This window comes from Artemia franciscana, chromosome 12 (genome assembly GCF_032884065.1).
Source record: "Artemia franciscana chromosome 12, ASM3288406v1, whole genome shotgun sequence".
NCBI classification, from domain to species: domain Eukaryota; kingdom Metazoa; phylum Arthropoda; class Branchiopoda; order Anostraca; family Artemiidae; genus Artemia; species Artemia franciscana.
This window is the reverse complement of record NC_088874.1, coordinates 27,805,451-27,869,046: the sequence shown is the minus strand read 5'-3', so window position 1 is coordinate 27,869,046 and position 63,596 is coordinate 27,805,451. Positions and strand designations below refer to the sequence as shown.

Here is a 63,596-nt window from a genome sequence, read left to right as displayed (position 1 = left end):
CCCCTGGAAAATCTGTGGTGGGCATTTACCCACCCTTGACCCCCCCCCCTATGGCGCCTCTGAGATGGAGAGCATAGAACCCACCACTACTATAACGTAAATATAGAGTATGGTAATACTCTATTATGGCATACCTTGTTCCAGGGTACAGTAATGTGATCGAACAGTCAAGCAGGCTAAACTATAAGCACAAAGTGCCGCCACCTGGGTCAACCCTAATATTGCTAGCTATCTCTTTGTAAGGTAAACGCCCCCCCCCCCCCTGTCGATATACTAACTGACAATATTCCTACTATGTCTGGGTTGAGAAAAGAAAATGAGTCATTTATCTGAAAAAGAAAAGAATAATGGGTGGGACCCCAACAGTGACTCTATTGGTAACGTATGTGCGCAGCGTCATGACAGTGAAGGATTAAATTTCTTTGGGATGTCGAAAAGATTCAACAGTTATGATGGTGGATATGCGAAAGTAACGTTTCTAGAGATGTCAGTGCTCAAAGAGAATGTAAGAATAAGGCTTTTAGTTGATAACGAGGACCAACTGCTTGCTTATGCTGCTGTTAAAAATTTACCTGTTTATGAAACCTATCGCCTTCTTTCTGGCATTAAAAAAAAGTTTTTTTTTTAACTGAAAGTAAGGAGCGACATTAAAACTTAAAACGAACAGAAATTACTTCGTATATGAAAGGGGCTACTTCCTCATTAACGGCCCGCTCTTTACGCTAAAGTTTGACTCTTTCAACTCTACTTTTTAAAACAGTAAAAAACTTTAGCGTAAAGGGCGGGAAAATAATTGGCATGGGAGGGGGCCTAGGTGCCCTCCAATTTTTCAGATCACTTAAAAAGGGCACTAGAACTTTTCATTTCCGTTAGAATGAGCCCTCTCGCAAGATTCTAGGACCACTGGGTAGATATATCACCCCTGGGGAAAAAAACAAACAAATTAACACGCATCCGTGATCTGTATTCTGGCAAAAAAAAATGCGAAATTCCAAATTTTTATAGATAGGAGCTTGAAACTTCTACAATAAAGTTCTTTAATACGCTGAATCTGATGGTGTGATTTTGGTTAAGATCGTATGACCTTAAGGGGGTGTTTCCGCCTATTTTCAAAAATGACACAAATTTTCTTAGGCTCGTAACTTTTGATGGTAAAACTAATCTTGATGAAACTTGTATATTACAATTCAGCATTAAAATGCGATTCTTTTGATAAAACTATTGGTATCAAAATTTCATTTTTTGAGTCTCGTTTACTATTGAGCCGGGTCGCTCCTTACTACAGTTCGTTACCACGAACTGTTTGATTAGTATTCAAAAACTGTTTGATTAGCGCTTCTGTCAAAGGAAGACAGAAGCGCTCCTCTACCAATATCATAAACCATATATCATATGGTTTATCAACAACTAGTACGTTTCAAGCCGTCCTGGCCGAGTGGGTTGGTGCGCTGGATTCGGGATCCTTCGTCTGAGAGAACGCGGGTTCGAGTCCCAGTGTACCCAATTCTTCAGTTTGGGACGGGGGTCAGTGGTGTGACTCTGTAAGCTTAGCCAGAGTCGACCCAGCTCTAAATGGGTACCTGGAGAAATCTGGGGAAGGTAAACAGGAAGGGTGTGTGAAAGCACAGGATGGCTGGCCCCCAACCCCCCATTGCACTTCCTGGCTGAAGGCCAAGAAACGGAGATCAGCACCTCCGGTACGGACTGTAAAGTCTAATGCCGTATCCTTTGCCTTTACCTTAGTACGTTTAGAATGTTTATTAAAAAGTCAAAGACGTGAGAAAAGGAATTTCAGAGAAAAAGCTACTACTTCCAGGATCATACAGATGATATATTAGAGTCTGAGATAGGTTAGCAGGTTTTTTTCCAAATTCAGAGTGAGATAAGCCAGTTTTTTTCCAAAATCCACACACACACACACAGATGCACACACACATGCATATATATATACACACACACACACACACACACACAAACACACACACACGCACACAGAAATACACACAAACAAACACATACACACACAAACACACACACAGCCGAACAAACTCAGACACACAGGCATATACGCATAGTCAGACACACAGGCACAGAGAGAGAGAGACAAAACGCACAGAGGGAAAACACACACACACGCACAACCACACAAATGTCAGACACACAGGCACAAACACATACGGTCGAACACAAAGGCACGTAGAGAGAGAGAGAAACACAAGTGATAAAAACAAACACACACAACCAAACAATATCTGACATACAGACACACACACACATCCAGACACACAAACATTGAGAGAGAAAGACAAAAACACATGGTGGGAAAAACATACATACACAAAACCACACAAAGTCAGGCACACATGCTAAAAAAATAGTCGGACACACAGGCACTGCGAGAGAGACAAAAATATACAGAGGGAAAAACACACACACAAAGTCAGATACAAAAGCACAAACACACAGTCAGAAGGACAGGCATAGAGAGACAGTCAAGGACACAGAAGGAAAGACATATACAACCACACGAAGCAGGACACAATATATATATATATATATATATATATATATATATATATATATATATATATATATATATATATATATATATATATATATATATATATATATATATATATATATATATATTTCTCTACAAATTAAAATATCACCCATACTAACAGTAAAAATCATCACTTATCTCGACAGAACCCCATAAAAAAAAGAAAAGAAAAAAGAAGAACTTTCAACTGTTGTCACTTAAAAGGAATAATAGTCATTTTGAATAATCATTATAATCTTCACTGCAGTTCACTGATAACTGTTAAGCTTCATGATGGTCATCGTGTTTTATCCACTTTTCAGAGTTCAGTTGACATACTTCTAACCATAGATCTGCTCCCTTTTGTTTAATCCTGGAGGACTCACATTTTCCAGTTTCGCGCAGACCTTTAGCCTTAGCAAGGAGGCTGTTCCTGATATCGTTAAGTTTGGGAGGAAGATCAGACACAACATGAGTTCCGGGCCCTTTAAGGGTCCCTCCGCAATTCCTCGCTCTTTGCGCTAAAGTTTGACTCTTTGCCACAATTCTACTTTTTAAAACAATTAAAAACTTTAGCGTAAAGAGCGAGGCGTTGCGGAGGTGACAACCCATTTCATATACCGAGTAATTTCTGTTCGTTTTAAGTTTTAATGTTGCTCCTTACTTTCAGTTAAAAAAAACTAGTTTTTTTTTTATTTAATCTGTTTAAAGAAAACAGATGCATAATTGAAGCTTTGTTCATTTTTAACTTGCATTTAGTGGGTCTAAAAAAGTCTTGTTTTGCTAATAAAAGGACATATCAATATCAACATAAATCATCATTTAACCGTTTTGAGTGAAGACAAGAGGGCTGACAATTTTCCCCGCCCGGAAAGTATTATTATGCTAGCAGGACCCCATAAAGAATTATTAGATGACAGTAATATATTTATATTTCTAGGGAATAGGTTGATTCTATCTTTGGAAAGAGCAAAAGAAACAAAAAAGTTTTTTGGGCTAGTCTTAAGAATAAATGGACCCCTGGAACTTTGAAAAAACTGTTGGGGGATTTATTTATGAGTAATACCTTTTCTGGTATTTCCCTATAAAAAGAAAATTGTTCCCTGGTTTTCTGCAATTTAAAAAGCCCGTACTACTTTAGGCGTCCATTCTGATAGGGTTTTTCCACTGTCGGGCACAAAAATGTTAGCTTACATCTTTCCCAAAAAATAATTTTTGGCCTTCGACTAAAAACTGTTTGCTAACATTGTAAGAGGATTTCTCTTACAAATCGAATACTCATTGAAGAAAATTGTTGGTGAATTTAATGTAAAATGCTCACAAATAAATTGCATGGTTACTTTTAGTGCTTACAATAATAATAGAGAATCAATGACTGTTACTATTTCTTAGTATTTTTCCATCTCCCTTTTAGATTTCAGACATAAATTTTCTGGCAATCTCAGTGAAAATACAATCAATTCTTCTCATGGAAGAATAGGAAAACAAAGAAATTGCCACGTGGCTAAATTTTAAAAAATGTTAGTTTGACTCCCCCCCCCCTTTATTCCATTGGCAATGGATACTATTCTCCTAAATTGGAATTTCTTTTCATTTGCACCTCTAGTTAAGATACATTTTTCTTCAATTAAATTGATTTTTCATTTTTACTTCGCCAAATATATGTAAATCAAGTCGTTAGAAAGAAATGTCGACACCTTAAAAGTTGAAACTGGCCAGACATGACAACAAACAACAAAGAGAGATAAAACTCCACCAAAAAAAAACATCAAACGAAACTGCTGCCAGTAGAGAGAAAAGAGATGATAGGCTAAAATAACGCGGATATTTCAAATGTATCTAAACTTGGCGTTCTCAGCACACGATAAAAAATAAAAAACACTAAACTAAAAACAAATAAAAACACCGCCAATAATAATAAATACAATTGTCACTACTGATCCACGTAAGGAAAAGAAGCTATTAGAGTTACTTTAATGAGAACATCAAAGTAACTGAGGAAAAATTATGGAAATTGAAACTAAGTTAACTATTCTGTTGCAGAATAATCCTCTTGTTAGCTAATATTGAAGCAACTCTTTTTGGTCCAGAAGGTAATCTTGTCCCCTGGTGATTATGTTAAATCTTAATTCCCTTATTGACAATTGGTTCTTTTTTCAAAAGACAATCATCAATTGGGTCAATATTTAAAATCCCTGTGTCTCTATTTATTGAAAGATTAGCAAACATGTATGAAATGAATGTATGTATGCTGTATGTAATGTATGCTGAATGTATGTTCAGCCAGAGCCAAAACAAAAGTTTCAGGAAGCTTTCTTAATTGTAGTTTTTTTTTTATTGAATTGCGATGCTCAATGAATCTTCAATAAAGTGTTGGTGAGTTCTACCAATATAAAACTTCCCACAAGAACAAGGAATTTTATACACCCCACAAACTAAATCTCCCCAAATTAAATCCTTTCCAGAAATAAAGAAACTACCTAATGGTCGCACTGATTGGAAACAAGTATCGATGTTATGTTTACGCAAAAGTTGTATAAGTATCTGCCCTGAAATAGGTATATAAGGCAAAGAAGTAAAACTTGTCGGCATGTTTAATTCTGTACAAACTCCAATAACCCTATTGTTATGTTTAATGCATCAATTTTCTACTACTTTATCAAAGAATGTAATCGGGTAACTACTACAAAATAAAATATCCCTCAAGTACAACAATTCAGAATCTAAAAACTCCTGTGAACAAATTCCAACAGCTGTATCCACCAGTGCAATTACAATCTCTTGTTTCACTGAAATAGGGTTACATGAATGAAATTTCAAATACTTCTTACTGTTTGTAGGCTTTCTATATACTGAGAACAGTAAATAGAAATCACTTTTAATCAATATGATATCAAGAAAAGGTAGTTTGTCATTTTCTTCAAACTTCACTGTAAATTCTACATTTTTATCAAAACTATTTAAATGTTATGGAAAAGGTCTAAGGACTCTAAACCGTGTTTCCAAATGCAAACCACATCGTCCATGAATCTGCCCCACAAACAAGGGGAGAGCCTAAAACTGTGTATATTGGAGGTTTCAATAGAGTCCATGAATAGATTTGCCAAGAAAGGAAAGAGAGATACGCCCATAGCCATACCAAACACCTGTTTGTAAAATTCACCTCTAAAACCAAAATAAAGAAAATATTCATATGCAAGGATAACCAACTTCATAATGACTTCAATCTCCAAACTAGCCATGGTCACATCTTGTATCAAATCAAAGTGCTTTTGTAATTTGATCCTTAATATATCTTCGAAATTACAATTCGAACACATGGAAACCACATCAAAACTTTAGAGAATTGAATTTTCCTCCAATCTGAAATTTTTCAACTTACTAGTAAGATCAGTGGAATTTTTTAAAAATGATTTCTGTTTTCCTTATAGCTCTAATAGCTTCTTATTCCTATGTGGATCGGTAGTGACAATTGTATTTATTTTTATTGTTGGTGGTTTTACTTGTTTTTAGTTTTGTGTTTTTTCTTTTTATCGTGTGCTGAAGACATCTAATTTAGATACAGGGGAAATATTCGCGTTATTTTAGTCTTTCGTGTCTTTTCTCTATAATGGCTGCAGTCTCGTTTGAGGTTTTTTTTTTGTGGAGTTTTATCTCTTTTTGTTGTTTGTTACCTTAAAAGTCATGGCAATTTGATATTTTCAACCTTCTGACAGTTTCGGCTATGCAATCAAATTGTAACTTTTTACTAAGTCAATCCACCTCTTCCATACATAGGATAATTTATGTGATACGCTAGACATTCACTTTGGGAAGCTTATGCCCTGCTTTTTTTGTTTTTATTTTTTTTGCTAAATTCAATTTACTTTTCTAATTAATGAAATACTTTATGCTTTTGTTTCACTTGCTGGTATTAAAAGTTTCATTTTATTTTCGTAAGATCTTGACACTTTGAGGTATACTATTATTTGAATTTCAAATCTTTGGCATCTGCTGGGTATCATAAAGCAAAGATATACTCACTGCAGCACTACTTTGATGAGAATTTTTGTTGGAATTTCCCAACCAATGTCATATTTCCACGAATTTTTAACTAGCAATTTCTGTATTTCTGTTGTTTCCGCTTCCAAACAAATATTTTTTAACTAACTCAGTTACAAATATTTACTTACTCAGTTACACATATTAGCTAACAAATATTTGTTAGTTAATTTCAGGTTAAAATTTGCCACTTTGAACGTAAGCTTTAGTACAAGACATTGACAAGAAATGAGCTGATTTTAAAAAATCTGAGTTTATTTTTAAATTGCAAGGACATCGGTGTATTACAGGAAGCAAAATTCACCACAAATTTTTCCCAGTTTCGGTAGGGGGGGATTCCGCAAAAACATCGCTTTCTACTCAACCAATATCGCTTTTTGATCGTCGTGCATCGCCAACACTGACAACTACTTTTCGAAGAAGTAGAAGAATGAATGTTGAATAAGCTGTGGATAATCCATAATGAAATACTTGTTTACATTAACCTTTCTGGTGAGCTACTTCGATATTTGCGAAAATCTCTTAAGTCCCACTTTGAAGTGAAGTATTAGGTCTAAAATAAGACAACCAGCCCAAATTTTCATGGCAATGTAGACTAAGACAATATATCAGTTAGGACTAGCCTACCTGACAGGAAAAATAGGCTATGTCTGTGACTTTAAATAAAAATAGGTAACCTGACATGATCCAAAATTCAAGTTGTACAGATAAATGTATAGTTAGCTAATTTGTAACATGTTTGTAGTTGCTCTTCAGTAGGAAAAGCTACAAATTCTAAAAATAATCAATCTAATCATGGATAGAAGAATTAGAGAATCTTAGGTAAAATTGCAGTTTACAATATAATTCAGTTAGGATTAAAATGAATACATCACTTCATGCTTTTTATTATGTTCTTTCTAAGTTCAATAATCATTTATTTGGAAATTTCTATGTTAAGCCCTTAATGCAGCCCTAGTGAGGAAAATTGGTCATTTGCAGCTGATTCAGGAATGGTAGGCTTAATTATTATTTTCTTAGTAGCCTAATAAGAGTAACATGTTATAACAAAAACAAGTTTATAGAATTTTTTGAAGGGAGCCTAAAATATGTAAAAAATGAAATCACAGCATAACTAGCATCAATTTTGAGGGGTTTCTGGCTCTTTTTCAAAAATTTCTTTTAATTTATTTTGAAAATAACATTTCAGTACACTATTAAAACTAAGGGAAAATAATAATTTACCATTACTGAATCAGCTGCAAATTGCAATTTATTCTCACTAGCAATTTTTTGTTTTAAGAAACATGCTTTTAAACTTTTGGTGACTAATAATGACTATGGGCTGTTTTGGGTCCTTTCACCCTATTATGGACTGACAATAATTTATCCAAGAGGCAATTATTATGAAAGAATATTATAAAAAAGTATCAATCTACACCAGACAAATTCTTTTTTGTCACTGGAGCATCACTAGGATAGAAAATCCTTACATCACTCCAAGCTGCAATTTAAGGTAAAGTGATATATTCACTTTCATCCTAGCTAAATTGTGTTGTAAACTGCAAGTTTGCTGAAACTTTATCACCATAAGCAATGAAGATTTTGCAAAAATAGATTAAACTTCAATAAATATTCCAAAGCACCTATGTAATTGCCATTATTTTCACTGGAAAAAAAAACACTTCTTTTTTACTACAAAATTCTGGAGAGCTTGAAGGAATAAACTTAATTTGTGCTATCACATGTTTAAGTACATTTGGTTTCCATCAATATTTTCTTTGTAATTTGTAGGGTTTTTTGGTAAATTTGTAGTTTTTCAGATATTTTAGATAAGATGAAAGTGAATATATTACTTGGTGGCTTCTCTATGCTTTTTTCATAATTCAGTAATCACTTTCTGGGTAAATTACTTTGTGAGCCCTTAAAAGGCTAGAAGAGCTCAAAACAATTCATAGTAACTAAAAGTTTGAAAACAAGCTTCTAAAAATAAATGGCTAGTGAAAAAAAATTGCCAATTGAAGCAGTTTTAGAAATGTTCATTGTTATTTTTGATATTCTTAATGCTAAAATATTATTTTGAATCAAAATAACTAGGAATTTAAAAGAGCTAGAAAGCCTCAAAAATGATGCCAGTTTTTCTGTAAGGTCGTTTTCAGGTGTGTCAGGCTCTTTTTAAAAGCTCCTAGAAATTAGTTTTCAAAATTACATTTTACTATTAAGACTTAGAAAAATCATAATTACTATTCCTGAATCAGCTGCAAATAGCAATATTTCTCACTAGGCAGTTCTTTAGAAACAAGTTTTTGAACTTTTGATTACTATGGATCATTTTGTCTTTGTGTGCCCTCTTAAGGGCTCACAGTTTCCTCCAGAAGGAATTTATTGCAGTTTGAAAGAGCATAAAAAAGGCATCAAGTGTTGTATTCTATTCATTTTCATTCTAGCTAGATTGTGTTGGAAATTGCAAATTCACCAGTTTTCCCAGTACAGTGTCAATGCATTGGGTCCTCTTAGACCTTGTTGAAGAAATTAAAATAGAGTTAATGTGGTCTCAAGTTTTCATGCTGTGACAGTTGCTTATAAGATATCAAAGATCTGTTCAATGATTTTGGTGGAATTTTTGTCTGATGTTCTTGCATAGTATCTTTTGAATATTCTGGGCATAATGCAATATAATAGTTAATAAGAGATAATACATTTTGTTTACTCTAAATTAGCCTCAACAAACAGGAAGAACAATAGGGAATTTGTTTTGCAAGACAGTGGAAACCTAATTTGAAGGGATATTTTGGCCCTATGTTCAAGGGCCATCCTCAGCAAAACATTAATATATGAAAAACTTACAACAACACATGACCAATAGAACTAAAATAATTTTTTTTTAAACAGTCCCAGCATCCTTACTTCAGCCAAGTTCAATCAGGACTGTCTTGGTTAGTTATAAGTTCTAGTGGCCTTTTTAAGTGACCAGAAACTGGAAGGCAACTAGGCCTCCTTCCATGCTATTTTTCACAAAGTCACCAGATCAAAATTTTGAGATAGTCATTTTTTTCAGCTTTAATAACTATGTCCGTGAGGATGAATTAATCTCCCAGGGAAAAGGCTAAAAGTTGTGAACTTTGCCCATTGTTTACATGTAGTATTAGTTAATGGGAAGTATACAGACATTTTCAGGGAAGATTTTTTTCTGGTGGGGATTATGTGGGAGGATCTTTCTATGGAGGAATTTTTTACAAGGAAAGAGAATTCTTCTATGAAGGGGGCAATGGATTTTTCAGCATTGTTTAAAAAACAATCAGAAATTAAATAAAAAAAAACAATTTTTTTAATGAAAGTAAGGAGCAATATTAAAATTTAAAACAAACAGAAATTATAAATAGATAAGGTGGTTTGCCCCCTGGTTAATACATTGCTCTTTATGCTGTAGTTTTTTAGTACTTTCAAGAGAGCTATCTATTCTAATTGAATGACCTTTGTAATTCAGTGGTTATTCTTAGAGAATTGGAACAAAATTTGAACTCAAGCATTTAAAAAAAAAAAAAACTTGTTTTTTTAAATGCTGAGAACAGCAATTTGTAATCTCTAAATTCCAAATATATAATGTCTTTGCAACATACTGAGTCATAAAATTTTAAAGATTAAATGTTCAAGATTAAAATTTTAAATTGATTGTTTTGTGATACTAAAGATAGATGGGCAGAACATTTTGAGAATGTGTTAAACCAAGATATAGAGGAAAATGAAAAAGTTTGTGATACCTTGGATGTGAAGGAAGATTTGGTTTGTTGGAAGGATTAATGACAGTACTAAAAGGATTAAAAAATAATAAGACTCCAGGTGCTGATAGTGTGATAAATGAGTTTCTTAAATGTGGTGGCTCTGAGGTTAGAAATTTGCTACTTAAGATTAGGAATATGATTTTTTTTTTAAGAGGAAGTCCCTAGCAAATTTAAGAAAACCTTAGTTAAACCACTGTATAAGAAAGGTGATAAGAGTGAGTATGGTAATTGTTGAGGCATTAGTCTAGTCTCTTTAGATAGCAAATTACTTAACAATATGATACTTTTTAGACTAAGAGTTGTTGTAGACAAAGCTTAAGAAAAGAACAGTGTAGTTTTAGAAAAGTAGATGATGCTTCAACCAAATTTTTACTCTTCCTACATCTTCAGTATTGTGTTCTTGCTGGTTAATAATTGGAAAGTGCTTGAGTCATCAAACACCTTTGGTAATCAATTTAATAGATTTAGAGGAAGTATTTGATTCTGTTGATAGAAGAGCTTTAACAAATCCTTGTATGGTATACCAGTCAAATACATTAAAGTGATTAGTACTATATACAAGAATAACACTGCTGCAGTTAAGGTAGGAAATGAGGTTAGCAGCTGGTTTCATATTAAATCAGAAGTTGAGTATGGTTGTGTTCTATCCCCCTTTATTTCGATGCATTGTGTCTTAAGAAGGACAGGAAAGGTAATGGGAAACCATCAAATCACAAGGAAAAACATTCCTGGGCATATATTATGTTGATGATTAAAGCATCCTAGATGAAAGTGTGAGCAAAATGGATGAAGTTTTATAGGTTTTTCAAGTTCAAGGTGCTAGAATAGGCTTGAAAATAAATGTTAGGAAGACTAAATCACTAAGGCAAAGAATATATGAAGATGAAAAGATAATGATGGGAAATGAAAAGATTGATCAGGTGGACAGCTTCACTTACCTTAGTAGTATTACTAGTAAAGATGTTGGGAGTAGCGCGGATGTTAGAAGTAGAATAGACTAGGCTCAGGCTGTTCTCTTACAGTTAAAAAAAAAGTTTGGAAGAATAGGAAGATAAGTATGCAAACCAAGATTAGAATATTGGAAGCTACAGTGATGAGTGGTCAAATATGGCTCTGAACCATGGGTGCTCCAAAAAGCAGATGAAGATTTGCTTGATGTTTTTCCAGAGAAATTGTCTACAGATTGTTCTTGGTACCCAGTTGACAGACAATATTTCAAACAGTAGGCTATATGAAAAGCATGGTTCAAATCTGCTTTCTAGGACTGAAATAAGAGAACGATTGAGATGCCTTGGGTAGATTCTGCAGATGAATGATGACAGACTTTTCAGGGCTTTGTATCATTCCAGTTCTGTATTTTGTCAGCTCTTTATATTCTGAAGAGCTTTTAGGCAGATTTGATTTTCAGTAAAGTTTCATATATCTTTTCCTATACTTCCCATTTCCAACAGTCTTCCAGTTGTCCAGTCTATTCCAAACATTTTAGCTTGAAAAATGGTAGTAAGTTATCCCAGGTGGTAGCTGATTAGGGAATGTTCGATTAGCAATCACCATCAACAAAGCTCAAGGGCAATCATTAGAATCATGAGGTATAACTAAAAAAAAGGTAAAAAATTAAAAAAAAGACCAATTCAAAAACGAATGTATATACAGATCTGGACACCGGGACACAAATGACGACCACCCAGGACACTCAAAGAGAAATCACAGACTGGGACACCGGGACACAAATGACGACCGGGACACAGGGAATATAAATGACGACCGGGAAACAGGCACACAACTACAAAGGGGACGCCGGGGGGCACAGGGGGATATATAAATGATGACGGCGACACAGGGAATGGTCGATTAGCAATCACCATCAACAAAGCTCAAGGGCAATCATTAGAATCATGAGGTATAGATCTGAATATGGATTATTTTCCCATTGACCATTATATGTTGCATGTTCAAGAGTCGGCAAACCTGACAATCTATTTATATGCACAGACAATGGGACAGCAAAGAATGTTGTATATTCGCAAGTTTTACGTAGTTAAAAACACATATATATAAATATATATTTATATATCTATCTGTATTCACAGGTGGGACATAGGGACACAACTACAATGGCGCGTAACTAATATGGCACGTAACGACTTACACGCGCGGGGGGGGCTTGGGGGGCGAAGCGCCCCCACCAACTAGGTGTTGGGGTGGCGCGAAGCGCCACCCCAACAGCTAATATATATATATATATATATATATATATATATATATATATATATATATATATTAATTCAAAAGTATGGAAGAATAGAAAGATAGGTCTGCAAACCAAGATTAGAACATTGGAAGTTAGAAGGATAACAGTATATGGTTCTGAAATGTGGGCTCTTTGAAAGGTGGAGGATGGTTTGTTGGATGTTTTCCAGAGAAGTAGCCACTGACTGTTCCAAACAGTAATTTGTATGAAAAATGTGGTTCAAGGAAATTGGTACTCTATGGAAGGGTGTGAATAGCAAGGCTTTGAATAGATGGAGATTGAGGAGGACCAGGTACAGGTGTGTTGGCCTCAAGCGGCTTGATGTAGCAATGAGTTGTTTGTAGTAGTAGTAAAATATATATATATATATATATATATATATATATATATATATATATATATATATATATATATATATATATATATATATATATATTTGCTTCTTTTGAATTTGATATATTGATTTTGATATATCTGATCAGTTTTTTTGTTGAAATTTACTCTTGGCTTTGCAGAAGTTCAATAAGAAACGTGTGATTAAAGCTTATTTATCACAATTTTTTTAAACTTTGAGTAATATAAAATCAATCAATAAAAACAAAGTTTGATTACATAAATTAATATTATAGAAATCAAAATTCGACATAACTCAGGCTCAAAATATAGGAAGATAACCTATTGACTACTTTCGGCTAATCAAAATCAGGAACTTGTTGATATCTTCCCCTGAGAATGGGTTCTAGGGTACCTTACAGTGATAAAATAAAATAAAAAATTTTAATGAAAGTAAGGATTAGGATTAAAACTTAAACAAACAGAGAGGGATGACCCTCATACATATTTTCCTAGTACTTTAAAAAGCTTTTTATTCTAATTAAAACGACCCTTGTGTTTCAGAAGTTGTTATCATGGAATCTGGACAAAAAGTCAAGCCCAATACAAGCATATAGAGCAAGGCATTGAGTAGGGGTATCTTCCCTCATATGCGGTATGATTTCTTTCCGCTTTAAGTTTAAATATTGCTCCCTAGTTTTAGTTGATTTTTTTCTAATCGTTTTTATGGCACTTGGTATTAACCAAGTGACATATAGCAATCGCCAATTCTGTTGGTCTGTCTGTTGGTCCCGGTTTTGCTACTTTAGGCACTTCCAGGTAAGCTAGGACGATGAAATTTTGCAGGCGTATCAGGGACGGGACCAGCTTAAATTAGGAATAGTCGTTTTCCCAATTTGACCATCCGGGGGGGGGGAGTGGGGGGCCGGTTAATTCAGAAAAAATAGAAAAAATGAAGTATTTTAACTTATGAATGGGTGATGGGATCTTAATAAAATTTGATGTTTGGAATGATATTGTGTCTCAGAGCTCTTATTTAAAATCCCGACCGGATCTGATGACATTGGGGGGAGTTGGAGGGGGGGAAACCTAAAATCTTGGAAAACACTTAGAGTGGAGGGATCGGGATGAAACTTGATGGGAAAAATAAGCACAAGTCCCAGATACATGATTGACATAAACGGAACGGATCCGATCTCTTTGGGATAGTTGGGGGGGGGGGGGGGGGTTATTTCTGAAAAATTAGAAAAAATGAGGTATTTTTAACTTAAGAACAGGTGATCGGATCTCAATGAAATTTGATATTTAGAAGGATATCGTGGCTCAGAACTCTTATTTTAAACCCGACCAGATCTGGTGACATTGGGGGGGGGGTCGGGAGGGGGAAACCTAAAACTTGAAAAACACTTAGAGTGGAGGGATCGGGATGAAACTTGGTGGAAAAAATAATCACGAGTCCTAGATACATGATTGACATAACCGGAACGGATCCGCTCTCTTTGGGGTAGTTGGGGGAGGGGTTAATTCTGAAAAATTAGAAAAAATGAGGTATCTTTAACTTACGAAAAGGTTATCGGATCTCAATGAAATTAGATATTTAGAAGGATATCGTGTATCAAAGCTTTTATTTTAAATCCTGACTGGATCTGGTGACGTTGAGGGAAGTTTGGGGCGGGGAACCTAAAATCATGGAAAACGCTTAGATTGGAGGGATCGGGATGAAACTTGGTGGGAAAAATAAGCAGAAGTCTTACATACGTGATTTACATAATTGGAACGGATCCGATCTGTTGGGGGGGGGGGGTTAATTCTGAAAAATAAGGAAAAATGACGTATTTTTAACTTACGAAGGAGTGATCGGATCTTCATGAAACTTCATATTTAGAAGGACCTCGTAACTCAGATCTCTCATTTTAAATCTCAACCGGATCAAGCGTAATTGGGGGGGGGCAGTTGGGGGGACCAGACATCTTAGAAAATACTTAAAGCGGTGAGATCAGGATGAAACTGGATGGGAAGAATAAAAACCTGTCTAAGATACGTGACTGACATAACCGGACCGGATCTGCTCTCTTTGGTGGAATTGGAGGGGGGGTAATTTTGAAAATTGAGGTATTTGTAACTTACGAAAGGGTGACCAGATCTTGATGAAATTTGATATTTAGAAGGATCTTGTGCTTTAAAGTTTTTATTTTAAATTCCGACCAGATCCTGTGACGTTGGGGGGAGTTGGAGGGGGAAACTAGAATTCTTGGAAAACGTGAAAATTGGGGTATTTTTATCTTACGAATAGATGATCGGATCTTAATGAAATTTGATTTTTAGAAAGAATTCATGTCTCTGAGCTCTTATTTCAAATCCCGACCAGATCGTTTGACAATGGGGGGAGTTGGAGGGGGAAATCTTGGGAAAACACTTGGAGTGTAGGAATCGGGATGAAGCTTGGTGGATAGAATAAACAAATGTCCTTGATACGTGATTGACAGAATCGTACTGGATTCGCTCTCTTTGGGGGAGTTGGGGGGAGGGGTTCAGTGATTTGGCGAGTTTGGTGCTTCTGGACGTGCTAAGACGATGAAAATTGATAGGCATGTCAGGGAGCTGCACAATTTGACTTGATAAAGTCGTTTTCCCAGATTCGACCATCTGGGGGGCTAAAGGGAGAGGAAAAATTAGAAAAAATTAGGTATTTATAACTTACGAGTGGGTGATCGGATCTTAATGAATTTTGATATTTAGAAGGACATCGTGACTCAGAGCTCTTATTTTAAATCCTGACCGGCATTAAGCCTCTTATTTTCCTTTTTAAATCAATCTATTGATTCATAGAATTTTGTTAGAGCTCATACCATATGATGTCTTGGCTCTTAGCTCTTCTCGCCTCGTCACAAGAGCAATATGAGCTCTTAGCTCTTGTTCAATAATGCCGGAAATATGACTCTCTCCTCTTTGGACCCTTTCCCCCTACGAAACTTCCTCCATATAAAATTCATTCTGCATAAAATCTCTCCACGTTAAATCTATCCCTGCTGAAAATTATCTTTAGCCTACTTCCATTTGAAAAAAGACTTGATTTTTATTTAATTTCTAATATATTTTTGAATCATGCCGGGGAATGCTCCTTGATGGGAAATATTTCCTGGAGATTCCATCCTCCCAATGGAAAGTGTCTTTTGTCGAAAATTCTCCCGCGAAAAATTTCGTGGGAAATTTTCCCCTGAAACTTCCCTGTTCGTTGAAAATACTCCCCTTCGAAAAATTCCCTTTCTGCATAAAATGTTGTTTTCTTCTAAATAAAAAATACTATATGTAAACTACAGGCAAGATTCATAATGTAATATCCCTTCCCCTAGGTATCGTGGAGTGTCATGACAATTTAACGGGAACATTTGTAGAGGAAAAATTCAATCAGCAAACAGGAAATTGGAAAATTTTTGTATAGTTCTGGCTAAGTCTTCCACGTAAAATTCCCCCTTGCAAATTCATCCCCTGAAACTTCCCTGTCCATGGAAAATCCTCCTCATAGAAAATCCCTTCCAGAAAATTCTCCCTCCCCAAAAAATGTCTGTTTACTTACAAATAAAAAATACTATACATAGAAAGCAGGCAAAATTCATAACTTACAGCCTTTCCCCCAGGCTATGGGGGGTCTTGTTATCTCTGGAGGCATAGTTGTTTGATCTTTCAGACATGGTGAAAAAAATGGATATCTTAAAATTTTGATTGGATGATTTCGGGGAAGCGCAGGAGGGGTTAGTTGCCCTCCAGTATTTTTTGTCACTTTGAAGGGGCGCTAGGACTTTAAATTTTCGTTCAAACAAGCCCTCCCCTGATATTCTCGGACCTTTGGTTTGACACAATCACCTTGGTGAAAAAAAAAAATAATAATAAAGACGTATCTGTGATCTTTCTTGTGACAAAAAATGCAAAATTCCACGTTTTGCTGAATGTGATTGTTCGTTTTTCATTAAAATTCTTGACTTTTTGGGGTGATTCCCCCTTTCTCGAAAATCAAGTAAAATTTCTCGGGTTTGTAGCTCTTGATGGGTACATTAAACTGAATGAAGTTTACATATTTAAAAACAGCATAAAAAGTTTATTCTTGTGATATATATATATATATATATATATATATATATATATATATATATATATATATATATATATATATATATATATATATATATATATATATATATTTCTGAAACTCGTATTACAAGACTTCCATGACTTGAATGGATCAGTTTTTCTTGGAACTAAAGACTCCCTATTGAAAATCTGCAAAGCCTTTATAGATTCAGCTGCTGGCAAAGCATGCATTGCATTGATTTCTGAAACTTTCCCATATGCTCCCCATAGACTAGCCTGATTCTTTCGTGGGTGAATCGTGTAGACTGTCACGGAGTTGCATCTATTAATAAAGGTTTAGTAGCCAGAAAGGCCAAATCCATATCTCTCTGTATTGTACTCTGGAGAAGATGGTCAATGGAAATGTACATTTTCATGAACCGCAGATCAAGATATGTGGCAATCATGATGGGTGTGATCTAAGCAAGGCTTATAAGCCTAGAAGGCATTTTACACAGCCAAGTCCTTTGGAGGTCCTCAGCATTATTTGAAAGTCCACTATATAGATTCAGGTATTATAAATTGAGTCAATGGATTGTTCTTCTCGGCCATTTCCGGAACAATTTTCTTTGTTGGATCTTGTCTGCAGGACTTTCATCGGTAAATAGAAGAAAAAGCAGAAAAGAGACAAAATTGTTTCAAATATCGTTTTTGATATCAATATTTAAGCTTCGATATCGATATTTGTTCTGGTGTATCAAAATCTATATTGATTATCGCTCAACACTAGAATTGATATCCAAGCTCAAGCCTAAAAGGGCAAACATAGTTGTATTACTTTTTTTATATATCAAAGAAAGTTTGTCTGATAAGGAATTGTGTACTCTATTACAAAATTCCTTTTTTGAAAATCATGCTCAGCTAAGCTCTGTTGCTATTTGATTCAAAATATGATTGTTAAACGTCCCTGTGATCCTGCTGGAAATATAGGCTTTATAAATGGGACGGTGTGTAATTATTAAAATTAGATTTTGATTTCTTTTTTTTTTGGAGCAGATTAATCTAAACTGCTGAAAGTAGAATTTCTGACGTTGCTGAAAATAGAAGCATTACAGATTTTGACTTAGTTCTCTGAAGCAGTTTAATCAGCAGCATTTCAACACAAGCAGATATTCACCTGCCATCAGTCAATCATTCAAGACTATTTCCAAAAGCTCAATCAGACCTGGTCCTGTATCTATAGTTATAAAGTTTGAAACCCATCAGCATCAAAATTAGCTATTTCAGTTCAAGTGAGTTTTGGAGAAAAGTCGTTCACTAACGTCATATTTGCAAATATAATAATGTTGATCAGTTACATTTAAAGTTACATATACAAATCCAATGCTTGTACTTATCACAGCCTGATGCTATCAGTTGAGTATGGTTTTTTTTCTATTGTTGCTCAAGAAATACTATTTTTTTAATAGAATGTTGAGTTTAAACATAGAAATAAAATTAAGAACTTCCATATCATTCACAACTTTTAAATGTTTAAAAAAACTTGTTTCTCCACGAGATCATAATTATCTTTTTTATTTCAGGAAAGTTTTGTTATGTAGTTTTGTATATTGTATTCGAAAATATTGTCACTTTTTTAAGCTAAAATGTTTTCATAAGGATTTTAATTTTTTCTTTCTTGGCCCTAAACATAATACTTCAGCAAAAGATTTTCAAAAATCGTATGCTAAGCCTTTTCACTCGATAACAAATATAATCATACTAGCTGTTGGGGTGGCGCTTCGCGCCACCCCAACACCTAGTTGGTGGGGGCGCTTCGCGCCCCCCCAAGCCCCCCCGCGCGCGTAAGTCGTTACGCGCCATAATAGTTACGCGCCATTGTAGTTGTGTCCCTATGTCCCACCTGTGAATATAGATAGATATATATATATGGTTTTAACTACGTAAAACTTGCGAATATACAACATTCTTTGCTGTTCCATTGTCTTTGCTAATCGACCATTCCCTGTCCCGGTGTCCCGGTCGTCATTTACATCCCCCTGTTTCCTCCGGTGTCCCCGTTGTAGTTGTGTCCCTGTGTCCCGGTCGTCATTTATATTCCCTGTGTCCCGGTCGTCATTTGTATCCCGGTGTCCCGGTCTGTATATACATTCGTTTTTTAGTTTTGTTTTTCTCCTTTATTTTTTTCCTTTTTTTTTCTTTTTTAGCTTATTTAGATTTTTAGATTTTTTAGTTTTTTTATTAGTTTTTATTTTTTTTTCTTTTTAGTTTTTTTGTCCCGGTCGTCATTTATATCCCCCTGTTTCCCCCGGTGTCCCCGTTGTAGTTGTGTCCCTGTGTCCCGGTCGTCATTTATATTCCCTGTGTCCCGGTCGTCATTTGTATCCCGGTGTACCGGTCTGTATATACATTCGTTTTTTAGTTTTGTTTTTCTCCTTTATTTTTTTCCTTTTTTTTTCTTTTTTAGTTTATTTAGATTTTTAGATTTTTTAGTTTTTTTATTAGTTTTTAGTTTTTTTTTCTTTTTAGTTTTTTTGTAGTTTTTACCTTCTTTTTAGTTTTGTTAATTTTTTTTTTACTTATGTCCTGGTCGTCATTTATACTCCCTATGTCCCGGTGCTTTGTTGATTGCTAATCGAACATTCCTTTTGTCCTGGTCGCTTTCTCTTTGAGTGTCGTCATTTATTTTTTTCTTTTTTAGTTCTTTTAGTTTTTACCTTTTTTAGTTTTTTTTAGTTTTTTAGATGAAAATTTTTTTTAGTTTTTTCCTTTTTTTCTTTTAGTTTTTATTGGTTTTTACCTTTATGTTAGCTTATTTTTCAGTTTTTTCCTTTTTTTTTAGTTTTTTTTTATTTTTTATTTTTTTTAGTTTTTTACCTTTTTTAGTTTTTTTAGTTTTTTTAGTTTTTTTAGTTTTTTAGCTTTTTTACTTTTTTTATTAGTTTTTAGTTTTTTTGTAGTTTTTGCCTTTTTTTAGTTTTTTCAGTTTTTTTTTTAGTTTTTTATTGGTTTTTACCTTTATTTTAGCTTATTTTTCAGTTTTTTCCTTTTTTAGTTTTTTTTAGTTTTTAGTTTTTTTAGTTTTTTACCTTTTTTTAGTTTTTTTAGTTTTTTTAGTTTTTTAGCTTTTTTATTTTTTTTATTAGTTTTTAGTTTTTTTGTAGTTTTTGCCTTTTTTTTAGTTTTTTTAGTTTTTTAGCTTTTTTATTAGTTTTTAGTTTTTTTTGTAGTTTTTGCCTTTTTTTAGTTTGACAACTTATTTTTATATATATAGATAGTTTTTTTTTTTTACTTATGTCCTGGTCGTCATTTATACTCCCTGTGTCCTGGTGCTTTGTTGATTGCTAATCGAACATTCCTTTTGTCCTGGTCGCTTTCTCTTTGAGTGTCGTCATTTATTAGTTTTTTCCTTTTTTTCTTTTTAGTTTTTTATTGGTTTTTACCTTTATTTTAGCTTATTTTTCAGTTTTTTCCTTTTTTTTAGTTTTTTTTTATTTTTTATTTTTTTTAGTTTTTTACCTTTTTTTAGTTTTTTTAGTTTTTTAGCTTTTTTACTTTTTTTATTAGTTTTTAGTTTTTTTTTGTAGTTTTTGCCTTTTTTTAGTTTTTTCAGTTTTTTTTTAGTTTTTTATTGGTTTTTACCTTTATAGTTTTTTTAGTTTTTTAGCTTTTTTATTTTTTTTATTAGTTTTTAGTTTTTTTTGTAGTTTTTGCCTTTTTTTAGTTTTTTCAGTTTTGACGTCACCTGATCCAGTTTTTTCAGGTGACGTCACCTGACACATCCATCCACACATCCACAGACAGACAACTTATTTTTATATATATAGATATTCTAATTGAGCACACAAAACTACGTTCAAAATTTTTTTCTAAAAAACAGAATTCAGAGCCAAAATACAACACTGACCTTGCAATGCTGTCTTGTTTTGCTTCTTTGCTAAGGAACCGAATAAAACTTTTGTATTGCTCAGGAAATTGAAATGTGTGTTCTAATAGAGGATTACTGTTAATTTGTGTCCTAATATTAGCACACAAAACTATGTTCAAAATTTTTTTTTCTAAAAAACAGAATTCAGAGCCAAAATACAACACTGACCTTGCAATGCTGTCTTGTTTTGTTTTTTTGCTAAGGAACCGAATAAAACTTTTTTATTGCTCAGGAAATTGAAATGTGTGTTCTAATAGAGGATTACTGTCAATTTGTGTCCTAATATTAGCACACAAAATTCAGCACACAAAACTATGTTCAAAATTTTTTTTTTCTAAAAAACAGAATTCAGAGCCAAAATACAACACTGACCTTGCAATGCTGTCTTGTTTTGCTCCTTTGCTAAGGAACCGAATAAAACTTTTTTATTGCTCAGGAAATTGAAATGTGTGTTCTAATAGAGGATTACTGTCAATTTGTGTCCTAATATTAAAGTCAATCCAAAAATGTAATTTCTTACCATAAATGATTTTTGTCGTAATTAATGTTTTGAGCTCAATAAAGAATTCACAAATATTTGTACACCATCCGTGTGCATAGAATAAACACCTGGTTAGAGCTTTTTTTTAGTACATAGCACTGAATTTGGAAAATTTACTGATCAATCAAATTGGATTTATTGTAAATTCTGCAAAAAAATAACAATTTTTTTTCTATGCAACAAGTAAATTCATAAATTTCTGCATTAAGACTGTGAGTGATAAAAAAGATCATATTATATATTTGGACCTCAGAATAATGGCACTGACATTAATTCATTAAAATTTAATAGAGGAAATTGTTTTTGAATATTTAGGGGGAGGAATGGTCACTTTTAAATTGTGAAATGAAAAACCACAAAAGAGCATAAGGGCATTTTCAATGAAAACACCCTCCCCCTCCAAAAGCTGGTATTTTTTCAAGTTAACAGGAACACATGACCCTTTCCTCCTCTCCTAGTGATGTCACTGCATAAAATGTTGCAACAGAAGAACAAAAACTTTGAGCCTCCTCGTGGTGCTAAGCTAATATAAGAGCATGCTCAACTTGTTTTTTTCACTGGTAAGTTGTTTGTAAATATAATTGGTCAGCTCATTCAGGGATTAGTTCCCCAAGCCATTTAAATTAGTTGGAGTTTGTATTTATTGATTGAATTAAACAGTAAACTAAACGCTTATAGTGTTCTTTGTGTTTTAGGTCATCCAATTGGCATCTACTGTTTTTAGCGGGGCTTTGCACTTAACAAAGGCCAATTTTGATACAGTATTAGGTGAGTTGTGCTTAATGGTCTAGAAATAGTTGATTTATTACCATGATTGCAAATTATAAAGGAAAAGATTTTAAAAAACAGAAGAAAATATAGCTTGTGCCCTTTTATGAGGAACCAAGAAAAATTAGAAAAATTTTTCCTGAAAAGTCAACTCAATTCCCAACCGTGAGACAAAACATGGTAGATTTGCCAGGAATCAATATAAACTTTATCTCAGTTTTAATAGAAACTAATGGCATTATAATGAGAAATAACCTCTTGGCCTCTGGTTTCTGTTACCCACTGTATAAAATCAGACTGTTGTTTCATTACTAAAAATTAGTGATTGGCTATGAGTTACCAGAAAAACCAAGTATAAAGTTAGATCTTTTTATTTGTTTTGGATTTTGTGTGAAGATCTATGGACATTAGGATAAATTTTCATTTTTTAAGATGATGCTGACATAATTACTGTAAATATGCGAAATATGTAAAAATGTAAAATATGTGAAACGTATCAAATTACTAACTATTGAAAAGATTGTAAAAAGCAAGTCTTTTTTTTTCATAAAAGAATATTTAAGTTAAAATTATAAATGGTCACTATTTAGTATAACTGATTATTTACTCAAGTAGGGAGGCAGAACATTCCCCCCCCCCCTTGAGATTTCCCTAAGGACCCCAACAGAAAAAATGAGAAAACTGTAGCAAAATGATTGAGTGTGTGTTATGTGTTTAGTATATTTTGCTTGGATTTATCTATTTTTCGCCTCATAGACTTGTCAGCACTCAAAAGACTTGTTACTTACGACCCTTGCCCCCGGGCTGTGGTCATTGATATGACCTTTGGACTTTTTTAAATAAAGTGCCTAACTCAAAATTTTGATCTAATCCACTTGGAAGATAGGGGCGTTGGGTAGTAGTTGCCCTCTGATTACGTTACTCTAAAACTTCTGCTTTCCGATCGGATAAGCCTGTTTGAAAGTTTACACGACCCCCTCTTCCCAAAAAAGCTTATATGCCCCTAGGCATAACTTACAACACTTACCCCTGGGCTCTGGGGTTGTTTTGTCCCGAAGTTTTTCTCCACTCAACTACATTTTTCACTCATTTTTATTATGATTTTGGCATACAACCGATGTTGCCAACAAATGCTTCCTGTTAAAAGGTATTTTTTGAATCCAAGGAAAAATCTGAAATTTGTTTAAGCCGTCCTAGCAGAGTAGTTAGCGCACTGGGCTTGAAGTCCTTTGTCTGTGCGGATGGAGTTTCAGTCCTAGTCAACGTCGTTACTAGCCAAAATGTTTGGGGTGGGGGAGCAAGAGATTTTACTGACTGGATAGTCTTTTTTACCGACTATTTTTAGTCAATAATTAGTATAATGTCCGTTTCGAATATAATACGTAAAATCACTGCACAAGCTAGTAAAACCGCTGTGTTTACCAACTGAGATTCAGATTTCGGAACATAACACTTCACTATTTTAATGTGCGGCGCCATCTGTAAAATCATGGCAGTAGTCGGTAAAAATGCTGCGTTTACCGACCAAGTTCGAAACTTCTGTAGAAGACATGTAAGAACTCCATTGGCGACCTATTTATGGTCTTTATTGAACCGAACAAAGAATTTTAGCGACGTCGGAACAATCGTGGCGCAAAGTACCACGATTTTATCGACTTTTTATTACCGAGTGACCAAAAATATCGGGTGGGGGGACTTCCCCCCACCCTATATATATATATATATATATATATATATATATATATATATATATATATATATATATATATATATATACATATATATATATATATATATATATATATATATATATATATATATATATATATATATATGTCTCTTAAACTTCCATATTAGAAATATGCTTTAACTCCATTGGCGACCTATTTTTGTAAGCCAATCACCTTATTTGTAAATGGGGGTTCATCCTCAATCGACAGGTTTTTTTTCAGAGGGGGCAGCATTGGTAGAGAGACAAATAATCCTGCCTTTTGAAAATCATAGCTTACATTATGACGTGGGCATCCTATTGAGACGGTTTCTTTAAACTTCCTTGGCATTATATACCTTTTGATTAAAAATTATTGCTTGGTCTATTACATATATAAGTTTAGTTTTGAACTTGTAAATAGTTCTTTTTTTCCATCCTTTGTCACTGAAAGATTTCGACTAAATTAATTAGGATTTTTCAGTAAAAGAATCCATCTGAAATTATTTTTTTTAAACCTGTTAAATTCCTGTGCCAGCTGTTTAATAACATCTTTTATGTTGTTTTTTTTTCTATTGGAATAAGAATCCATAAAATCTATTTTTAATAAAAATCATTTAAAATAGCTTATACAGAAGAACGTAACTCTAAGGTAGTCTAAGTTTTAATCTCACATATACTATGTAAAAAAAAAAAAACACCACAAAAAAAACTATTCACCAAGTCAAAAGAATATCATCATTAATTGGCAGCCCTGCTCGTCAACTATCACTCCTTAATCCATTTTAGAAAGTTTTACTTTCATAAAATGATTTCTGTTACAGGTTTACAGCTAGATAAAGAATAATTATTATTTTCTCTTTTTCAGTGTGGGTAGTAGGGCCTAAATGGTTAATTACATTTATCAACCAGTTCGTTTGTATTCTTTTATAATTGAGAAAATTCATGTTTATTTTTTAGATTTAGCTTACACAAAATAACCCATTTCCAATGCTTCAGCAAAATGTTTTTGTACTAGCAGTAGAGCCTGTTGGACGATGAAAATGACGTCATTTGTATGAAAAATATTTTCTGAAAATTTAGGCCTTAAGCGAACTTTCCCAAAATTGTGACCTATTTATGCCAGTTTTTTTCCGACCGGAAAATTATAGTGTGCCAATTTTCAGAAAAAAAAATACAGTATCGTTTTTGAGAAAAAATATACACATGTAGGCTACAATTATTTTGCTCGTTTAATAAGATAGACAGATAGATAAGTGGCTGACAGATAAGTCAGATGCCAACCATGTCAGCAAAGATTGAAGTAAATTTGTTTAACTCCCTGTTGAGTTGACTTACTTCTCTTATCTAATTAGGACCAACAAGCTTTTTAGCCATTTTTATGACAGCTGTCGTTTGCTTTCTTTCTTTTTAAGTTCTTATGTCGTTTTTTTTTCTAAAAAAAAAATTGTCCATTTTTAGGACAGCTGTCGTTTGCTTTCTTTCTTTTTAAGTTTTTATGTCGTTTTTTTCCATTTTTATGACAGCTGTCGTTTGCTTTCTTTCTTTTTAAGTTTTTATGTCTTTTTTTTTCAAAAAAAGTTTTCGTCCATTTTTATGACTTTCTAAAAAAAAAAATTGTCCATTTTTATGACAGCTGTCGTTTGTTTTCTTTCTTTTTAAGTTTTATGTCGTTTTTTTTCTAAAAAAGAGTTTTGTCCATTTTTATGACAGCTGTCGTTTGCTTTCTTTCCTTTTAAGTTTTTATGTCGTTTTTTTCAAAAAAAGTTTTCGTCCATTTTTATGACAGCTATCATTTGCTTTCTTTCTTTTTAAGTTTTTATGTCGTTTTTTTCTAAAAAAATTTTTTTTTCCATTTTTATGACAGCTGTCGTTTGCTTTCTTTCTTTTTAAGTTTTTATGTCGTTTTTTTCTTAAAAAAATGTGTCTAAAAAGTCAGGATAATTGTTACGAATACGCTATAAGACAATATCAAAGTTCTAACTGGTATTATTGTTTTTCTGTTCCAGGTTCTCATGAATTAGTCATATTAAATTTTTATGCTGATTGGTGTCGTTTTAGTAATATGTTAGCGCCAATTTTTGATGAAGCTGCCGATAAAATTCAAGCCCAGTTTCCCGGAAGAGCTGTCCTGGGCAAAGTAGACTGTGAAACCGACAGTAAGTCATTCCCTTCAAGTATTTCTGTTCTCGCTTTCATGTACTTTTGCTGCTGATGTTTTTTTTGCATTTATGGCGGCAGTGTGTTCATCATTGTGATGTGAGTGTCATTTTGTCATTGTGCTTAATTCCTCGTACTTGGTGTGGCACCAGACACGAACGGTTCACCCAGCATACAGAGAGTTCCATATTTCGTGACCATGAGCCGGCGCTTTCTGGAGTAAACTAGAGCCAACAGCTATTCCATCTTCCACAGTCTTGTCACTTACGCCAATCTGGTATAGGAGGGGCTGGAACTGCTTACTTTAAAATATGGAAATTTGGTCAAAGCTTTGAATCTAAGGGTTTTCCATGAGCATTTGTTTAAGCTTTGCGGTTTGAAGTAGCTTAAAAAAATGAAATATTGCAAAAGTTATTTCCTAAAGACTTTTCTATAAATCTTAAGTTTTTTTTCAAATCTGAGATTATTTGTGCACATGTGATCCGTTTATCGTAATTCTTTTATTCTAAGTTTTTCATTTTAACTCTTTTTTCTTAATTTTCGCAGTGATGGTAAAAACGATACACTTTCAGCATTTCCCAAAAATACCAGAAATCTGTATCTGCCTTAGCCTTTATCAGGCAAAGCTGATCAAGGGATATCCGAACAACTGGCCAATTAATACTCGCCTTAACGTGGCGGGACTATCAACGCCTTATTTGATTGCGCCCTGGTTGGCTATTGAATTGGGCGTCTCTCAACCGACTTTGATTGAAACACACAAATAGTACATTAATTAAATTTTTAGTTAGACAACGTTTTAATTACCCATCTGCGTCTCTAGTAGCTTTTAATTTCTATTTTATTTTCGTGATTTATTTTCATGGACGGTGTTGATCAAACTAGTTTTTTCCTGTTCTAAAAAGTGGTTATTTCTATATGTGTTTGCATGTGACAGTATTTGCATCTTATCAGTTAAATAATGAAAACTAATAGATACTATACTAATACCACTTGACATCCCATTGAACTTGACTGTGTTCTCTTTTTATTCGTTTTTCCCGTCCATTTTGTTGCTAATAAATATCGGAGGGTTTTAAAGGTCCAAGGACAGTGAGAATCGAAATATAATTGCTTAAATTCGTCTTGTTCTTGCAGTAGGATCAGGCGCATTTCCCGCCTCACTTGGCGTCCGAGATTCAGATGTTTCTTGGGAAATGTTTTAATCATAAGCTCCCCAAACTCATGGTTGTTTAAATTGGTTAACTGGAAACCCATATAACCATATATCGCTAAAAATTAGGGCAAAACTGACATTCTATTTTTAATGAAAATTCGTCATTATACAATTATGTAGTTTATTCGTAGAAGCCAGTGCCAAATTTAAAGAAAAAGACGTCTGTGAAACGAATCGGCTAAAACATTTGGTGCGAAACAGCTTAATGAGATGTATTTGTCTTTTGAAATTGTCTTTTGAATTTGTCTTTTGAAATTTCGTTACAGTTAAGTAACGAAAACTAAATAAACATTATACTAGTACTTGTGTTCTCTTTTATTCATTTTTGCCGTCCCATTTGTTGCTAATAAATATCGGAGGGTTTTCAAGGTCCAAGGACAGTGAGAATCGAAGTATGATTGCTTAAATTCTTCTTCTGTTCTTGCAGTAGGATCAGGCGTATTCCCACCTCACCTGGCGTCTGAGATTCAAATGTCTCTTAAGATTTTTAACCATAAGCTCCCCAAACTCATTATTGTTTAAATTGGTTAACTGGAAACCCATATAACCATATATCGCTAAAAATTAGGGCAAAACTGACATTCTATTTTTAATGAAAATTCGTCATTATACAATTATGTAGTTTATTCGTAGAAGCCAGTGCCAAATTTAAAGAAAAAGACGTCTGTGAAACGAATCGGCTAAAACATTTGGTGCGAAACAGCTTAATGAGATGTATTTGTCTTTTGAAATTGTCTTTTGAATTTGTCTTTTGAAATTTCGTTACAGTTAAGTAACGAAAACTAAATAAACATTATACTAGTACTTGTGTTCTCTTTTATTCATTTTTGCCGTCCCATTTGTTGCTAATAAATATCGGAGGGTTTTCAAGGTCCAAGGACAGTGAGAATCGAAGTATGATTGCTTAAATTCTTCTTGTTCTTGCAGTAGGATCAGGCGTATTCCCACCTCACCTGGCGTCTGAGATTCAAATGTCTCTTAAGATTTTTAACCATAAGCTCCCCAAACTCATGATTGTTTAAATTGGTTAACTGGAAACTCATATATCCTTAAAAATTTGGGGAAATTGATATTTTATTTTTAGTAAAAATTCCTCAGTATACAATTGTGTATTTTTTTCGTACAAGCCGGTGTCAAATTTAAAGAAAAATACATGGGTGAAACGAATCATCTTTTGAAATCTATACAGATTTTTGATGTTCGAATTTTTACAGACGAAAAGCGTTGTCAAATTTAGCTAATGAGTTTGACTTCTTTGTTTTCATGGTTATGCATGGTAACACTGACGAAAATGTAATACCGTCCTAAAAACTTCGTAATTTTGAGAAAAACAATTAGCCTATATTTTTTATCTATGAAAACAGTTAGAATGGATCCAGAGATAGAAATGACTTTGTTTAATGTCCTTGGCATTTTAATGAGTTCATTATAATTAATAATAATCAGATTATACTCTCTTATAGTTAATCATGGACATAATTTTATATGGGCAGAGGGACAACTGCCCTTTCTAGACCCCGTTTCCCCCCAGACCTCTGTTTGCCCCCCAGAATTCAGTTAGCCCCCCAGCTGAAATTAATTTCTGCAAAAAGTTTTGCCGAAATTAACATAAGCCTGCATAATTCAAATACTCAGATAAACAGATTAGTTTTCACTGTCATTTTCAACCCCCCCCCCCAGGATTTTGACGAAATTACGTCATTGTAGTTAATAAGTATTTGAAATTTTGACTGTTTCTGCTAATGATTACCATTAATGTTTTACTAGAGGAGCATATAAACATATAAATGCTGCTTAGCACAAAAATCAAACTTGATTTTGGATGAAATTATGAAAAAAAAATAGTTTTAAATAGAACCCCAAAATAAATAGAATAGTTTTGAACCGTAAATAAAGGTTAAAGAAAAAGAATAATACAAGAAAAAGATATATTACTTTCCTGTACTTCCGCATGAAAAAGTGTTTCAGTTCCATTGGCTCATTTTTACGGCAAAAGTAGCGCTCAAGAGAAAAGTAGCGCTGCCTTTTTGAAACCGGATAAACTTAATGCTAGAAGGTTTTACTTTTTTAAAATGAATTTATATTTACATTTAGTTAGCTGTTTTAAATCAACTTAAATTGATCAATTTATTTAATTAGATTAATTGAATTGATTTTAGTTTATTTTAAATTTCAGTTAGTATTTACAGCATATTTTACAGGTGGTCTTTATTTTTCTGTAATGTAAAATTAAAACTCAGAGGTGTTTTTCTTTAAATTTTTTATCAGATGAAGAATATAAATATCTAAAAAAGTGTATTTCTGTTGTTGGCTTTTACCAACAATTATTGGCAACCACCTTAATGGGACAAAGTATTAATGGTTAATGGGACAACCACCTTAAACACTCATCTGTTGTGGTTTATTGAAATTTAAAAAAGGCGAGTATTTTAACTTTTTCCAGCGTTTCCTATTTAAAAAAGGTATCTTCTATAGTTCTATGCTTATTTAATTTCGAAATTTTTAGGGTGGTAGAATAATCCTGGCATGCCCACTTTGTGTTTCTCTGTCATTCTTTAATGACAATTGTTTTCTAGGTTCAATTTCCCAAAGGTTTGCCATTACAAAATACCCAACAATCAAGGTCATAAAAAATGGGCAAGTTTCTAAAAAGGAATATCGGGGTCAAAGGTCGCCTGAGGCATTCTTGCAATTTGCTACTGAAGAATTGAGAGACCCAGTGAAAATAGTTGAAGATTTCAAAGAATTTGCAAATCTTGATGTAAGCTTTCCTACATTTTTTAAATTTGCTTTTAAGGTTTCTTCACATTTCTTTAATTTAATTTGGTAAATGTTTAACTTTTATTCCAAGTGCTCTAAAGTGTGTATTACTGTATATAGCAAGATTCTGATGATCGAATATTGTTTCTTTATCATTATTAGATAAGCGCATCCATTTCTGTTTGACCCTCCTCCTCCATGGGGCAAACTAAAAATCCGTAAAGTGGGCTTGCTTACAGATAGCATTACCCATAGAGCGAAGCGTATTAGTCCATGAGTCCCGTGGGCAGAGGGGCGAGGTCTTTATTCTATATTTATTCAACATAGAGTGATAAAACTCAAAAAACTAATTTTAAAAATCAAACGAGGTTTATTAAATAAACATAGAATACAGACCTCGCCCCGCTGCCCGTGGGGCTCATGGACTAATACGCTTCGTTCTATAGGTAATGTCACCTGTAAGTAAGCCCACTTTACGAATTTTTAGCTTGCCCCATATAGGAGGAGGGTCAACCAGAAATGGATGCACTTCTAGAATTAGCATTTCTAAATGCTCTAAACTGGAACGAAACTAAACATTTACCTTTAATTTTTAATTTTCTTGTTATTTTTTATTTCTCTTTAAATATCTGAGCTTTTCTAAATATCTGATCTATTGTAATTTGACTTTTTTTTATTTCCTTGTTAGGATTCTTGACTTTTGTTGGAATTTTTATTTACTTTTCTTGGCTTTTTCTAAATTTCTTTTTCAAGTTTCTTAGCTGTCCTGAATTTCCTTTTTATGTGTTCTCTTTACTTTTGTTAAATTACATTTTTAAGTTTTTTAACGGTGTTTTTATTTCATTTTAGGATTTCTTTACCTTTGTTAATTTTTTTTGTTTTTGTTTCTTGACCCTTTTTAAGTTAGGATTATGGGAGGTTTTGGGTAGCTTCAAAATATACCTATTTTACGCTAGATCTACAAAAATCATTCGCCGCGAGTAGTGTCTAACGAGAAATTAATAGTAATATTATTGACGTGCTTGGCAGTGACAGTGTGTGTCAATAAATAGTAAATTTTAGTTATGTCTCTTTTATTGATATTATGCACTATTTTTACATTATCCGTAAATCCCCATTAAACCCAGGCAAGGTCGTATTCAGGGATGGGGTTACCGGATTTGACCCTCTCCCCCCTTTGATTTCTGTCCTACCTTTAAGCACGTAACAAAATGCATATAAACAAATTTTGATGCGTTTTAATTCTATTTTGTACGTCCCCCCAGACATAAAGCCCTGGATACACACTTGAATCCAGACGGATATTGGGTGTTAATATTATGGTGTATGATGTAAGGGATTTGATAGTTACATTCTGGTTACAGCATTCTTGGAATCTGATGTAAATCAACGTAATCGTTTTATCTGGTTCCATTGTAACTTAACCCCATTTAACTCGACTCAATTCAACTGAACTCTGATGCATCTCAAACCACATTCAGTTGAATTATGATTTAGTTCAACCCATTCAACTCAATTACATACCACTCGGTCCTCGTGCAACTCATCCTTTTTTCATGCTACTCAACTCCTATTTAACTCGACAAAATAACTAAACAAATGATGCAAGATTGACTTTTGCGACTATCGTTTGGCTATTGTAGGCAATAGTCATCAATTAAGTCATCATATTCATCATCAATAGTCATCACACTTCCCCATTGCACTTCCTGGCTGAAGGGCCAAGAAACGGAGATCAGCACCGCCGGTACGGACTGTAAAGTCTAATGCCGTATCCTTTAACTTACCTTTACTAATAGTCATCAATTCAGTCATCATAGGAAATCAATTCAGCAAGTTTGATTATTGTGCGAGCGTTTCTACCTTAGGTTACTTTAATGTAATTTTACTGTCCTTCCCCCTCCCTTTATAAGAAAAAACGACGATTTGACGATTTGACCTTCTGTCATATGAATTTAAAGCTTGCCAAATTTACTTTAAAGCCGGAAGTTTGTTAATAAGTATTGTTTTTTAATTCCTGAGTGCAAGCAGGGATTTTACTTTAGGCCTTCTAGTTTCGTCAAGAAGGGAAGTAATGAGAATTTTGTGAACTTATAGTCTTATTGCAGATAGCAAATTTCTTAGGTTGATGATACTTTTTTTTTACTTAGAGACACTTATCATAAAATCTTAAGAGAAGAACACTATGGTTTTAGAAAAGGTAGAGGATTTGTCGACCAAATTGTCACTCTTAGGTTAATAATTGAGACGTGCGTGAGTGGTCGAACACCTTTGGTGCTCAGTTTTATAGATTATGAGCAACTGTTTAATTTTGTTGGTAGAAGAGCTTTAGCGAAAAGCTTTATCCTTGCATGGTATACCAGACAAATAAATTAAAGTCATTAGTGATAAATACGAGAATAATATTGCTGTGGTTAAAGTAGGAAATGAGGTTAGTAGCTGATTCCAGGGACGTATTCAGGGTAGGGGGGTCAGGAGGTTTGACTCCCCCCCCCCCGAATGTTTGTCAACTCATAAAAACGTGCCAAAAATGAAAATAAACACATTTTGATGCGTTTTTAAAGGCTTTTTGCACCACCCCCCCCCCCCAGAAAAAAAATTATCCTGGATATGGCCTTGGCTGGTTCCGTATTAAATCCGAAGTTAAGCAGGTTTGCGTTCTATTCCAATTTATATAGATCACTTTGGTAGGAACACCGCAAAGGCGATAGGAGAAAACGGAATCAAATTAGGAATTAAAACTCTACTGGACTCAAATTACGCTGATGATTTAAGGATCCTAGATGAAGGTGTTAGCAAAATGAAGGAACTTTTAGATGTTTTGCGAGAATAGGTTTGAAAATTAATGTTAAGAAGACTAAGTCGTTAAGGCTAGGAATAGGTGAAGACGAAAACGTGATGTTGGGTAACGAGAAGATCGATCAAGTGGACAGTGAGAAGTTAAAAGTAGAATAGCCAAGGCTCAGGGTGTTTTTTTTTTTCAAGTTTAAAAAAGTCTGGAAGAATAGAAGATAAGTCTGCAAACCAAGATTAGAATATTAGAAGCTACAGGGATAAAAGTGATGAAGTATGGTTCTGAAGCATGGGTGTTCCGAAGAACAGAGGAAGATTTGCTAGATGTTTTCCAGAAAAATTGTCTACAAATTATTTTGGGTCTGACTTGGATCTCAAAAAGTAGGCTGTGCGAAAAGTGTGATTCCATCCTGCTTTCTAGATCTATAATGGGAGAAAGGTTTAAGTGGCTAGGGCATATTCTGCGGATGAAGGATGACAGATTGCCATAGATTTTTTTTCGGTCAACCGTCCAGGGCCAAGTGAAAAGTAGGTCGTCCTCGGTTGAGATGGGAGGATGTCTTAAGGAAAGATTTAAGAAAAAGGGAACTTTTTGGGAGGGGATGTAAAGAGGGAGACTGAATAGGTTTGGATGGAGAAGGATTGTTCGTAGCTATGTTGGTCTCAGGCGGTTTGGTGCTGCAGTGAGTTGTTAGTAGTAGTAGAAGTAGTAGTATAGTTGAAGGCAAATCTACTTTTTAGAAACAAAACCAATTTTTGTCATTATAGTCTCCAGTTGGACTTTGGACTGAGACCATCCAACAAATTTCTTAGAATTTTCAATTTGATAAGTAGCGGACGTATGGCGTTAAAGATACTTTCCTAGATCTTTTCTTTGGCTTTAGGTCCATTTCTTTTGGTTTTGCTCACCCATCACAGAATGTTTCCATCGTCGTGAAGTAGATCTCCCCCCCCCCCCCGGGAGGAAAAAGGGAGATAAGATCTTCAGAGCCCTACTTTGGGTTGCAAATTCAATCCTGGAACTTTCAATCACCTTATCCAAGAACTTACAGAGTTAGTATAAAGCTTTTAGATTCGAGATCTTAAGCCTTCCAAAGTTCTTGAATTTTTTCAGCGTCAACAAAAATTCGTCTAAGTTCTAATCTTAATTTTGATTAATCACTTCAAAATGACAAAATAGTTGAATTTTTTTAGTTTCTTCAAATGAAGAATCTTGATGCAGTAAGTATATCGTGTTATATGACCATGAAGTACAGGAAACAGGGATTTAATGGTCTGACTGTAAATACATTCTAGGACCACATTGGCTATACATAACGTTTCAAAAAAATGAAAAATTCAAAGAAATCAAACATAAAATATTTATTCATATTAGGAAATTTATTAATATAGTAAACAATACTAGGAAACTTAGCTGAAAATCACTCTTTTTTTTGAATTGTCTGACTGTGTTTCATAAATGTCGTAAGGATGCAACTGATGCTATTGATTTTCAGGCATATCAGCCTGAATTAAAGGGGTTTTACCTCATATGAATTGTTTTCACATCCAGATGCGTACACATAATCTTATGTCGGGTGAGTGCATTTAAAACTTCAGTCCGATTTCTCTTCTACATCCCCCAGAAGTTGTATTGTTCGGTCATGATTTCGCACCTGTATATTAGCAAGAAAACTGTTAGAAAACCGTTCATTGGCTGAAGAAATCAACTTAGACGGGATACGCGTTCTGGTTTAGATCCATAAGCAAAGAAGCTCGACTGTAAGAACCAAAACTGACTCCATATTGTCAATTACTGGAGCATGTAGCAACATTCGGAAACACAATTCCTAGGGCTTTCCGTCAATCTCCGGACGTTTGAAAAAAATTATCCTCCATCTTATGGAAAGAATTGTTTGTGCCTCCAACTCTCTCTCTCTCTCTCTCTTTAGTTGGAATAGTCAGAGTACCAGATTCTGTATCGTGCACTCACCCATGCCGGAAGGTACAAAAATGCTGAGGACGGGTCTTAGGGTAGTCGACCATGCTGAAAACGAATATCGTAGGGCGCATGTTCGTCGTTGGGGCGTTTCTGAGATATAGGCGAAAAACACCAAATTTGGCCCATAACTAAGTGTGACGATTCAGGATTTTTTGCGAGTTATTGGGCTGACGAATCCGGCGTAATGTTATATCAATCAAAAGAAGAGATCTAGATCTACAAGAATATGATTTTTACATTGATAAAAAAACACTATTTTTTTTTTCTCTATTTGCTGCAGTTTCAAAATAAGTGCTGTAAAATTCGACAAATATCTCAAAGAAAGGCTAAAAACTCGAAATTTATTCAAGGTAACAAACTTTTTTTTTCATATTCAAAAAGAAAGTTCATTCGATTCTGTACAATTTGAGCTAAAAAATATAAAAAAAATTTATTTTTAAAAGGCCTGCAATTTTTTTGTAGTGTCACTGAAATGATCACTAGCCGTATCGCGAAATGGACATAATTTTGTTTTCTTCAAAGGGTAGGAATACTTCAAATTTCCTAACTGTTTAAAATTTTTAACTTTTACTTAAAAATAAAAATATGTTTTAAAAATGTTGACTAAAAAAAATGTTTTTTTAGAATATACGAATATGTTTTCTGGTGTACTAAGGCGTCTGCAATTACCTTTTTGGGACCTGATTTGCCACTGATACGACTGAGAAATTTACTACATGAAAGAATTCTGCTTCACAGATAGATTCAGTCGGCGCACTAGAGTTGTCTTACTCAGCCTGCCGGTAAAATTGGGTAATAGTAACTGATTAGGGACCTGTTGTAATTAAAAGTAAAAGGTATCAAATAAAACTTTCAAAAATATTCCTCATTTTCTTCTTCCGAGAATTCAGATGGGGGAGGGTCAGACTCCCCGCATGTCCTCCTCGTTCCGCGGCAGGAGTATAAGCTGCAGCATCCTTTCAGTTTTGAGTAGCTACAGTCTTTCCTGCATCTTTCACTTTTGCATCTGCAGTAAGCTTCCAGGCTTGATGCTTCTTTACAGCTTGAGACGACCGCATCTACTCCCCCTTCAGCCATCTTCCATCCATGGAGGAGTGGATCTGGAATGCCCGGCCGAGCCTGTACTGACGGCTAGATTATCTACGTAGCGAATATGGCTCTTCGTATGCATGGCTTGAAGGTGTCGTCAGAAGGTGGCAGTCTTCTCACATCTTGTTTCTGGCACCAAACGTAAGCCCTTACACTGGCCAGTGAATTGAATTTGGCCTATTTACTGTACATTTCAATGACCATGGATTTTGATAGGTCGAACTGATAGGTCCAACTTTTGTTCTTAAAACACACATTTCATCTCTGGAACACGTATTGCATTATTTTTTTAGAGTAAACACAGGTCAAAATATACATCAACTGGTCAGAGGTACACCATAGATCATGTACCTTTGGCCACTTTGTGTTGTAATTTTGACTACTTTCATAAATAAGTACAAAAATAAACAGGAACAAATTTACTACTTGTTCTCCAGCAAGTATCAACTATTCTAGATTAAATATTGACAAATCAATTTCAAATCACAGATATTCCATTTGACAAGCAGTCCCACGGGTTTTCACTAGAATTGGAAGTTCGAATATTAAATCTGATTGATCAATGTAACATGCCTTTTGATCTAAAGGAGTCAGTATCACCTAGTTCCTTGTGATATTTAGTTTTGTAAATTACTTTGATTAAGTCTCTTACTTCTGCAAAAAAAATTACACTCCTTTTGCCAGCCAACTTTACAACACCAAAAGTGCTTTTAAAAATTCTATTTCTTTAAAAAAAATTTTGATCTTCCAAATTTGTGTCATATTCTTCATTATCATCCATCAGCAAATCAGTATTTGCGTCAGAATCACATGTTGAATCAACCTGAAGTAACTACCTGACTCACTTTTCTTTTTCGTCTTCTGCTTATCAATTTCTTCTGCTTAGTATATCAATCAACTTCCCGCTAGGTAGCAGGCTACTAAACAAAATTCCTATTATCGGGTACACTCGCTAAAAAAGTTGCAGACCCCCCAGGTACAATAATTTAAACTTTTTTTTCTTAGCTCAATGTGTTCGGAATTAAACGGGCTTTCTTTTTTAATATGAAAAAAAATACTTCATCTTGAACAAATTTCGAGTTTTTAGCCTTTCTGTTAGAAATTTGATGACAAAAATCTGATTTTTTTTTAAACTGCAGTAAAAATGTACTATTTTTTTATATTTTTTTACAAAAAAAAATCATATTGATGTAGCTCCAAGTCTCTCCTTTCTATCGATGCAAGAGTACGCTGGATTTGACCAATCTTATCTGTAAAAAAAAAATTAGAATCGTCGAACCCCATTATAGGCCAAATCTGGTATTTTTCGCCTATATATCAGAAACGCCCCAACGGCGAACATGTGCCCTACGATATTCGTTTTCAGCATGGTCGACTACCATGGGATTCACCCTTAACATTTTTGTACCTTCCGGCATGGGTACTAATCGAAATAAGCGAGATACAGAATCTGGCGCTCTGACTAGAAGCAATACTTTTATTATTATAATTATTTAGGATACAGTCTTAGTGTAGGTAGGTTAGGTGCGTTAGGTGCTACTAACTACTTAGTTAGGTAGGTTAGGTGCGTTATAAATATAAAAAAAGAAAGTGCACTATAAAAGGTAAAATCTTTAAAAAAGAAAGAGATTTCAAAACATAATTAAAATGTACATGTAAGCTCTTTTGTGTCTCTTAGTTTCCAGCTCCAAATACTTGAAAAGGTCACCGACACAGTTCCAAAAAGGAATGTTTTGTTACTCTTTTTTATGTACTTGACTAATAGTTTCAGTTCTTATCCATCGTAGTTGCAGCAGTAGCTGCAACCTAGCAAAGAGCCCAACATAGCCCAAAGTAGCCGAAATACCAAAAAACGGGATTTAAAGAATTGTCTTGTGACCAATACTTCCCGTAATAACACTCTTTATAAACCAGTAATTACACTCAGATTCAGCTGAATAATAATTTTAATTACGCAAAACAAAAAATTTCGAGACATTAGAAAAAAGCCTGAAACCCTTCTAAAATGAAGTCTTATGGAAATTGGAAGCACGTTGTTGAACTGACCATTGAAGAACCGTCCCCTACCTAAGTGAACAAGGAAAATTACACTTTTAACATTTTTGTTCAACGTTTTTTAATGCATTTTACGTTAAATTACATATTTTACGTTTTGTATTTGTAATATTGGTTTGTCTCCTTTTCTCTTCTTTATTTTCGCCAAGGGTTTTGAACCTTAAAATAGTTGATTCCTGGTCGGGCCCTCTTTAATTTTTGAATGTTACCGACCCCCAAAGTTTCAGGTGCAAAACTCAGACGTTTTTTCTATAATATTGTTGTTTAATTGATTTAATTTTTGGGCTATTTTTGTTGCTGCATTGCTTGGGTCAACGAAGTCAACGATATTTTGAGGTAAGAACCGAAAGGAAAATGATGTGCAAACTGCATATAGATGCCATTAGTTTTTGATAATCCTAAGATGGATGAAAAAAGCAAAGAGAAATTGGCATATGCTTCTTGTGTTTGTGAGGTTGTGATTGTGCTTCGTAGCCGTCGTCTGTAAATCAGGAAGGCTCTTCTCTCGAACTTTTTGATTCTCATTTTTGGGCCAGCCCTGCTTCGGTCTTCTTTTTCTGAAAGTATTGGTATTCATCTTGGGTCTTAGGTTAGGACTTCTGCTTTACCATATGAACTTGTGGCACTCATGGTGCTACATTTTTAACTGGAGTGGCATTTTGTCGGTTGGAGTGGAAGTCTCCATGACTCCTAAGTCCAATGGGGTATATTTCTGACATCGATTTCCAGATATTAAGTTCTGATGACACCTTTAGGAGTAGATTAGTGCCAACATTAATTCTAGCTTCGCAGTTCTGCGATATTTCTGTTTATTTATATTTAAACCTCTCTGAAATCTGATAATCAAATGATTACAAAATTGAATTATTTTAGTCAACGAAGAGGTATGTTCTTGGATATTTCGAGGACAAGAATTCATCGCATTATGAAAACTATAGAAAAGTATCATCGGTTCTGAAGGATGATTGTATCTTCTTAGCTGGATATGGGTATGTAAATTTTTTTTGCCTTCATTTTCTCCTATTCTTTCCTGCAGTTACTGTGACCATATATGTGTCACCTAAATTTATCCAAACCTCTTTCCAAAAAAAGTGTAGCCACTTCAAAACGCGAAATGAAACCATAGGAAACTTTTGCCTGTAATAGGAAAAACACAAATCATAAAAATTAGAAGGTTCTTTCTTTTTCATAGAAGACTCGTACCAATTGCTACCGCTACTACTAACAACTCATTGTAGCACCAAGCCACTTGGGGCTAACATAGCTGCGCACGCTCATCCTCCGCCCTCAGTCTTTCAAAGCACCCACGTTTCAGAACAATGCTCGGCCACTCTAAACTTTTTTCAGCTCTGAAAAAACCATTGGCATTGGCCACTCTGTTCTTTACATCTTCACTGTATCCATTATGTAAATTCTCTGGCGATGGCGGTGTATGTGGTAGAGTCGAATCATTACCGCTACTGGCCCCGCTAGAGTACAGTAACGAGATCGGGTGGTCTCAAGGCTCTATAAGCTCTTCTGCACTGATATTGCTCTCACAAAATTTACATTTTGAGGAAGCGAAGAATTGGCTTCTGGCATATACAATGATGCCAGACGACAAAAAAAAATTGACTGAGCGAGCCTTTTAACCTCCAGGGATGAAAATAAATCCACGCTTGAATTGAAACACGACTTGCCCTAGGGCATAACTTAGGATTATTCGTGACCGAAAATACAAGTGTTCGCGATCGATGCCAACGGAAAATGAAATTTGGATACATAGTTCAAGGAATAAGGTTTGGATAAAATAGAGAATGAAGTATAAGAATGGCGAATGGGGTTACTGGATAAAAGTTTGGGTTATCACCACTGGCCCACCAGCTGTGTGTTGAGGAAACCGGCTATTATTTATGGCTCTCCGAAGGTACTTCGGAGACTCCTTAGTTATCTTTGGAGACATCTTAGGACTCCTTAGGGCTGATAGGACCAGTTCCAGATTCCTTCCCAAGCCTTTCCAATCTAACCCGAAATTCGATACCTCCCAACCTTTTTACGACCCTTTGTAATTCATCCAATTCTATCTTTTGATCCTATCTGGTTTTCTCCTATAGGTCCTGGACCTCTTTGTCTCCCCTAAGCTAAATTTTTTTTCAGAATTTGGACATGCCGTCAGCATTCCCATTATTTGTCTCCGGTCTTGATTTTATTTTGAAGTCGTATTCTTGTAGGCACAGGGCTCACTGTTCCGGTCGTTGGTTATCTGGTTTTATTATATTTAGACATCTTAATGTAAGTAAAAGTAAGTAAGTAAGACGGCACTAGAGCCTTATGGTCCAAATCGGTGGTCCTGATCTCCGTTTCATGGCCCTTCAGCCAGGAAGCACAATAGGAGGCTGGGGACCAACCATCCTGTGCTTTCATAGACCCTTCCTGCTTACCTTCCCCAAATTTCTCTAGGCACCTATTTAGACCTGGGTCGATTCTGGCTGAGCTTACAGAGTAATGCCACTGACCCCCGTCCCAAACTAAATTACTGGTCACAACTGGGATTGAACCCGTGCCCCTTGGACAAAGAATTCCAACACAAGCGCGTCAACCACTCAGCCAAGACGGCTAGCCATCTTAGTGGGTTTTGATCCGTCATGATCTTAAATATCAGTTCATACACATAATAGTCAAGTTTTTTGACCGTATATACTATTTTAAGACATTTTTTTTAAATATACTTTAATTGTATTCTGATTTCGATAATTTTCTGCATGTAAATATGATTGGATGCTCCCCATCACTATATTCTTGGGATAACACTGCCCCAGTCCGTAATCTGAGCTGTCAATGAAAAGTCCGGATTTCTCAGTATTCTTTCGCTACAAATTGTATTCTTAAGTGTATCAAATGCATTTTTTTTTTCCAATCCTGTCCATTTCTGGGGTTCTAAGACACCCTTTTTTGTTAGATCCGTTAAAAGTTTAGCTATCGCTGCAAAGTTTGGGGTAATTTTTGATAATATCTTGCCAGTCCTAAAAACGACAGAACTTCTTTCTTTGTTTTTGGGTCCGCTGCGTTTCTAATTTTTTTCAGTTTTTTCCGTTGATGGGGCAATAACATCGTTCCCAATTTTTTGGACAAGTCACTCTTTTTGTCACTGTACCAATCTCAATTGTTTAGATTTAAAGTCAATCCTGCCGTGCTAAGTCTCACTTGTCTCATGTGAATTTTATGTCCGTTAAAGGAGTCTGAAAAAACTATAATATCATCCAGGTATGCTCTTGTATATAGTAACGATTTTAAGATGCAATCTACTAGTCTTTGGAAAGTTGCTGGGACCCATTTAAGTCCAAAAGGCATGTACCTAAACGGGTCTAACCAAAACGATGTAATGAAAGCAGTTTTTTCTGAATCTTCTGAATGCAATTTCACTTGCCAATACCCTCCTCATAAGTCTAAAATTGATATAAGTGTTGTGGAGCCTAGTGACCTCAAAACTTTGTTCACTCTCAGTATTGGACACGCGTCTAATCTGAAAATGGCAGTCAGCTTTCTGGAGCCATCGAATGGAGCCATCAAATGGAGCCATCCTTTTACGGGACTAATACGACCGGTGCTGCATACTCTGAGTTTGATGGATCTGTGACCCCTAAATGAAGCATTCCTACTATTTCTTTTTTCCATTTCCTGCCGTTTAGCTTCTGGTATACGATAAGCGTATTGTTTTATTGGTTTTTTTCTTTTACCGGTATTTTATCTACCACCTCCTCTATTTTTCAGATTCGGTCTGTTAATACATTCGCAAACTCCATGAATAACTTAGTTAATTGGTATTTTTGAGCCTGGCTCAGATTAATCTGCAACGAAATTCTTTCAATGGTATTTATATGTGTTTCAGCTTGGTCCCGAGGACCGCTTTCGTCGTCGTTTTCTGAGGTTGAAATCATGAGGCAGTGCATCTGCAAATCTTTTTGGCTGAAATTTTCTTTCTCATTATTCAATTTCTTTATTATAAAATTCACATGATCGCATCTCCTCCTTTTTTCTCTTCCCGTCTAATTCTATCACATAATTTACATCGTTTGATTTCTTCTAACCTTAAATGCTTCGTTCCATCTTACTTCCAATTTATTAATGCCGCCCGGTAACAATGTGAGGACTTCATCTCCTTCTGTGGATTCGCGCATCCTGGTTAATATTCTCACTCTTCTTACTTGGCAAGCTAATGATATTAATTATTTTTTTCCGTAGCGATAGCAAGTGTGTTATCACTGTTTCTACGCCTTTCTCATTCTCTTTCCATGATTCCTTTAGTATATCTACTCCTCTAGGATATCCTCTAGTACTCCTCTAAGATTTTCCTCGTATAATAATTCGAATGGTGAAAAACTTGTGGCCGGGTGTGGGATTTCTGCATGTGCAAAAAGGAGATAAGGAAGCATTTTGTCCCCCAGATTTACATCATAGCTTGCAAAACATCGCATTGTACTAATTAGAGTTCCTTTAAATCTTTCTGTCACTCCATTTGTCTAATGATGGAATGGAGTAGTGAATACTTGCTTAAAATCCTGAATTTCTTATAATTTTCGAATATATATTTTGATATAAAATTGGTTTTATTATCTGTCAAGATTTCCTTTGGAATTCCGTGACTTGAGACATATTCTACTAATGCTTCCGCATTTTTTGGTGTTTTTACAGTTCGCATTGGGACCGTTTCTGGTTATCTTGTGGCCATATCGTTATTACTTTCGATAATAATACGATTTGTGTTTTCCCTACCACAGTCAATACTGTAATTAGCAATACTTTGGTTGTAAGTATTTTAGAGTTCTTAGTAGAACCATGTTAACACAGCAAAGCAATTCGTTTCAGTTTTCTAGTTTTTTTAAACAAGGATTTTGTGTTAATCTAAGCTTAGAAAAAGGCAAAAAGTGAGCCATTATGCCACTTAAAAGTGGCATATCCATAATCAGGATTATAATTTTGCCGTTTAAGTAACAAACTAGGTCATGAAAATGCTGTACTCGCAATTTGGATCTTGAGTTTCTAACTAATATTGTGAATTTGACAACTTCACTCCGAAAGAATAACTATATATTTTTTTTATTTTTTTTAGTTCATTTCGAAAATGTACTAAAAAGCAAAGTTTAATTATTAATTTTTCTTAGGATTTGCGAATATAAGTGAAAAGAAGAATGCAAAACGAATTGGGCTTTTACATAACGTAAATACCAAATTGACCTGACTTATAAGTGCATAATTGAAAAAAATTGTGAGTCGAGGAAAAAGAGGTCGAAAAAATTATAGTTTTCCAGGTCGTTACCTGAGTTTAAACATTTCGTGTGTTTACAGTTTGCAGTTTGACAATCCTTTGACAACTTCTTTTTTCCACTGATATTTTTGAATCGTGTTCCAAGGGTCTGGTTTGTCACTGGAAAAAAAACTCCTATATCACGTGCTGCCATAGCAACAATACTAGCTTACCCCAATGTTGTTTCACTCAGCCAGGTTTCCTTGCGCAGGTTTTTCTGTTCTTTTATATATTTAGCTGTCATTACAAATGAAATGACTTAATGCTTTCGAATAGCCTCAGTGCGTTTCATCGCCCAAGTTGAACTGAAGGATCCAGTTTTAACGGTGCAAGGATGATGACGTTCGACTTCTCTGTAACCTCTTTATGTGTCATGGTACAAATTAAATTTTTTTCATCCTTTTATAATGTTTAATTGCCATATTGAAGTATGGAAGCCGCGCTACATTTGAGTAACTTCGGTCTATTTTAGTCGACAGGTTACACTTAATTATCCTGTTTTAATGTTCAGCTAAAGTGATGACAGTGGTCAAGTAGGGTTCTGAAGTATGGGCACTCCGAAAGACAGAAGAGGATTTATTAGATGTTTTCCAGAGGGATTTTCTACTAATTGTTTTGGGTACTCATGTAAATATCCTTATTTCAAACAGTAAGCTGTACGAAAACGGTGGTTCTATCCTGCCTTCTAGAGATATAATTAGAGAAGAAAAATTGTGATGGCTATGAACCGTTCTGCAGATGAAGTACGATAGATTATCAAAGATCGTCCTTTTCGGGCAACCATCTAGGGCCAAACGAAAAGCAGTTCTTCCCGAAATTGGGTAGGAGGAGGTCGTATGGAAGGATTTAGTTGAAACTGGACCCTCTTTGAAGGGTGTAAAGAGGGAGACTTTAAATGAATTGAGATGGAGAAGGAGCGTGTGTAGCTGTGTTGGCCTCAGGCGAATTGGTGCTGCAGTGAGTTATTTGTAGTAATGGTAGTATAGTGGTAACAATCTCTCCTTCTTTGTGAAAGAAATCGATTTAACCCCATTATGTGACAACGCTGCAAATTATTTAACGTAGCCATGAAACACGGCTACGTGAAACATGGCTAACATGAAAATGAATCGAATAGACCGCATAAGAGAATAAAACTTCTGTTTATGAGTTTATGACCATTCCTAATTGTGTACTTTCATTTTTGGTATAATACCGAAATGACACCAAACATTCAATTTTGTGATTAGATTGATTTTTACTTTAGTGCTTTCAAAGCAACTATAATAAAAGTGGTAAGTTGAGAGTATCAGCTTTCAAATGAGCCCTCTCTCTAAAATGTCTCCAGTCGCCTGCTAGCGCAAAAAAAAATGTGATTCGTAATATCTCAATACTACCGAAGCTAAAATAGGATCTTCTTCGATTCTTCAACTGGAGGGGTATAAACCTGAATCTAAAGGTTTTCAGGCGTCAGAATTTCAGTGGCGTACTTTTCATTTCGATTTGCTGCCGTTTTCACGGGGTTCTCTAACGTTTTTTCAATTTGTCAATAATTTTTTTTTTTCTTCACTACTATTTACTTGTAAGTCTAAAATGGATTATCATAACCATTCCTGGATCAGGGTGAAACGATGATTGTGTTGCTTTTGAAAATTAAACATATTTTTTTTGGCTGTAATGTGGTGTGGAGGGGGTTGTGTTTATTAGTTGTATGCTTTCGCACATACCATGATAGGGAAATTATTTGTAAGAAATCTTTTACGCTTTGAGATGTGTGTAACATTTCAAACTTGGGTTGCAAAAAAAAACTTATTGTTTGATGCTCAAAAAGACAAAACTGAAAAGCATAAAATGTTAACGCCACTCACAGTGCATTGCTAGCTGGTAAAACGCGAAAAAGTTCAATCGCGCTTCAATTAAGTTAAAATGCGATTGAATAAATTTTAATAACTGTGCATAAACTTCGATTCATGTAAAATAAAAAAACTGAACTGAAAATAAAAGATTAACGTATTGCCAAAATAAAAACAAAAAAAAATGAGGTAACAATCCAGAAATTACTTGTGTTCATTTTTGGCAAAAATTAAACTTTCGTCTTCGATTCAATGTAAATTAGGCGTAAAGAAGAAATAAATAAAATACGGGCAAATGATTCTTTTATTTAAATAATATTTGTACCAAAATAGTTTTTTAGGATATATTTTGCTGGGCAACGCTAGATGACGTTTTTTAGGGGGGAATTTGACTTCTTTTTTTTTCGGTCTCCCGTACTCTTTGTACGGGAACAAAGTTTCCTTTGTTTTCAGTCTCCCGTACTCTTCGTCGTGGCCGAAACTAAATGGTCTACGTAAAATTTTTCATAATTTTAGAGAATGATAAAAAGTTTTGAGGCTTTCTGTTGAAACTTTTTTTAATTTATAAAGAAAATTACTTGTCGCTTAGTATGATTCTGTCAGTGGATAAAGATTCGCAAGATGGCTTTTATAAGGACAGCAAGAGACTATTTACGAAATTGTCAGATACTGCTTTGGGTTTTTAACCTTATAGAATGTATAACCAAACATTCTATCAAAGAGTCACATTTTTTTTAAATCTTAAGCTGGTATAAGCTAATATTTGCTCAGGAGTAACAGCTAATCATAAATCTTGATTAGGAAAGCTATTTTATGTTAATATTTTTACAGTTCCAAATTAACAGTTTATAATATCAACCTGTCGCATCTCTTTGTAATGTGTTTTAGTTTAGTGGGGAACGTTCTGAAATCTCCGGAACATGTAATGCGGTCCTTTTGGTAAATCTATCGGTAATTCTAAGGGTGTCTAGTGAATGCCTGCTCACACGTGTTCTAGTTATAGATCGATTTTTACCTATTACCACTTACCCTCACGACTGACTGGCGGTAGACTATGACTGGTAGATAACGATTATGCCTTGACATTGATGTCTAGCGAAGCATGTATGTGAATTGGTCTTTAGGTAACCGGTATTTTGTTTTTGTATTATATATCTCGTTTTACCACCATATGATAATTTGAAATCCGCAAGGGCAATCCCATTCATGTGCTTATGTTTCACGTACATATGTAACGTACGTTTCTCAAGTGAGAGACGTATGAAATCGTTAGACTGCCTTTTTTTGCTACAAAGCTCGACACATTCTTTCCTGGACTCATTATTTCCTGCGTTTACGACGTGTTTGTAATGCCCCGTGTTCTTGCACGGATTCCTTTTTGGAAGATATTTTCTGATTAGAAGGTTGTCCTTTCTTTATTTTTTTTGGCATGTAAAGTTTCTGCTTTGTGTGCCCTTATGGATTAATAATAAATGTTTCATAATGTGGAATACCCGAACCCCTTAATCACAGCTAAGAGTCGTCTAGCAGAGTGGTAAGTGTCTGGGACCTCATCCAAAGGTATTGCGATCGGATTCCACCTTACCCTCCCCTCCCCACGCCTGTAAAGATCTGACAAATTCTACTCTGTGGTAGCACAGTCGGGTTGATGTTCTGTTTGGCAATATGGGGCCCAGGGTTTAATTTTCGTTGGTGCAAGATAGGTGACAGACTTGCTATCTATCCCTGTAAAAAAAGAGCCAGCAACTGAAATGTCAATTTGACTTTATATGCGCCGTTAACGGCTCTGGAGGACCTAAATTGTTGACTTGTGGCTGATCTGTGTCATGGTCGTTTTCCTTCAGTTTAAACACGTTGAACACCGTTTATCCATTTACAGTTCAGCAGATTAGTTATTCTTGCATCACATTCTTTAAGCTTTTTGTTTTTTGTTGTTTTTTGTGTGTATGTGTGTACTCTATTTCACACAGCTGTGTGTTCTTTTAGGCATATATTGCCTAAAAATATTGAAAATAATATAAAAATATTTAGGCATATATTACCGTCAATATATTGACGTCAATTACAGGCTTTTGTGGCATGATGAGTAGCATTAATGTTTTAACCGAGCCGGTCGAATTTTATTTTGAATTTCAAAAGCTTACTTCATGTTTATCAGAAATTTAAAGTCTGACAAAACTTAATTTTTTCTGTCAGGGGCAAGCACCTTATAGTCATAAACTATGTATTATTATCCCCTTCAATCAAGATCCTCGCGTTGTCCTACCTCTTTATGATTGATACTCCTATACGCACATACGTTTTGTTCTGGGCCGGGAAATAACCACCAGGCACAGTATGTAAAAGTTTTTTCAGCCCATTCAGCCTTATAAAGAATTTTGGTGATGGTCTAGTTCAACCAAGATCACATCCGGGGGGTAGGGGGTTTGAACCCCTCCCCCCCCCCCCCGCCGAAACCCACCCCCTCCCAAAAAATAGTATTTGTGAACCCCTTCTTACTCTCTCCAATAAAATTCTTTTGTAAACCCCACCCCTCGAAAAAATTCTGGAAATGTCCCTGGCTCCAGCAAACTACTTTGGCCGTTTATTTTCGAAAAATGGCACTTGTATAGACAATTCATGTTCATTTAATTTATCAATCAGATATATTTTATGTGATATCGGAATACTTTATTTTATAATATATACTTTAATGTTAGAAAAATAATGCTTCTTTTCAAGGGAAACTGTTCGTATGATGCATCCACCTGGTTCGGACATAATTAGCTTTCGCCCTGCCAAAGCTCGCTCTACAGAAGATGATGAAACTTTTATGGGTATGAATATACGCATTCTTTATTATATTTACACCTTCTTTTCGTATATTACATATTTTCTTACATTTACACATTCTTTTTCTATTAAAATGAGTACCAGCGGACAGAACGTCGTTCGGTGAAGTGAACTTTCGACATGAAACCTATGTCCGGTGTGTTCGCCCCCTCCTCCCACTGCAAATTCCCTACCATCGGAAATTTAATCCCCCCTATACCCTGATTCACACAGGGAAAACCTTTTTTGTAATTATTCTAGATTTAGTTGTATTGAAATTCATTTTATTTTTATTTTTCAGTTCATTTATTCAGTTCGTGAATTGGTACCTTTGAACTATACAAAGGAAAAAAATTACTTTACTGAAAATCAAGCCCAAATACCAATATTTTTAGTTGAATATTCTGCTAAGACCACTTTCACAGTTCAATCGGCCTGTTCTGTCAACCTGCAAGGTTTGATTGACCTCTAAGGCGGCTGATCAATTAAGCAATCGTTCCATGCGAATTTGATACAAATAGGAGATCAGATAAACTATTTGCCCGAAAACCATTTGCCAATGTTTTATCAAAGGAAGGTTCAGCAGGGTAATTTAAATCAGGTGGATTATGAGGCAAGAGGAAACTGCCCCCTCCAGACCCAAGTTTCCCCCCCCCTAGCCCTCAGTTTGCCCCCCCCCCTTAATTGAAATTTAGTTTCTGCGAAAAAGCTTGTCAAAACTAATATAAGCCTGCATAATTCAATTATCCAGACCAATACGTCAGTTTTTTCACTGTCATTTTCACTTGATTTGGGAAAATTAGCTCCAAATTTGCCCCTCCCCCCAGAATTTTGACAAAATTACGCCACTTGGTGGATTAAAGTGTGATGGAAGATACATTACCGGGCTGATACTCCCTTTGGATGCAGCTTAGCAAACGATTTTTAACTGTTCCAGAAATTCCAAAATGTGAGATACTATCTTTAGACCAACAGTGATGATTTGAATTTAGCTTGTTTTTTGTTTTTTTCTGAGTTTTCACCCACGTTTCCTTTTTTGGAATTTGGCGCCTGCAAAGACCAGAAACTGCCCAATGGCATATGGGGAATGGGGGTCTTTTTTCTTTAAAAATTTAATTCCCAATTTTTCCTTTTTTAAAGATACATATTTATGGTTTTGTAAGTTTTTGTTTGGCCAATTCAAATCATCAGATTTCATTTTTCACTGTCCTTGGTACTTCTGCTGTAAAGTATATTTTTACTGCTGTTAGTTAGTAGGTGTCTGTCTTGTGAAAATGTGCTTAAGAACTGAGGTTTTATTTTAAGCTGTATCTACCTTCAAGATCCAAGAGTAGTAGTATCCAGTTTGAACCTCCGCCCCTGAAATTTGTGCCCGGCTCGTACAAAAGTAACAAAAATACATATACAAAAATAAATGATTTTTCTTAGTTTTTGTGAACAACCAGTTAAGCAGAAGGTATGATAAGTTGAATTTTGGCGTGATTTCCTCTTATTTTGTAAGTAAATTGAAATAATAATTGTAAGTATAATTAAAATATATTATTAAAATATTATAATTAAAAATATAATATAATTAAAAATAATTGTAAGTATAAGAAAATATTGCAAATAATTGAAGTATTGCTTTTGAATAAGGAAGGAAAAATAATTATTGAAATAAGAAAATCTTACATTAACATATTATGAATAAGCTTGATTTGGCTGAGAGGATGGATTTTCAAACTATGTTGCCTTTTAATGTTATATTAATCTAAAAACTTTTTCCACCAGACAGGTTTTTCAAAGAAAAGTAAAATGTTCCATTAAGCCGAGAATGAGCAAAGATTAATACAAATAATCTTCCAAGCGTAAGACTATCACAAATCACTATCAATAAATTAATGAAACTCAAAACGAACAGCATAAAAATAAATGGTCGAGTCAAATTCAAAACGAGCAAAAATTAGCATGATTAGGAATGATAACTCCTATGCCTTCTCAAGAGCAGAACATAATTTGCGCTTTACTGAAAAAACAAAAAACAAATGACGGTGGATTGTTTGCTCAATTGACATATACTGACATTTCTTCCATAAGGTTTTGATATTTTTCATTTATGAAAGTAAGAAAGGTGAAAACATTTTAAACGTATTTTGTTTTCAGATTATTTTGACTTTACTTCTACTCATTCTTGACTTGGGGTACTTTACTTTTCTTTGAAAAACTTGTCTTGTGGAAAAAGTTTTTAGAATTACTTTCTGTTCATTTTTTATTGACATAGTCTTTTTCATGGAAAAATAATATTGTATTTTTTTTTCAGTTTTCTTCTATAATAATCCATCGTATGGGTTACTATTTGTATGTATGATTTGAAAAATAAACCTTAATATCATTCCCAAAAGATTCTACCTATGCTCTTTGACAACCTCGATATATTTACACTCTTTTGTTTATTCAAATTGTAAGAGCGGAAGTAGTAATAGTAGTATCCCAAAAAGTTTCTACTTAATACCCCCGATTGTTCTTGATATATTGCTAAGGTGTCTTATTGGCAACCATAAACACAATACCTTTTGATTTTTTTTAAAGCAATATTTAGTTTTAAAGCATAATGGGCGAATTGCATAATTGTTGGGGGATGACATGGCTAATATCCCTAAAGACAAAGTTGTTGGACCGTACTACTATGCTGAACAAACTGGCTGTCTCGAAATTTTGACTGGATTCCCAATCTCTTGTTACTCCTAAAAAGAGCACCAGACACTCGTGCTGTATTTGTAGTACAAGGGGGATGACTTCCCCCTTCTTATGTTTAATAAAAATATTTTAAACAAGTAAAAATAAAGTGAAACGTTTTAAATCTATTTTGTTTTTCAGTAAAGTGTAAGTTATGTTTTGGTTTTGAGAAGGCATGGGGATTGTCAGCCCTACTCGTGTTAATTTTTGCTCGTTTTGAGTTTGACTCGGCTATTTGTTGTATGATTTTAAATAAACAAAATACGTTTAAAATGTTTTAACTTTTTGAACTTGAAAAAGTTAAAAATTATTAAAACTTTAAGGAATATATACGAGAATGTGCATACTAAACAGGCAATCCACAGCCTTTTTTTTTTTTTTTTTTTTTTTTTTTTTTTTTTTTTTTTTTTTTTTTTTTTTTTTTTTTTTTTTTTCAGTAAAGTGCAACTTATGTTCTGGTCTTGAGAAGGTATGGGGGTTATCAAAGATATATACCTTATATTTATACTTTATACTTTATATGCCCCTAGGGCCTAACTTACCTTTCCCTCAGGGCTGTTGGTAGGGGTTTGTCATCCTCAAAGACATAATTTCCGGACCTTTCAATTAGTCTTATCATAAAATTTTTATTGGGTGTGTTTGGAGAAAGGGTGGGAATGGGAGGCGGGTTAGTTGCCCTCCAATAACTTTTGATTATTAAAAAGTGCACTGGCTTTTTCAATTTCCAATTGAATGAGCTGTTTTCGAAGCTTCTACGACAACAAATGGCCATCTCGAAATTTCTATTAGATGTATTTTGGGAAAATACAAGGTGTGTGGGGGGTATCCACCCTTTGATCACTCTGAATCTTAAAAAGGTCACTAAAGCATCTGATTTCCAATCAAATGAGCCCATTCCGGAGTTTTTACGCTCACCTTTTGTATGTATACCTTATGTACCCTCAGAGCATAATTTATAACCCTTGCCCTGAGGGCTGTGAGAGGATTGTCATTCTTAAAGACATAATTTCCGGATCTTTCAATTACGTTGAACAAAATAAATATCTCAAAATTTTGATTGGATGTGTTTGGGGAAATGGTGAGCACGGGCGAGAGTTAGGAGCCCTCCTATCATTTTTACTATTAAATAGGGCACTAGCCCTTTCTATTTTCAATCGATTGAGCTCTTTTGGAAGTTTTTACGACAACAAATGGCTATCTCAAAATTTCTGCCAGATGCATTTCGGGAAAATACGAGGTGTTTAAAAAGGGCATAACTTATAACCCTTGCCCTCAGGGCTGTGGGGGGTTGTCATCTTCAGAGACATAACTTCCGGATCTTTCAACTACGTTGAACAAAAAGGCTATCTCAACATTATGATTGAATGTGTTTAGGGAAATGGTGGGCGTGAGAGGGGGGTAATCGCTTTCGACTATTAACAAGGACACTAGTCCTTTCAATTTCCAATCGAATGAGCCGTTTTTGAATTTTTACGGCAACTCCTTCAATACGAAGTGCCCTAGTCTAAAAAAAAATTAATAAATAAATAAATAATGCATTTTTCCCACAATTTACTTAGGCAACGCTAATGCGCTGCCTATGATAACGTGTTTTGAATTATTGCAGCCAATTGGTTCAGCTTTTCTTTTGCAGGGAACGTGGAAAGTCTAGATGAGTTGACCACATGGGCAAAAGAGAGGTGTGTCCCTATGGTTAGAGAGATCACTTTTGAAAATGCTGAAGAACTCACTGAAGAAGGACTTCCGTTCCTAATCCTTTTTCATGATCCAGATGACAATGAGAGCGTGAAAAAATACTATGAAGTTATCCAAAATGAATTACTTGAAGATAAGCGTAAGTCTTGACATAAATGGAAAGTTTTTTAGTCAGTTTTTAGTGAACAAAATTAGCTTTATAAAATTAGTTTACGATTAGCTTAAATTAATTAAATTAGCTTATGTTTAGCTTATAATTATTTTAATTAAACTAATAGATTACCTTTAAACTAATTAAATTTGCTTACGTTTAGCGTACAATCGTTTAATTAAAGTCAACTAATTAATTACTCTTAAAATGATTAAATTAGCTACATTTACCTTAAGTTAATTCAATTTAATTACCCTTAAACGAGGTAAACTAGCTTACATTTAGCTTAAATTAATTTGATTAAATAAAAATAATCAATTATCCTTAAACTAATGCTTAGGATGAGCTTAAATTAGTGTGATGAATTAAATAATTACCTTTAAATTACTAAAAAATCAGCTTGTGTTTAGTTTAAATTAATTTAATTAAAGTCAACTAGTTAATTAACCTTAAAGTGATTGAATAAGCTCATGTTTAGCTTAAATTTATTTAACCAAATTAAACTAATTAATTACTATTGTAGTACTGTTTACGACAAACTTATGTTAGTTTTATAATTAATTACCTCTGATATGATTAGCTTACGTTTAGCTTAAATTACTTGGTTAAAATCGACTAATTAATTACCCTTAAAATAATTAAGTCCGCTTATGTTTAGCTTAAATTAATTTAATTGGATTTAACTAATCAAATTAGCTTATATTTAAGCCTAAATTAGCTTGATTAAATTAAATTAATTAATGACCGTTAAACTAATAAAATTAGCATACGATGAGCTTAAAAATCTCCACAAAGCCTGACGGATGAAAGGCATCCAAAAGAAAAAAATTTGTCAGGACTGGAGAAAAAATTTTGTGTACCTTTACCCCTTTCACAATACTATAAGCCTACTTGGGGTAGTGATGGCAACCTTGTTGTGGCACCCTTGCGAGCAGTAGGGTCCTACTACTCCCAATTTCAGTCACGATCAGTTACCGCCCATCTTGTCCATGTCTCATCATGAGGGAGGCTATTCTGTAGAATACGCTGCCAAGATTGGATGGACTGAAGCCAGTAAGTGCTGCCAAACTCATGCCCAGGGAGGGAGGCGGGCTGGACATCTGTTGTGCAATAAAATCCCCTTGAGGAGCAATTTGATTTGAAGCCTATTGGTTTGAGGATCCATTACTGCATCCCCTGATGGCCGGCAAGTGATGGTTGATCTTTCCTCTGTTTTGAGGAACAAGCGATGTCTATCTAAGATGGCCTGAAGTTAGGGCTCTGAGAATGGTGGAAAACAAAGGTTGACACCTTGTCACCATCCAGGAAGGTACTTCTACATTAGGGGAAAAAGGGATAGATAAGCCCTATGTCGAAATGCGATGCCCGATGGGGTACTAATACCCAATGGCTAGCTGTGCTTTTTTTTAGTGTAGACACGAAGGACTTTTATGGCCTTAGCCCCGAATCAGTTTGGGGGCTCATTTATATTAACAATATTAAGTCTCCATACCCATATCTCTTCCTTATCCCCCCAGAAACCTATCAAACCACGTATGAAATTTGGGACCTTGATCTTGATTCAAAATCTTGAATGGGTTGAAGCTGCTTGCCATCAGGCAAAAAAAAGCACTTACTCTCTCCTGGTCATTCAAAAACCATAAAGTTAATAGAAAATCGACAGATTAACTTATAATAGACATGATACAGATTTTGTCTGCTTATCTCCCATGCCGCCAGGTATGGGAGATAAGCTATGTTTTAAGAGCCATCTCTATGTTTTAAATGTTATATTACATTTCCTTGGAGGCTCCGCCACTTTGCCAACCATAGAAGGCTCTTTTCTCAAATGTGTATCGCAATAATTTCCCTATAATATTGGGACTTTGTTTAGGTAATAGCTTATCCGTTGCGCATTACCATGATATCAAAAGAAAGGATAATTGAAGGAAAATCCCCCCTTCCACCTCTCAAAAGTTCTCCTTGCGGAAATTTCCTCCTCTGCGGAAAATTCTTCCTGTGGAGAATTTATATCTTGTTGAGGCTTGTAATGAGGCCAAATTCTAGCTAAGCATTTAGCTAGCATGCATCTGTTCCAGAATTTGTGTTGTTAATCAGACCGACTTATCCACCAAATGCCGTTTCTCAAAAGAGCTTGAGCGAAAGAGAGTTTTTATCCATGCCGATACTTTCTGAACAGATTATTTATGGCCCAGGTCTTTTGTAGAAAAATCCATGACACAAACGAAGGAAAAAGTCCAATCTATGGGATCCACATTTCTCAAGAGATTTCTAGAACCTGACATATTAGTTTGTCTCCTAATATGTCTCTTCACTGTGCTGTCCTTGCGACGATGCCTGTAAGTACTGCTGCTCCGGAGAGAAGCTCCTCCATTCTAAGAAGTTTTAGAATCTCGCTTAGAAATTCAACAGGGCAAGAGAGGCCAAGTCACATACATTTTTCCGAGCCGATTACTGAAAATGTAGTGAGGGAGGCGATTCCCCCTCCTCCCTATTCCTGGGTAGAAAATTTTGCCGTCTTTGTGTGCATTGCCTATATATGTTTGAAGTATTCCTATGGGATGCATTAAAGTAGTCTTAAGAAAGGCTTAGACTTCAGAGTAGAAAGTAGTGCATGTGTATGTCTTTCACGTTACTTCACTTTAGACTACGTCGAAAAATGTGCATCAAACAAATAATCTTGAGCAACTTCCCGGAAACCTATTATTAAAAGTTAATAGCAGTGTTTAGACCAATATTCTGTTTTCTTCATTATTGAAAAGAAATAACAGTGTTTAGATTTATATAATTCAACCTACATTCAGTCTCTTCTTCTTTTTTAGAAAATGTAAATTTCTTGACGGCAGATGGCAACACTTTCGCCCACCCCTTACAGCATTTGGGCAAAAGCAAAAAGGATCTCCCTCTGATTGCGATTGATAGCTTTCGCCACATGTACCTATTCCCTGATTACAAGGACATTTTTGTTAAGGGAAAACTAAAAGCCTTCTTACAAGACCTTTACTCTGGGAAACTTCACAGGGAATTTCACTATGGACCTGATCCTTCAAGTTCTGAGCAGCCTTTAATTGATGGTAAGGTGCCAGAGACATCTAGTTCAAGAAAACCTGCCAAGGAAAAGACAACACCTCCAGAAAGTACGTTTAAGAAGTTGGCGCCATCTAAGAATCGCTATACACTTTTAGACAAAGATGAACTGTGATTTATAGGTCGTTTAAGTTTTGGCACTATTATAATGTTGGGCTCAGACGAGTACCATAAATAAGCTAATATCAATATTTTTTCGGTAGGGTCAAACCCAGTGTGGATTCAGATAAAAAATCACGAGCCAACATTAACTGAAGGAAAAAAGAAAAAAGTAGACTTACAGTTGAAGATAGTTTAAGTCAAGGATACCAATTAGGAAGGAGGGGGGATTGCTACATCTCCTAGAATTTGAAAAGAGCCTGTTTTTAGTATTTTTGTTAAAAGAAAAACTAAAAATGCCCACTCTTCCTTGATTAAAAAATATTTTTATATTGATTTAAAAAAAAACGAAAAATAATTTTTTCTAGTTATCTTCTCAAAGTCTGGGTGTTCCCTATATATATAATAGAATTACTTTTTACTGAACTTCTCTAGTTTGAACCAAAATAAACATCGTTTTTGGGCAATATTTTTCAATAATATTAAGGGCTGAGCTATTTCAAGGCTTTAGCTAAACGTTCAGATATTTGTGGTATAATCACCACTTCAATTATATTATTATTTTATATTATTATTGTATTATAATGGTTTATTTAAATTTATTGGTTTTTATTATACCCTTTATCATTGTTTTATTTATATTACTTACATTATAGAATTTAGCAAACAAATATTGAGAAAACTGGTATAATTTTTTAAAACGAAGCAGCGGGCCAGAAAAGGAGCAAACTTCATAATAAAGAAATCCGAATATTTCGACTTTATGTCCAGAAGCCTGTATCAATGGAAGGAAAATCAATTAAGCTAAATTAAACACAACATATAAAGGAAACAAAACTATAGTATAATAATTATAGTTTCATAATTTTTATATTTCAAATAAATAGTTTAAAAAATTCAACATATATACAATTTTTATGTAACAAATTATAAATTATGGTTAATCACTTATTTATAAACAATAAGTTGTAATAAAACCTCTAGATGGAGGTTGCTAAGTAGTAGCTATTTTCAGTTTTGAATTCAATTTTTTTTTTTCTAGCTTACAACAACTACAATACACTAATAGCACATTCCTTGTTATTATGTAGAAGAATGCTAGGTTGTATTTTGTAAAGTTTCTATTTGGTTATCTCAACCAAAATGTTGGCCTATAATTATTTATTGCACTCGTTTGAGCCCTGCCTAAAAGTCTGTTTTGACTTTTACTAATTTATTTGCTGATGACATCATTTATTTGTGAATGATTTCATTTCTAAGCTTATGATGCCACTATAAGCTGTCTTTGTGTTTTAGGGTGTTGGAGAAATTTGTGTTTGGTTATTTTTTTTTAAACAAAGTTGCATTGTTTCGTTTATGGAAAAAAATAACATCTGAGGTTTGATTACCCGTATCTGTAGCTAAATTCGTAATTAAATGATTTGATAAAAATATCCATTGTTTTTCTTCGCCAGACTTTATCTGATACCCAGAAAGTTGTATTTTTTTTATTAAAATTATTTTGTCTTTTACTATTATTACTATTGTAATTATTAATCGATTTACCCCAAGTAGTGGCAGTAGTAAGGCGGGACTGGATCATTATGGTCCACACCGAAGGTACTTATCTCCGTTTCGTGGCCTTTCAGCTAGGGCGCTCAGTGGGGGTTGGGAGCTAATTATCCCGAGTTTTCGTACATCCTTCCTGCTTATTTTCCCCCAAAATTCTCTAGGTACCCATTTGGATCTGGGTTGACTCTGGCTGAGCTTACAGCCACACCACAGACAAATAACTTGCTACACCTGGGATCGAACCCATGCCCCATTGTCAAAGAGTTCTCAGAACTAGCGCGCCAACCACTTAGCCAGGGCGGCCTTATCGCTAATATTATTGATTTTTTTAAGGATGTTCACACCTCTCGTAATAAGAAAGTTTAAAAAGATGATACTTAAGCAAGAACCAATATCAAACATGTACAATTTCAAATTATGAAAGCACATATAGCTTTATGATATAGGTTTTGAATAATTTGTAATTAATTTTATTGAGAAATTGAAAATTAAATCTATTAAAAATATAAAGTTTATTTTGTTAAAATGAAACAAGATCTACTGTATTTGACCTTCTTCGTTTGCTGTAAATTGAACCTAATTTTTTAAACCAAAACTGTTTAGATTACGAATGAACGAAATTTATGTTTTTTACAATGCGTGATATGAGAATTTAAACAGGCGGTAGATCTAAAACTAAATCAAAACAAACTATATGTATCCAGTTTTCAAAGGGGTATCTGTGCAATACCCCTAGAAAAACTCTGCTGGACCTTCAGGGTATTTGGAGATCGTATAAATTCCTCCAATTTGTTTTGATGAATTTATTGGAATATAAATTCTAACCTTTTGATAAATTCCTCAAAGGCTACGGGATCCATAATATTTTCTAACAGTCCTAGCAAAAATCAATCACCAACTTGGTATTTTTTATTCACTGTATTAATACGCAGGTGATCTGCAGGGTCTTACCCCTGCGCTTAGCGACTAGTAACGCATAGCTTCAAAGCAAAAAAGTATTAGTTTGTAAATCAATGCAAATAAAGATATCAAAAATACAACCAGAACCATAAAAATGTGTCTGATTTAAAATATTTAAAGCTAACAAGTAAATTAAGTCTTTTCTTTGAATTGTTTCTGAGAATCTCCAATCGTTTACATTTTGTCAGTTTTGAAAATATTCTTCTCGTTGGATCAAGGCTTTCCATAGGATCTCTTGTGAAGGTGATTAACAATCTGGAATCAATAGTTCATGAACCATATAGTTCATGTTCATAGTTCATGTATCCAAGAAACAATTTTAAAAGATAAGATTGAAATACAACGTTCAAGCAATTCAAAATTTCGCAATAAAAGTAAACCCAGGCATTCATATTATACGTCTTAAGCTGGTCGACGAAATAATCACGAGGAGATTTATCTGCTCCCTTCTGGTCAGATTTGGTTTTAGTGTGTGAGGGAGGGGGCATTTGCCCCGGGCGCAGAAATTTCAAGGGCGCAAAATCTTAAATAAATAATTAAACGGTTATATTTTTTTTTTATTTTTAAACTTTATTTTTATTAAAATAAAGCAGAGGGCATACTTAATAAATGAAAATATTTAAAAGATTGTTTATAAATGAAAATATTGTGAGAGACAGGGTGGCGCTAATCAAGATTTTGCCCCGGACGCAGGAGAGGACAGAACCGCAACTGCTTCTGGTTGTCTCATCATCAATAGGAGCTGATAGATTCTGAACAAGCATTTCCAAGTTTTTAGGACACTGATTCTTCCTAATATAATGGTGGGATGTAGAATAAAATGCTCTTAGGTATAAACAAAAATACACATACTGGCAGTATGTTATATCTTTTTGTTTCTTCTTTTTTCTTGTATGATCTAACACCGACGCCAAACCATTATAACGCCTAACGCCGTGCAAAACCAACGCCAACTGCTTTTTCAAATCTATCGGTAAACATAAAACGTAAAGGTAAACGTAAAACGTGAACGGTAAACGTGAAATGAATCCAATAATAAGTTGTATGGTATTTTTTTTTATTTTTCAAATGATAGGGGGGGAAATATAGTGATAAAGGCCTATTATTAGTGTATATGCAACAAGGGTGAATGCTGTGAATCTCTGATGGAGTTTGAAGATGACGTTATCAATCGTGACTCAAGCTTGTTTGAATAGATTAGCTTCATAAAAATATTTGCTCCTGTAGTGGTGCAGTGGGTTTGATCTTAGTCAAACCCACAAGTTCTGTATTTTGGTAATACGGGACTCAAAGATGGAACCTTACTGTAGCAGCAAACTCCAGGGGCTCCACAGAGACCTTAATAGTTAACAAGCGTGGTTAACCGATTAAAATATCTGCTTCTATTCTTAATGCTCCTAAATTATGCAGGTTGTCTAATCGTCATCAACCAACTCCAGAAAGCGTTATTTGGTTTTGTAAATTTAAAATGTGTTTCAACGGATTATTTTACCTACCACTTATAATTTGAGTCGCAATTTTTTTGTACTAAGCGTCAAAGTTTTATGAAGTTAAGCAGGATTTAGTACCAAAAGTAAAAAAAAAAACTTCAAAAAACGGGCTAGTGAGAAAAAATTGTCATTTGCAGCTGATTCACGAATGGTGTAACTATTATCCTGGTTAAACTTAATAGTCAAATGTTATTTTGAAAACTAATCAATGGGAATTTCAGAAAATAGCCTGAAACCCCTTAATATGATATTGGATCGAAATAAAAGGTACACCATTCGAAATTCCATTTCCGAAAACCCAGACTGGAAACTTACAGCCCGCTGGCTTGGACAACAAAGAAAAACTTTTTTAGCATTATAGTAATGACGTGTCCTCTTTTTTTCCCTTCTTCATTAGTTGAGATGACTTCACGTTTCAAGTTAGGAGATCGTATCATCTCAGATGTTGATTTCGCTGACGACCTGGGCATCCTAGCGGACTCCATGGACTAGTTGCTGGAAGCGCTTCTAATTTTTTGAGAAGAGACTTCCAATCTAGAATTGCAGATAAACTGGAGCAAATAGATCTTCTCCTGATGTCAGTTCTCCATTCAGCCTGGATCGAACAACTAGCATAGAAGTTGTCCAAAGGTTGACCTACCTGAGATCCATTATTTCTTCAGAAATTGCTCGCCTCTCCCCGAGTTGCAAGCCATATTATCTAAAGCGTCTTCTGCTATGGGCTGGTTGAACTGTCAACTTTGGCGAAAACCGAATATTAATTGTTCATTAGTTGTTCTCTGTTTTTTCAAAAGTTCTTTAAAAACCCTTACAAAAACTACTTTACCAGTTTCTAGAAAAAAAAAGGATTTTTAATAGTCGTCAGTTCGTGGTATCCTTAAGCTTATTCGACATCAGAGCGCTTGACTCGGGTCTTCTGCCAGCTGCTATATTGATTGACATCAAGAAAGCATCTGATCGTATGGATCATACAATCTTACTTGGAAAGCTGCAACATATTGGAGTGAGAGGGATAGCCCTTCGATGGTTTGAATCTTACCTTCAAAATAGGTGCATCTACATTGGTGACGACCCGAAGAACGACACTACTGTGAAATTTAGCGTGCGCCAAGGATCCATTCCCGGTCCTCTTTTGTTTTTAGTTTTGTTTTTTAGTTTATTTAACCCGAATCACGACGATCCAAAATGCTGTAACGTATGCTTTGATAAAACATCTGAGGACATTATTAACGAGCAAGATCAACTTATAGCATTCGCTGACGACACTACAATGACCGGCTGCGGACTCGATATGCCTTCACTCCAGCGGAAGCTTGAAAACATCATAGAAGGGACCTATCTGTGGATGGATGCCAACAAACTTGTCATCAATGTCGAAAAATATTGCATCTTATTATTTTCTAGGGTAGGAACCCTTCACCCGGAAATAATAGGAATTGTGACGTCTCGTGGGAAGGTTCAACGACCGAAAAATGGATGTGCAAAACATTTAGGAATAATAGTAGATGAAAACCTTTCTTTCCTTCCTCATATCCATAGTGTAGAATTAAAGCTCTCAAGGAATCTGGGTATTATGAAGAAACTGAAACACACATTCCCACGTAAAACCCTTACCCTTCTCTACAATGCACTCATCAAACCCCACTTACAGCATTGCGCAATGGTATGGCAGTCGACGTTCAAATCACATCTGAAGAAACTGGATTTTATCCATAGGAATGCCTTGAAGGTCACCAAACACACAGAAGATTATCTCTCGCTGAAATCGCTGTTTGAACTTTTCTGCTTGGTTTTTGCTTTCAGATTCTTCTCCGGCTTGCTTCCACCGCCTTTTAGGAATCTATTCCGTTTAGTATCCGAACAGCATCTTCCAATTACAAGACTATCTGCACAGATCCCTCAACAGTGAGGTCGGATTTTTCGCCTAACATCGTCTGTGCTAAGGTTTACAATACCCTACCGCTTGAACTGAGAGGTAGGAGCTCTCTTGGTTCTTCCAGAAAGAGAATAAAAAATTATCTTGTTTTGAATTAGTTTAATTTGAATAAAGAATCCAAATAGAAAAGTGATTTTGGCCATTATTGAGTTTTTTGTGGGGGGATTGGAGTGGTTTGCTCCTGGATGAAAAGGTGGGGACTTGTAAGGATGGTTTTGTTGGTAGGGGCCATGGTTGTATCGAGAAGTGAAAGGAGATCTATAGTTCGTATTTATTTTTGAGCGTGATAAGGGACTCAGCATGCATTTTTTTGCATAGAGATGAGAGATTATATATGTTATGACTGTTATAATTTTTTGTAATAAACCCGAATGAACTGAATTGAACTAAACTGCGAATATTTGACGCCATCGTCGGTTCTGTGATGCTTTAAGGAGCTGAGACTTGGCAAGCATCAGCTGCAACCCTAAAGGCCATCGTTGTATTCCGAACACTCGAAGAGCCTGAGAAGGATAGAAGGTCTATGTTGTTTCGATTTTGTGAGTAACGAGAAGCTACTGCATCTCACTAAGCAGTTCCGGTTTTCTACCCAAGCAGCTGAGCGTACCCTAAGATGGTTTGGACCCCTACTTCGAATGCCCCCGCACCTAACTGCAAAGACGATCTTCGACTTTGACACCATTAAATCCGGTTGGAAGCGACAGGGAAAAAGATGGTTCGACAGCCTATCGTAGTTCTTAGCAATGGCAAACATTAGACCAAGTGAAGCGTAAACCCTAGTAACGAACTGAAGTGGATGCAGGAGGCAGGCGTCACTCTACGCCAAGCAGCACCCGGCAGGAGACCTAAGCTAAGTATGTTCACTGCTAGTAGGGTACTTAAACACTACCCCAGTGCTCATTTTGAGAAAAATTAGTATATCTATGTGGTTTTGTAAGCACTAAAACATAATGTTAAAAATAAAATATAATTTTTGGCAAAAAAAAACATCATCTTCAGATTCAAGATGATTTAAGACACGTATCTTTAAACAAAATATGACATAACACACGTATCTCGTTGGGAAAAGACGATATAATCCACATATCTTTTGAAAAGTCGCTTTTCTCTGTCTAGTCATAAGGTAGCTAACTTCTGTACAACCAGAAAGGCTATGGCAACCTCCTCCACTAGACAGAACCAGAAGACGAAGTGACTGAATTGGAGCAATTGATTGAAAATCTTAAGCTAACATCCTCTTACATAATGATTGGCTGTGTCTGTAAGCTTCAGCCATAGATAAAACCCTTATATACTCGTTTGGCATTTGAGCTATGAACATCTATATGATTTTAAGCCAGATTAACTTTTGAATGTATTATAGTGGAATGCAGTGACCGTCAGTGATTATAAAATTGTTCGCAATTAGTGAAATAACTCATTGTTATTTATGGACTATATTAATATTGCATACTTTTTACTTAGTCACATAAGGTGCTGTATTATCTTTAGTTCATCTATCGAAATTGTCTGGTGGCGTGCTGGTTTTTAATCTCCTCCTCGAAGAATTGCTGTGGTATTTCTATTTATTTATTCACTTAGATTTTCCAATATTTTAATCCTACAGCGTCATCCATAGACTGAATTCCTAGAGGGCATTGATAGTGAGAGAGCAATTAAGGTGCATCGGCAGTACTCTGTGGGTTTCTCAGACAACAGGCAGAAGAGGGGAGGGATCCACCGCAAGGGCCGTACATACCTGCCGGTATCTAGTTGCTCTTAAATAGCAGGAATAGGTAAGTGGCTCCCTACACTTCCCTTGTTCCTGGACGGACTTGATCCACCGCTTACCCGTGTTCTTACTGACGATTTGGCGTGCTATATGGACTACGATTGCTGACTGCGCATCGCCTTAACTTTTCGGAGGAGATATTATATTATATAATGACTGGTTCTATTTATGTATGCCCCATGCTGAACTTTTTAAAACGGTCAATTGCCAAGGATAAAG

The 63,596-nt window shown here is 34.9% G+C and overlaps 1 protein-coding gene and 1 long non-coding RNA gene across 3 annotated transcripts; one reads left to right on the top strand and one right to left on the bottom strand.

The window, feature by feature from the left end:
- The first annotated feature begins 6,968 nt into the window (after positions 1-6,968).
- Positions 6,969-57,102, top strand: LOC136033942 (endoplasmic reticulum resident protein 44-like). Of its 2 annotated transcripts, XM_065714964.1 has the most exons (9): positions 7,008-7,075; positions 13,493-13,583; positions 22,161-22,233; positions 25,951-26,100; positions 29,894-30,078; positions 38,869-38,984; positions 47,833-47,927; positions 52,271-52,471; positions 55,306-55,891. In XM_065714964.1, exons 4-9 carry the CDS (start codon positions 26,007-26,009, stop codon positions 55,683-55,685), a joined length of 1,071 nt encoding a protein of 356 aa, XP_065571036.1. In that variant the 5' UTR covers positions 7,008-7,075; positions 13,493-13,583; positions 22,161-22,233; positions 25,951-26,006; the 3' UTR covers positions 55,686-55,891. The 2 variants fall into 2 exon arrangements, with proteins under 2 accessions (XP_065571035.1, XP_065571036.1); XM_065714963.1 differs by lacking the exon at positions 13,493-13,583 and having other exon boundaries at positions 6,969-7,075; positions 55,306-57,102.
- Positions 19,407-20,805, bottom strand: LOC136034200 (uncharacterized). Its single transcript, XR_010619135.1, has 2 exons — positions 20,639-20,805; positions 19,407-20,012 (listed from the first exon to the last, which is right to left on the bottom strand). It is a non-coding gene; the product is annotated as an uncharacterized LOC136034200 (long non-coding RNA).
- Positions 57,103-63,596: the final 6,494 nt, after the last annotated feature.

Coding starts and splice junctions, on each gene's coding strand:
- LOC136033942 (XM_065714963.1), top strand. CDS start 7,046: ATGAAATACTTGTTTACATTAACCTTTCTG. Junction 26,101..29,893: donor AGTAGACTGTGAAACCGACA/GTAAGTCATTCC, acceptor ATTGTTTTCTAG/GTTCAATTTCCCAAAGGTTT. Junction 52,472..55,305: donor TGAATTACTTGAAGATAAGC/GTAAGTCTTGAC, acceptor CTTCTTTTTTAG/AAAATGTAAATTTCTTGACG.